This window comes from Metopolophium dirhodum, chromosome 1 (assembly GCF_019925205.1).
Source record: "Metopolophium dirhodum isolate CAU chromosome 1, ASM1992520v1, whole genome shotgun sequence".
In the NCBI taxonomy this organism is placed as follows: Eukaryota; Metazoa; Arthropoda; class Insecta; order Hemiptera; family Aphididae; genus Metopolophium; species Metopolophium dirhodum.
Genome location: NC_083560.1, coordinates 64,855,387 through 64,927,475, shown reverse-complemented (window position 1 = coordinate 64,927,475; position 72,089 = coordinate 64,855,387). Strand labels below are relative to the sequence as shown.

Here is a 72,089-nt window from a genome sequence, read left to right as displayed (position 1 = left end):
AATAAATAAAATTATGAATTCGGGTATTGTCATTAGGGTTCTAAATTTGAAATATTTCACTTGAAATTTTTCAATTGAAATTTTCACTGTTCTTGAAATATTTCAATGAAATTATGAAGAATATTGTTATACTGTTGTATATCAGCGGTCCAAAAGATAATGGTTTGAAATAAAGTTGAAGTCAATACCAACAATGAATAAAATAATAGTGTATTTTCAGTAATTATTATCAAGTGTACAAAAGTCGTATAATATGTGTGTGTATGTGGCTGAGTGATGTGAAGGTGCTCTGGGCTCATTATTTAATACTTAGATCATATAGTTTGTTATAACTTATAAATTATATGTAAATATGTTACATATTTTCTATGTTTCATATAATAAACCAGCTTTTAAAAATATTCACTTAGAAGTTGACGACTATAAACTTTTAGGCATAGTAAACATTTTATTTTTACTTTTCACCAAAATGAAATATTTCAAGAAAATAAATTTCATGAAATTTTAAAACCCTACGTCATTTATGTAACATTATATTACATGCAGTAAATCACTGCATGTAATATAATGTGATACCACAGTGATTTACAGGCTGATATATCGTCCACAGAGCCTTTTTTATTTTATTTTATTTTTTAATTTTATTTTAGTGTGTTTTCATTCTATATTCAGTGTTCACTTTTATATTCATAGACGACATGTATATTGCACTTCTTATCAGTTATCTCTCGTCAAATACGAAGCTCATCCGACTATAATGTATCACTGAGTTATTTTAATTATATTTTTTTCCATACAGAATAGGCTAAATGGTTTGGCAATGCTAAGCCTCCGTCACAATGTCCATGCGTAAATATAGAAAAAGTGTTGGATAAAATGGCCCAGAAACCTCGGAGAATAGAATCTGATATTATTTTGTAATATAAATAAATAAATAAAGTATTTAAAAATAAAATATTATAAAAAAATATACTAAATATATCATGTTTAAACCATAACATGTTTTGAGTAAAAACATAGCCAATAAAAGTGAACGGATTACAAAAATGTAATATTCGTTATAATGGAACCCGTGGGAGACAGCTGACTGCAGTTCATCTGATGCGCCGAAATTTTTTATGATATCAAATCTCCTGAGAAGGAAATCATAAACACCCCAGTGATTATGTAGGTTCAGGACTTTGGGGTTCCTATAGTATATACTGCAGAGATCACCAATCAATATTTTAGACGGGCCACCATTTCGAATACAGGACATTTTTAGGGGCAAACCAAAATTAATATACTCGCTGTTTATCCGTTATTACGAATGACAATTAATATAATTTAATATGGTGTACCTATGTGATATAATAATGAGAAAAATACCAGCGGTTACCTTATATATTATAATGTGTAGTGTGTACACTGTACCTACTAAACTATAACGTGTGTACTGTGTGTACATTTACGGCGTATACTTGCCACAATACCGTCACAGAGTTATTACGGTAATAATTATTAGTACCTACACAACGCCGCGAACCGGTCATCGGCGTTGACGAGTAGGAGGAGGTGAGATGTATAATAATTTGCGCGTTTTTCCCCCTTGTCAAGCTTTTCATTGTTGTCCATACGTCCGACGTCAATCCACGAACAATTATAATTATTATACTATTCCGCGGTGCCCATTCAAAGCAAATAATAAGAATAACGCAACAACAATAAAAAAAAAAAAAATGATAATAATAATAATAAAAAATATAACAACCTAGTCGGTAAAAGAATAATTTCTCTAAATAATAAATAAGTCTATTCATTGTGTCGGTGGTGGTGCAGGTGGTGGTGGTGGCAGCGGTGCACTTTCGAAAAGAAACATATTATAAACAGGCACACACAACACACGTGACGGTGGTGGTGGCTGTCAAGTGTGAGTTTGGATTTAATATAAAGATAATGGATTATAAAAGAACACCTAAATCACGGCTATTGTTCGCCCCGGAGTGACGGAAGCCACAGATTATCGACTAGGTAGGTATAGGTAGGTACTATGGCGCACTGCAGTCCACGTGACCTGTAATTTACATACGTCAGAAATTATTTTTGTTTGCTTTTATAGGCCTTAGGGTCTGCTAACAATACGTGAAATAATAGCAATAATAATAATAATAATAATAATAACGTGACCAACATACATCGACGTCACATGTGTGTGCACGCTATATAGTCTTTTAACCAAACATAAATTACATTTTATTTACACAATATGTATATTGTGGTTATACAAAGCTCTGCAATAGTCAATCGTTTAATATGCGCCAATCGACGAGTCTGATGTAGCCTGCAGACATTACAATTAATACCGTTCGACGTTACGACTTTCTCGTTGTTTATCGTGACATATTATTATATAGGTGCGTATATTTATCGCTGTCAAAATGCTACCCAGGTAACGGTTAGGGCTCTGCAGAGCAAAATAATAACCACTGAACTACTCGTTAGCCCAGCTAGTGTATATTATTGATATTATAATGCAAAGCCGCATTAAGCAATAACTATAGTCAAAAAGGTGAAGACTCATAGACGATTATTTGGGGTTAACCTACGGGTTAAGTTAAGATGAAAAATTGACATTTTCTTAACTTTTTAACTTAACCATACACAGTTAATTTTCTTATTAACTTGAGAACTTTACTAATTTAATTGACTGTTGAAATAACTTATTGAAATTTTTTTGACATATTTGGATTCAATGGTTTGTTATACATCGTCTGTATTGTCAGATTGATAACTTTCTATATATTATAGGTATATGAATTTAAATACAATTGATCTAATATTATAATTATCGTAATATAATACTTTAATTTATTTCTGTTATGTTTCTTGAGAAAATAATATTACATAATATTATAGTTTAGTCACAAAATACCTTTTATGTCATCCACGTACTAGATAATTAAAAAAAAGTAGATTTACTTTTTAAACTTAAGTTATAGGTAAGTGTAATAATTTTTCCATACTAACTTTAAATTTAGGGAGTTAAATTTATTATATTTTAACTATTAACTACTAACTTTACGATCTTGTGTTCACTTAAATTAACGTCTTGAACTAATTATTTTCACTAACTTACCCCCATTGTTATAATGTAAAAATGCATATTTTAAGAATATTCAGTGCTTGAAAAAAACATGAGTGTGTACAACTCTGATGTATAAGAAGTATATTTTAAATAAAAGTGTGTTCATCAGCACACTTCGTAGTATTATTACTAATACAATAAATACCTACGTAACTTATTGGTGACCCGTGCATGCGCGTGGATTTATGTGACTATAATTCAATTCAAACTTAGCCGGACAATCGGACAACGTGTATAATAGAAAATAGTCTGTTCATTTTATATGTGTACCTATTGTGTAATTATGACTACACATTATACGAATATGGATATGGATAGCCTTAAATACGTGTATAATGTAGTATGGTAAATGTTCTACTGGTAGATTGTACGGATTGTACGGATATGAACTATTATACCTATTAGGTTGGTAAGAGGGTATTATATTTTATTATGGTACAACTTAGATTCAATGTCGAATATGTTATAAATTTATTTGAGTGGGCATCAAAATTATTGACCACTGATACTTTTTTAACTGAAAATAATATTTTTACTTTATATAGACTTGTAACTTCTTCAAGTTTTAAATGTTATTCATTTTGACTTGAAACAAAATATTTATTGTTATTCTTTATTAATAAATAAATTAATTTACATTTTGTTTTTTGTTGACGGAATAATTACTTAATTTACTACTGTATTATTTAAAAATATCAATACGCAATAATATAAAATATAATATACAATGAACATTAAAGAATACATAACTACATTTTCATATCGTTAAAGTTGCGATACTACAATTTTGAACAGGTATTAGGTATATCGATATCAACAATGTCGCTGGTTGACATTAAACTATTATCTGGTGAATTCAGAGCACAAAATCATTATTACGATGGTTATGAATTACAGTATAGAATTTATTTATTTATTGTATTTTATTTTTAGTTTTAAAGTTGTGTTCTCCTAATATTTCTGGACAAGCTACTTTTTTTATTATTTATTAATTTATGTAAAAAGGTGTGGGTTAGATATTTTTTTCAGATTTTACAATGAGTACCTACATTCTTTAAAAATCTAGTTATCTAGTAGGTACCGTATACTCTCAATTTTTGTTTATAGATACTTTAAGTTCAAATTTGGACAAAATAAGTTATTTAATCAAGAGACTGGAACTGAACCTAAAAGAACCAGTTCTGGAAACGAAACCTTTAAAATATTAATAACCGGAATCGGAACGAGCCCGAAACCTTAATTTTAATAAATTAAGTACCGGAACCGAACAGGAATTTTTAATTTAGATAGATTCTTTTAAGTTCAAAAATAAGATAATTTAATGGTATTACTGTGTATAAACTATGTTTGACCATATGAGTTTTATAATTATAATATTTTTCATACTGTTAATTAAACCCGCATTCCGGATAGGTATTTAAAATTATTATACTTTTCAATACCTAAATTATCTGGAATCGGTACCGAAATTATTTGAAACCGATATCTTTATTTTGTTTTATCAAAAAACCAGAACCGAACCGGAACAGTTATTTTATTTTTGAAGAACCAGTACCGGAACCGCTACCGATAAATTTAAAAGGTTCCAGTCCCTAAATTTTAAACGAAGAATAACGATTTTAGTTATTTTATTATAATTTAATGATATTATTTGTGGGTAGGTACTTAAAACTTTTAAAGTATATTATTATATTCTATAAGTAGGTACACACAATAACATTTTGAAATACAATTTTTTAGCAAAAAACCCCTCATGGTAGTTGCCACTGGATAAATGCATACCCCCCTCACCACAAGACAAAAACCTTAGGTACCTAAAGGCAGTATTCGGACTTATCTAGAAAAATTTATCTAGATGGATATCTAGATAATTATTTGTTCATCTTTTATCTTATCTAGATAAATAGTTACAAGGTATCTAAACGTTCATCTTAGATAATTTTTTTACTAATCTAAATAAATAATGAATTATTCATCTAGATACATTTTTTATTGATAAAAATCTCGAAATTGTACAAACGCATTTTCAATATTTATACAGATTCTCAAACCAAGTTTATGGTTTATAAATAATGTAATTATTTTTATTTATATCATTATTATTATTATGTTCCTAGTGCCCAACTAAAATATACCTACATTTAAAACACATTAAAAAAAAAAATTGTATCTTTTTTTATCTAGATAAATATGAGTTAGGTTATCTTTTATATCTATCTAGATACATTTGAGTTCCATTATCTTTATCTTTATCTAGATAAAAAAATACTTATCTAATCCGAACACTGCCTATAGGTACGGCTATACCTAATACATTTATCATACGACGATTTTACATTTTTTTTTTTTAACTCCAATCAACAAGAATAAGATAATGCGATAAACTTCTTTGATCACGATTGTGATTTAAAAGTCTTTATAATAATTGTGGCGTTGGTTGAATTATATTCACTCGTGATACACTAGATACACGAATAGTACGAAACACCCCCGTCACTACGATCAGTGATAACATATTAGTATACAACATATACCCATGTACAATATGTCAATATATGTATATTATAATATCTCTTGTATACTATTTCATATTATTATTATTAAAACAACAACAACAATACGTTTGATCGGAGGGCCGGGAGGGGGGGGGGGCTGAATGTGGTGGTGTACATGGGTGATCAACAAAACGAGACTATGAAAAAAAAATAATAATATAATAACAATATTATAATCTTTGCGATCGGCGGCGACGGAATGTGCGCGCGCGAGCTTCTGCGTTTGACAACGCGGTAGATAGCGGGCGGCAGCGAATCGTCGTCCCGCTCGTCAGCGCTCTCTCTCTCTCTCTCTCTCTCTGTCATTCCCTCACACACACATTGGCAGTCCTACCCTCCTTACCACCACCACCAACTTCGTCGTCCCTTTAACCATTATTATACTTAAATACATATATATATAGGACGACAGGAAGTATATGTATAAGTATATAATATGTATATGTATATACCTACTCGGACTGCTATTGAAAATGAACCGTTATTGTTCGGGCTCTAAAAGATTCTCATCTTAGTAATTAAACTCGTATTCAACGTCCATTGTTCGCGTTGTATCGGTTTACTCGGGGCGGCGAACATACGGCCATCCCTCGCCGTCTGTATCACTCTTTCGCCCACACCCCCACCAACGCTCGTTCATCCCCGAACAATGTCGGCAGCGACGTCTCTCCGTTTCCCATCCATCCCCACCCTCTCCACCGACGCAACGCCACAATACCACCCGATGGCCTCGGCTACCGTTATTATACTATTACGTTGCTGCACATATTTTAGACACTATATTATAATATAATATATACAATGAATTATATTATGCACACTCTGCTACATATTATAATATACATTATAAGCTACTTAAATATATAAATGATTTTTACATTAATAGGTACATTATAAGCTCGATGGTCTTGCATGTATACCTACTGCTACTATTATAACTTCTATACCGATTGTCCACTTCCACTATGCTATATGCCTATATTTTATACTTGTCCTTATAACTTCTATAGCTACTAATATGGTTACTATTCTTACTACCGTGCAAATTATGAATGTATAATATATCTATGTAGGCATAGTACGTACTAGGTATATACCTATACGACAACTTCCGCTTTCCTAGGTATCGAATGTACCATTTATAAAGCACATCACACACAACCACAGTGACATATATGGGGGGGAGGGTCCATTAGTCCAAAGCGAAATTTCAGATTCAATTAAATCATTTTTTTCCTATTGGTTTATGCATATTATACTATGTTTATATAATATATGTCACATAACAGTGGCCTGCGTGTACTTTTGAGATCGTAAGAATTTACGGTTTATTTTGGTCTATGAATGATTCAATTATGAAAATTGAATTTAAATTGTTTTAGGTACTTGCGGATTAGTAATAAGTGATATTTGATAACCATCAATGCTTATGAGTTATATATTATGTTAAGTTATATTGACATTCGTCGATGGTGTTTTCTATTTTTAGAATGTAATTTTCAATCACTATTGTATTTACTCTGTTTTTGAGAAGGAATTGTTAAAGATTGTCAGAACGTGTTGCTTTGATGACGATTATCCCAGTAAATATTTAGGCACATAAAATTATCAATATTTAAAATAATAAAATAAAATTCACCAACCTTTATTCTAACCTATTGTTATTGTCATAACAATCTAATATTCTAATATATTATCAGAAATTGATGTGACGTGAATTAGACGTCTTGTACACATTTACACGGCATAATGATGTTCCTCCATTTGAGTTCACAAAAAAGACAGTAGGTAGTTAAATAGTTTATACATATTATATAAAAATATTAAAAATTAGGTATCTACATATCATTCAACATATTATTTTAATATTTGAGGAGGAGATGGGGTACTTGACCCCTGTATCACCCCCCCCCCCCCCACCCCACAATTCACATCAACTGTCTGAGATTATTATTATTCTCTGATCACATCACTAGCTGTACATGGTCTATCAGTCTGCGATAGTGGGGTAGAACATGATTCCGTAGGGTCCTTATCAGCGAATAGAATTGTGCAGTGTGCACATTTTAAAAGGCACACGATTCCGTCCGTTTTGTACCTAAAACTTAATGCAATGTTGCCATAAGGTTACGTAGATATTCAACGATTTGACTTAGTTGTATTGTTTTATATTGTATGCATCATTAAATATCTCTTAGTTGACAAAACTTGGATACGCTGTTTTGCTAAACATATTACGAATAATATATCAAAAATATTAAAACTATTGAGTTTTGTTTTTAGTGTATTTTATATACACTTTGTTTATTATTTGATAAAAATTTTACATAACTATTATAGTAATATTTATATAACGCACAACAGCGATACAATCGTTATGTAGGTTCAGATAAGTTTTTGTTGTACCTTAAGATATCATATCTATTAACTATCGCCGTTGTACACTTGTACGAGTTATACATTTTACCTAGTCACCAGTCAGTAACCACGTCATTTTGTGTATAAATTGCGTTATAGAAATTACATTTTGAAATAGTTAATATGGAAAATGAAGCTTATATTACTTCGGAAAAGGGAAAACCCCTAGTATAACTTAATCTCAATTAATATCGGCTTATAATATATTATCACGCTTATCCTGATTTACATTTAGATTCGTTATTGCGTGGGTAAAAATTGAACAAATTTATATTACCTATTAGTTATAGTAACAAGAGGGTGAAATTTCCCGTTAAATGCATTATCACGTTGTGTCTGGTCGATTCATTGTCAATGGCATTATAATATTATATAAATAAAAACCGATATTGAACATTGGGGTCATTTTGACAATCCATTCTTTGATTAAAATCTAAGGTACAACGTAACCGTTTACCGCAACAGTGGCGTTCTCAGGATTTTTCGTTGGGGTGGGGAATATCCAATTTAATTGCAAAGTGGGCCGCGTAGGTAGAGAGAAATTTAGCACGAAAAAAAGGCCATGGATGGATCTATCCTCTATATCCCCCCACCCCCCCCCCCCCCCCCAACATGAGAACGCCCATGGTCTGCAAATTGACATACTACCTACATGTTACACCTAAATGGCTATACGGTATAAATTCAACGAGAATTGCATAGGCAATATTTTCTGTATAAATCAACCAGTTGTTTTGTTAATACGAAGTATACAAAACGAAATATTATGTGTAAATAACTTCTAAATGTAATAAGTACAATAATACTTAGATTTTTTCTAGAACATAAACTATAATTATGTGCATGTAACCTAACCAGTAATTTTTTAGTGAATAGTGATCATATTAAATATCATGACTTGTAATAGTTGCGTTAGTATGTTACAGACACGTCAGCATTGTATAATATAACATTGTCTACCTATGCATATTAAATTAAATGTGTAGTTAAATATAAGGAGGAGATAATTTACGAGTTTAACTATAATAGTAGGTATAATGAAATAGGTACCCGATATTCATAATATTCGTATGCACCCGGTCATGTAGAGAAAAATAATGATAGGTAGTACTTACCAAGGCTGGGTATTAAAAAGTTAAAATTAAAGTATTCCTATAAATATTATATAGGTAGGAACCTACATTTTTAGTTATAAGCTAATAACGGAGGAAAGTGTGTAACAACTCTGCTGTACAGTAGGTAGGTATACTACAGTATAGGTGTCAAGTGCACCTCGTCATCGAGTAAGTGACTTTTACGTTGAGTCACTGTGATGTATTTGAAATTTGAATTCGATGATAAATTATTCCATACGAAAAACGATTCTGAGCAAAAACGTTCTGTCAGCGGTCAGTCCATAGCACTATAAGTGTCTATAAGAATATATATAGTATAATACAGGTATATAGTGTTTTATATTTCCTAGTGGTAATACGCAATATACGGCAGGTTAAATTAATTTTTGCCAAAAACATTGAATTTGAAATTTAAATTGTCATTGTGTGTATAAATTATAATAATATACTTCAAAAGTTTCAAGTTCCCACGAATAATAATTTTGATTCACAACAAATTAACTAAAATCGTTATACCTACTTCGTTTAAATATCTAATTTCAAAGGTTTATAAAAAAAGTACCTACACATACCTAGTACTTTTAAATTTTAGATTCTGAGCAAAGCGATGTATGTATTGATTTTACATATGATCTGTTATTTTTAAATTGTTGTTATTTGTCGTCACCGTTTGGGGCAGTAAAAGTGCTTTCAATTCTTCAACAGTATATCTTGTTCGATGGGAAAGTGAATCTAATTAGTGCATTTGGGATGTCAAAATTTAAAATTCCCAACAGTTTTCAAAAGGGCAGAGAAAAACAAAATGAAAATTAAGGAAAAACGGGAATTTATACACAAAATTGTTTTTTTGGTTTTTTGTGTAGAACTAAAACAAATGACCGTACATACATGAAATTTATACACGGTAAAATTTTCAAAATATTTTTACTTGTTTTGAGCTGTTTTTGGGACATTTTCGGTTTCCAATTTATTATTTTTTTTTCTATAAATGTCAATAACATTTTATTCATTGGTTCAAAAAGCTTGAAAATGTAATACAAGGCTCCTAATATATTGTTTACAGTTGAAAAATATTAAAAATTCAGTCACAATTTTTATTTATAGGGGCTGGGACAGATTTCCCGATTTTGATAACAGCGAGATATCATCAAAATCAAATTTCGGGAGATCGGTTATGCCAACCTTAGAAACATAAATTTCCCGCATAAAAATATTTTTAGTTTTACCTAACCAGCGTTTCCATCATAAAAATACAAAAATCTTAATTTAAAATAGCTAAAATCTAACTACCACTTATCAATTATAACTACAGGTTATCAATATCCGAATTTAAAAAAAAACAAATATTGGAGCTAACCATTACCCACCAAAGTTACGAACATTTAAACCTTGAATGCTCAAAAACTTAAAATAGTTTGTTCATGACACATCTAGTGAATCTATGTAACACAGAATTCATAATAATTTTGATTATTCTTGATTAACTTTTGATTTACATTTCCAATAACAATATGATGCGACATATGTTGAATAATATGGTGTATTGCTATTAATTTTATGTTCCACAACAGTTATTTGTTTTAAATGCAGTTTCAAAAACGTACATACGTCCATACATACATAAGCTCCTCAAACATTTCCTAAATTTTGTTTTAAGCTTATTCAATATTATCAAAGTAAGGCGTTAGCCACCCCAAATGCTATTTGCGCCCATGCATACATATTGGTATCAATTGTAAATTCATCATAATATATAAACAGTATAAGACTTAAAAATTGCATTTACTTGTCTAAATTCTATATATATTTTATGTATAAGGTACATAGTTACATAAGATACAAACATAAGTAATGTGTAAATTATAAAACTAAGATTTTATATATGTATTAAAAAAAATTATATAGCTGAAATTTAAAATATAAATATAATATGTATATTTTTCGTCTAAGTTTATCAATAAATAGAAACAAAAAAAAATACATTCAAATAATATACACTATATAGACAAATATAACTTAAGAAGTATGAAGTGAAGAATACACTGTTGAGTACTGTAGAGATGTGACAAGTTGTCTTTAATAAACTGATTCGTTTTTTTTTTCAAATAAATGAACTGGTTCAGACAGTACAGTGAATCATTTGATCATAAGAATTATAATTTATTTGTTCGTGACCACCACTGACGAGTTCATTTAATTGAATCGTTAGTCTAATGCGAGTTGTTTCTTATCATAATTATACAAAATTAATTAAATGAATACAAAATAATTTATTATAAGAATCTAAATAATAAATATCCAGTATACAAGAAGTCACTATTTCTATTTTTTGGTTTTTATACATCAAATTTGACTTAAATAATATAAAATTAGTTTGTTGACACATTAAAAACACAGTAAATAAAAATCATCTACATCTTATATGGAGTTAAGTAAAAAGAAATAATAATTAATATTAGTCCCAATTATCTACACACCAAGTATATATTTAGTTTAATTTTTTATTTATTTTAAACTCAAAAACCATGTTTAGTAATCCATGGTGAGGTATTTATCAATAGAGTAATATGGTTTGAAACTGGCTGGACAGTGATGTACTGATGTGATATGATATTTAATCTTTTAGTCGGGTAAATATTTAAACATAAATTCAATCAACCAACCAGGGAAATTTTATTTTAGCACATTGAAAATGAAAATTTGTTTCTTAAATTACATTTTAACCGTTTCTTATTCTATTTTATTGTATCTATTAGTAAGAAAAATTGCAATCCCCTAAAGTAGAATTCAATTACAGTAAAAATATTAACTTCAAAAAATACAAAATTGTTTGTTTTTTCAATATTTTATTTGTAATAAGATTTTGTAATTTGTAATTTAGTTTTATAATATAGGAATTTTTTGTATATCAAGTGTCAGAAATAGAGTGGATTTTTGTGAACGAGACATCTAGAATCTACATATATTCTATTATAATCTATTTTTCATTTTTTTATATATAATATTAGGGCCTTGTCCTTGAGTATAGGTAGGTGCAACGTTTTAATGTCATTAATTATTATTAAGGTGTTAATATTAATAAGGCAGAATTTAAATCCCTACTCATGGCACCCAATTTATTTAGTTGTGCCTTAACTACAATGGCACAGTATGGCACTTGACACGGATTACAGAATAACATAATATTATTATATATAAATAAATACACCGGCATATATCCGGAAACGGTATTTACAACTCTATGTGGTATAGCTTAATGACGTTCTTTCAACTGTGAACATAGAAGTTGAAGCTAGATGCCTATTTTGGTCATTACTCGTAAACCGCCATGTGGAACTGTTAGTGGAAACAGTTTTTTCAGAACAAGTTTTTCCAAACAGAATAATCTCCTAAATGGCTTGGGTACATGCATACACCAGTTACTGTATCTTGCTTACTAAAATTGGAAAAAAAAACAACTATATTAATTTAATTATTTTGAAAATTGTATTCATTTAATGGCTCAATATCATATAAAAAATCAATGAAAGTAAAATAGTAACCAATCAACATTATTCATAGTCCCAACACATAGTTTATCCCAATATATAATATAGCAAACATCCTTGTGTTATAGTTGTGAACCTATAGCGTATACTTGTATTATTTATTATTATCTATGCCTTATGGAGAAAAATAAAAAATAACAATGTAGGTAAACATGTAAACTTTTTAATATTATGAATAATTAGTAATTCCATCATCATTAACCATTATTATAAAATTTAACACTAAGGACCATTGTCGATGCTTAAGAATAAGTATTGCTTAAGTAAATTTTGGTAATTGAAAAACTAAAAAAAATGTGATAGTAACTAAAAGCAATGCTTGATGTAGTTCTCGACGATCCTTAGTTTAAGTAACACTATTTCTTTTATAAATGGTAAAAAAATGTAAAAAAATTAAATAATTAATAAATTAAATAAAAATTAACAAAATATTAACGAATAATTATTATTTACATTTGAATTGAACATAACCTCGATTATAGTTTGCTGACATTTGAAGTGGTAACCATCTACAACCTGAACAGTGGTTACACATGTTTAATTCATTATCATAATTTAAAATCTATGATTATTTGATAAAGCAAATTTTGTATGGTTTTTTGGTTTTTTTTATGGTTTTTGTAAGCTATCTATTTAACAACTGAAAAATTCGTTACACCGACCATTTAAATGGAATCTCCATAAAATTCTCCATCGACAAACTTTAGATTTCACCATTTCTTGTTCTCCTATGTGGGATTAATCTCATCCACAAACAGACGAGAGACGACCACAATAGTTCTGAATAGAGTACATACATAATGGCTAATATTATATTATAATATATCTGTCATTTACTAATTCACTATACGTTTATACCTATTATCCAGCGTTAGTAAATTTCATTACATGTCATATTACAGTATTATAATTTATGACAAAATACATTTAGTTATAATCATTTTCGAAACGTATAATACGTCATAAACTTTGATGATTGAGTTCATCAATTATATAAACAATTGTTCATGTTTGACACTATTAAATAGATTTATTATCGATGTGATTATATGAATAGGTAACTACTTCTAGGAAAACTACTGACATAGAAAGTTGTATGTTACTGGCGTAATTACCAAATGCGAACTAACGTATAAATATGTAATAGTTTTTAAAGTTCAATAAATCTATAAGTTGTACCTAGCTGATGACGTTTTCTTAAGATAATATTATACTTTTAAGTTCCTAAACGTTTCGGTATAGGCCCTTCTAAAACGTAATCCCGGAGTCGCCATCCCCCCCCCCCCCTAGTTGTATTTTGGAAAAGATTTAGTTTTTGTACGACGATTCTGAAACTCGAGATTTGTATAGTTTGGAGGTCAGGTGTCGAGACCATAGGAGCCGTTTTTCTCCGTCTTTTGGGGCTTCGGATATTTAAAATTTGCGTTTTTCGGGGTTTCCGGTACGGACACTTAGATTTTGGGAGCGGCGAGCCGTTTTTTGTAGTCGGATGTTATAGAAGACTTTGCGCCGTATTGATGGATACCAAAATCGAGATTATCCCACTTTTGGTTCGGGAATTATGATTTTTCAAGTGTTTTTTGTACTTAAAAAATTACGTAGTTACGTGAATTTTGGATTTTGGGTTTTCGTTTGATCAGTACAAAACTTGAGATTCTGGTCTTTTGGTGTACGAGGATTCAAAAAGGCTCTATGGTTGAAGTACGTGCGACCATTATTTCGCCCGTAATCGGAATAGCAAAAAGTTAAAAAACGCAATATGTGATTATTCGTATAACCAGACGTTTCCTTGTGGTATACGTCTGTATGACGTTTTAAGTAATAATTGTTTTGAACTTTTTTTTCACACATATTTTAGTAGGCGTGTTGCTCATTATTTATTAATGTAAATCGATAGGCATATAAGAATAAAATATTAAAACCTATAAAATAATAGGTCAATTAACTCTAATATATTTGAGCTAACAAGTAACAACACAAAATTGGATGTAAATTTTCAAAAATTAGCTCCTTTAATATGGGTTGTATCGTTTTAAAATCTTTGAGGTTCAATGCAGTGATCGAAAAAGCAGCGTCTCGTATTTAAGTTTGAGAAATTGGTAAAACTAAATTTCCCGCTAATTTTTTTTTAAAAAAAAATTCAAATTTTGATCACAACATTTACCCTCTTAATAGTAGAGTTAATAAACTTTTAAAAACTGGTAACTGATCTAGGGATGTTCCTGCTTCGATCCTCGAAAGTTTCAAAAAGATAGTACTTTTTTTGAAGGATTTGGTTTTTTCAAAATCGTAATATATTGAGAAAACCTAAAACCTACAATATTGATCGTATCGTCTTGAAATCTTCAATGCAGTGACCCCTCTAGATCCAATATCTGTTCTTAAAAAAGTCGCGTATCGACCTTAAGGTTGGAAAATTGACAAAAGAAAATTTCCCGCCAATTTTTTTTTTGAACAATTCAAAATTTTGAACCTTAATTTACCCCCTTAATATGTCAGTTAAAAAAACTTTTACCAGATGACCAATGATCTACGCACGCTTCTGCTTCGATCCTCGAAGGGTTCATTAAAATAGGACTTTTATTGAAGGATTTAGGTTTTTGGATAGGTTTTTCAAATTCGTATTTTATTGAAAACCTAAATCATTCAATATAAGTGCTATCGTTATGAAACCTTCAAAGATCGAAGCAGTCAACCCTCAAGATCAAATTTCTATTCTCAAAAAAGTCGCGTACCGACCTTAAGTTTGAAAAATTAACAAAAGAAAATTTCCCGCCAATTTCATTTTTGAATAATTCAAATTTTGAACACGTAATTTACCCCCTTAATAATTGAAACTTTTAAAAACTGGAAACTAGTCTAAGGTCGTTTCTGCTTCGAACCTTGAAGGTTTTATAAAGATAGGACTTTTATTGAAGGATTTGTTTTTTTCAAAATCGTAATATATCAAGAAAATCTAAAAACTTCAATATTCATCGTATCGTCTTGAAATCTTCGAGATTCAATGCAGTGACACCTCTTGATCAAATTTCTGTTCTAAAAAAAGCTGCGTCTCGTATTTAAGTTTGGGAAATTGGCAAAACAAAATTTCCCGCCATTTTTTTTTTTTGAAAATTGAAATTTTGATCACAACATTTACCCCATTAACAATTGAGTTAATACACTTTTAAAAACTGGAAACTGGTCTAGGGACGCTTCTGCTTCGAACCTTGAAGGTTTCATAAAGATAGGACTTTTATTGAAGGATTTAAATTTTTTAATATGTTTTTCAAATTCTTATTATATATATATTCAATATAAGTCCTTTCTTTAATAATAGCAGCATTTCCTATTTAACAAGTTTTTGAGACCAAAAGATTTACAACATCTTGGCATATTTTAAATGATACTTATATTTACATTTTTCTAAATCTAGTATTAACATTATGGTTACATATTGTTACAATATTTTTATGTTTAGATACAAGTAATAATAAACATTATTTAAATAGCTTTTCAAAATTATACACATAATATCAGAATACTTGCACAGTTTAGTAACTTTAATAGAAATTAAATTAATTAATTTATAGTTACTTTTAGTTATGTTAAGTGTACATCATAACAATACATAAGCAAACCCCCAACTCTCAATACCATAAGTAATAATTCATCGAACCAGTGAAAATATATAAATTATTCTCAATTGTATTTAATCAAGTATAGTACAAAAAATGTAGTAAATGTTTTTAGTTACCACCTAGGTAACAGCTAGTAAAAGTGTTTTTAAAAAATATTTAAAAACAAAATATGATTTAATATAAAATAATAAAAAAAACATAATAGGTACTTAATTTTTAAAACCACCCTATTTAACAGTACAAGGAAAATAAAATACATGTCACTAGATAAAAATTAGAAAAGTAATTTCAATTTTCAAGTTTTAAAGTACCTACTAAGGCGCAGTGCATTTATAAATACTGAATCTTCGATTGAATAATTTGAGCTTATTTGAGGTTGGCTAGGTTCTCTAGAGGTCATTTTCCGAAATTCTCAATAGTTTTTCCAAAATTTGTGATAAACTGCCAAAAAATATTAAATAATTTGTTTAACTTGTTTGAAATTGATTTTAATTATTTACTATTTACAGTGGAACCTCGATTATCCGGGGTAATGATGGGGAGGGGGTCACACGGATAAATGAAAATCACAGTTAATCGAGACTTTTTATAATAATGAAATTTTAATTTAATTTTAATTAGAAATACATAGGTACAATTTTATAATAATGAAATTTTAAAAATTTGATTCAATTATAATTAGAAATATGTATACATACATAATATACATACAATAATTTTATACAACAAGTTATTAGGGCTTAAAATATGAAGTTATCAGTCTTTGTTTTTTTTGGTTTGAAATAATTTTCCTTACTTCACTTCTAATTTTTCTTAAGCCAATAATGTCATGGAAGTCAAAATTTTTCTGTTCGCAGAAGTTCAAGAGGACATCAACTGCTTCCATTTCTTGGCTTGTCTGTATTTTTTCAAAATGTTCTTCATTATCACTCTCAGAAGAAGAATCAGGCTGTTGTGAGGTAGATGGTGTACTTACGCTGCCATAACGAACGGCTATGTCACTGTCACTCAAACGCTCAAATCCCTCTTCGTTAAGATCTTTTTGTAGCCAATCAACAATATCGTTTTCATCAACATTAGTGAAAATATATTGCTTATCTTCATATTATTATCGTCAAAAATGTCATTAATATAATTGTCGATATCGTGTATTATGTAATATAAAATGTTCGATTATAACTACATATATATCTACAGTCCATACTTATTTTTAAATTTTTGGAAGAGTGAGCACGGTTAATCGCAAACACGGATAATCGAGTCACGGATAATCGAGGTTCTACTGTAGTTGCAAATCCAAAAATAATTGTGCTACCTAGAGACTTAAATTACATTTTAACAATTATTAATTCATTATTGCTTTCAAATTTAAAGTCATCTAACTTAGTTTATAGGTCTATGCATAGAACAGGTACATCAAGGACGATGCAAAAGGAGAATGCAGACATGCATTAAGCTACAGGTACAACATTGAAGGGTAACAAAAGTCAATAATATTTTTTAATATAAAAAAGTAATATATTAAGTTTGATAAACAATAAATATGTCATAGTATTATTGTAATTTGTCAAAATATCATAATTATATAAATATATATTTATTCATCGTGGTATTGGAATGAAGTTAACAGTAAAAAATGAATTAACAGGGGTCAGCCATTGTCCATATTTCTTACATACACAAATATTACTGAAAAAGTGGCAGTAAATTTATGTTTGCTCACATAATATAGGTACTTATATACATTGTCCCTTAATATGGACTATATTGTATATGTATTATACAGCATTATCTTTATAAGGAGAAAAGAATAGGTACCCATTTTATTATGTACTAGAAAATCCCTATGTAGTACTTTCTATTAATTGTGTATTTATTTGAGTGAATAAAGTAGTCTGTTTGGTCTGTTGATAGTGGAAGTGTGTTTAAATAGTATAGTCTGAAGTACATGTTTAAATCCAATAAAGGTATCGAAATTATAGGGTTAAATATATTATAAACTTATCTTTCTTTATGTTTTAACACCTAATTATTGCAAATTGCATTAAACTTAAATTTATTTTTTCTAAATGTACCAATAAATTATAAATACTGAATAGATTGATACAGTTAATACATTTTAAAAACAAGAAATTGTCACACAACAAAATTAAACTTTAAACAACTAAAAAACTATGAGGAATTTAAAAGGTTAGGAATTAAAATAAATTTAAAGTACTTATTTTATTTTTTTAGTACAAAAAGAAACCAAAATTAAAAACATTCATTGCCATTTAAATCATTTTAATAATGTAAAGAAAAATATCTTGTTGAAATAATACTATCGATTTTGTACTACAATCCAGGCTGAAACAGAAATAAAATTGAATGATTCAGTGGCCTAATATGTTTAATCATATATTTAACACAGTAAGAATATGTACATAAATATAATCAGAATGAAGATATCATAAAACTGTGAAGAAACTGCCTATTGCATGTAGCGATCTGCCATTTAGTTACATAATACCTATTACAAGTTTAGTTTATCTTCAACAAAAACAGAAGTGTTAGTAATAATCATTGAATATACCTATTACCTACTGAAATACTTGTCCCAAAAAATAATTATGTTTACAAAGTATTTAAAAAACTATAAACATATAGATATAAGTATTAACTAATAAATAACAACAAATATGAATTTTTATTTTTGTTTCTAAATATTATATAAATAAATAGATTAGTTTCTTGCGCCAATATGAATTGTGGAATTGTAAAGTTAAAAATATTCAAATTAAATTTATTTTATGAATATCTACTAAAAATTTACTACAATAATATCCAAAGTAGTAGTTAAATCTGAGAATAAACATAGGCATCATACATTCATACCTTTTCAATAAATATAGTTAGGTTTGTTTGGCACATTTAACATATTATTATATATTAAATTTATTTCTTATAGCACAGTAAGTATACTTTCACTAATATTAAAGCTGCATCTAACTCCAAAAATTTAAATAATAATACTAGTAATCGTGAGTACCTACTGTGAAGTATAAAGCATAGAATAAAGATTAAAGTATTGGTATAAAGTATAAAGTTAAGAGTATTAAAATTAAAATTTAAAATATGAATATTATATTATGATTAATGATCATTGATCAATAAATGATAAAAACCTAACTTCACCGATTAAAAGCTAACTAAACAGGGTTTTATTTTATAGAAGGCAAAATTTCTCGCTATACATTTTTTGAATCATATGAAATAGATTTTTTTATTTTTGATTTATTCGCTGGTCAACGCCGCGGGAATTGGGATTTTTTCTAACTTTTGTAGTTTGGCATAAGCATTATTTTTTTCTTATCAAGTTCGCTGTTATCAATTGTTATCAAAATCGGGAAAACTACGCGGTCGGCTACCGCAAGGATCATATTATGCTATAAAATTCACGGGATGGGGACAGTTGGGCCCCGTGATAAGAGTTGGGTCCCGTGATAAGAAATTATAATTGATAACCTTAATCAAGAGTTCGAATTCTAACCTCAAATAAAAAAATTACAAATTAATACCAACCATCAGGGATTACATACCAGGCCTATACCAGGGATTTAGCAGTGACACCAATACGAAATAAGTCACGTCAGTGATGCCATGCTAGCGGCACTCGTCGCTACGCTCCTCGGCGCCGTCGCTCCGCTCCGCTAATCGAAAATATCCCCCGACTTGCTGTGCAACACCACATTAAGTTGGTCACATGGTAACCACAGAGTAACCGCCGCATAACCACTCATACCATATTTGGACAAGTGCTTATCACTCAATTTTAATAATGCTGATAAAATTGGCTGTTATCAGGCGGGGACCCAACTGCCCGATGCCCAAAATTCACGGCTGATTGCCAAGACAAAACAAATGGTAACATTGAGACGTGTTAACAAAGTGGTGATAATATGTCGTATAACCACACTCACGTTTGTAACCGTACTAGGTACCACAGCTATAGATAATAGACATTTCTATTTTCAATCGCTATAATATTAACACATGTTACAACTTACAATAATAGACTTTTTGAAAAAAACAAATTTTTTATACTCAATGGACGTACTTATATAAAATCAATAATACAAATACGGCCGATGAGGGGCATGGCCCCTCTTCCCCCCCTCCCCTCTGACAACGTCACTGGTCATGTCATAAGAATCACTTAAATCACACAATGGTTCTGCCCACTAAATCAAAAATAAAACAATCGTAAATGAAACAAATGTATTGGTAAGACTATTGTTACACAAAATTAATAATTTTGTTAAGAATGATATGCTTTAAAACAAGTAACATTCTGAACTCGAAAACTGAAGATTGATTCGCCTCACTTAAGTAAAATAGTTGGAATATAATTCACTGGCGCTATCTATTAGCAAAATTAAACGGAACCATACAATTTTCACAATGTTCTACATTAAACCGACTGAAAATATTAAAAAGATTCTCAAGGTCAGAAAAAAGTATGAACGATTTATGAACGGCAAACGTCAAATTAAAAGAAAGATGTGGTTCAAATATTTTCTCGAAAATATCCTTTATCAATGGCTGCCCTTAAAGTTTAAAATTGGAAATAGTTGAAAAAGTGACTAAAAAATTAAAAAAAGTAACCAAACAGTGACCAATATTTTTTAATCAAAATTATTTATCATTATTTTAGATTATTAAATTAGTATGTAAATTTAATTTTGGATTTCTTTCATTAGAGGATGGAAATCATAAAAGACATAAACCATATTATTATTCAACTGAAATATTTTTAATTTATTTTTAAATACTATAATAATAGTATAGGTACATAACAAACAAATAACATATTTCATGTTAATAAATTAAGATTATTCTTAGTAACAGCCTTTTTTTAATTGTTGCATCATATACAAATGGTAATTTAAATTTGGTTAGGTTTAAATTTAAGCTTAAAAAATGATACAAAAAAATATTTATATATTAACATATTATTAATAAATAATTGTTTTCCAAGTGTGGGACTTTTTTCCGATTACCAAAATATTAACATTATAAGTTTAGTATAAAACATAAAATATTCATATTATATAACTTATTTTATGCTTATCATGATTTTATACATAGATTTATACAAAAAACGTGGATTTTTAGAAAACTGTCAATCATATTTAAAAAAAATGACTTTTAATCAAAAAAACTCAAAGAATGGTCACCATTCTTTGAGTTTTTTCAATTAGTTTATTTAGACTTCCAACTCAATAGTTAATATTTTAATAATTTTCTTTTTAAAATATTGATAAAACATTTTAGGTTTAGTCAAAAAGCTTGAAAATGTAATAAAGATCAGTGATCTCACATACCTATGTTGTTCTTATATTAATTTAAAAATACAGTCATTTTTTTTTTTTATTTCAAATGTTTCAAATTTTTTAATTATAAATGCATTCAATTTTTAATTTTTAAAAACTAAAGGTTTTACATTTAATACAGTTCAAATGTCAACAAAGTTAGATATTTAAACAAAAAATTATAGTTTAAGTTATTTTGTTGTAATAAAAAAATTGTAATCAAAATTTTGATTTAAAATTTAGATATTAATAATAAATTTTAATTTTTAAGTGCATTCCTGCATTGCTTATTACTATTATAAGTTATATGTTATAAGAATAAATATAAACAAAAACCAATAACAAAATTATCAAAAAAGTTTTTTGGAAACAATATAGAAAAATAACGTTTTTAAAAACGTTATTTGAAAACAATAGAAAAAATAATGTTTTTAAAAAAAATTAAACAAAATCGATATTTTTAAATCAATAAACAAAAATGAAAAACGTTTTCCATTCCTGGTTTAATCTTTAATATTGATGAAAGCTTTTTCGTAAATGTTGTATATTATGATTTATGATAATTTAATTTGATGATGGTTGAAAATGATTTTATTTTTATTTAAGAGGGCATCTCCCCAAACAATATTTACACATGCCACGCTCCATAGATAACATTAACAATTTGATATTTATAGGTATTTAAACAATAAATAAATAAATGGTAGGTATTGACAACTAAAAAATATAATGTTTGGGTACTCCACATATTTTTTTATACATCTATATAAGTATAAACATATTTAGACACATGTATTAGTAGTTATAAAAATAAATAAGTAGAGTTGACAATTGTAAAATAAGTTAGTGTATTTTTCATTTTTCTAATAATTATACATATAATAAGATAAATAAAATATTTTAAAATATATTATTTATATATAGATATTTACATTTGTATAAATTTACTTTTCCTAGACTTTTTCTACTAACTCTCAGTTAAAAAAAATATATACCAAACCAATAGTAAAAAAACAATGAATTTAATTTTTTCGAATATTTTATTAGGTAGTACTTTTCAATTTGTCTGTTATATTTTCCATAAAGTTGTCTATGGGCCATGACTCGCAGTAGTGGCTGATATTTTTTAATTTCATGAATCAGCCTTTGTATTTAAGTAAATATGTCAAGTTTTTCTTCTATAAAAAAAAGTTAATTTTAATTATATTCAATAATTTGTAATATATTAGTTTTAATAATATACCTGTTGATTGACACCACATTAAGCATAATATCTTTTGTTTACTTTTATATACTTATATCTTCTAATAATTGCGTACTCCTCTTTTTACCATGAATAGATATGAATCAATCTATAAAATAATTATTGTATTACTGATTAAATGTTTACATAGCAATATGTAAAGCTGGAATACATTACCTTGCTTTTTTTTAATTTTATAATTTGCCACAGCATTTGTTTTTTTAATACTCAACCAATGCCTGCAGATACATATCTAATTGTGCCACGGGATGATTTGGGGTTCTGGAAAAAATATGTAAATTTATTATTAAACACAAAAAAAATTTTTAAAATATTTGCATCAGTTCTTTTAAGTACAAAATACTACAGACAACCATCAATTCTGACAAATATAAAATATAAAAATGGCAGGACGTTTTATTAAAACATTGTGTTATATACAAAACTATTGTCCCGTACACTTTTTTTGAAACCCAATAATTAACATAGAAAATAGCCTAAGATATATGTACTTTATCAGAGAGAAATATGGACATGAATATCAAGTTAAAGAATCCTATTTGTATTAACTAGGTAAATTCTATAAAAGAATAATGTGTAACATTGTAATATAGCTCGCGTCTCATTCAAAAACAGTTGTCAATTACAATTAATTTATTAATTTTTCCTGACTGTGAGAACAGGGACAAAATTGGTTCAATCTACGACAATATTTGTATAATACTGATCGAATAAAGCAATAGCTGATAATTGATACGATAACTATTGAATTAGTCTATCAAGAAAATGGAACAATTCATAATATTGACGAAAAATTATCAATTATTTTACGGTTATAATCAGTTAAACCAATTTGTCATAATTTTGCTTTAAAGTGGTCTAAAAAAGAAAATCTCAGATAAATGTCTAAAAGTAATCTAATCGTATGTGATTTAGAATTTTAATTAAAGGCGATTCTAAAATGCACGTGTTAGACATTAACTCACATTACTCAACCGACTTAAAAATAATTAAAATTGAATATCACTCATACGTTCCATATACAAACTGGTTCAATAACAACTGTGGTCGGACCGCTACTAGTTTTTTGTAACACGCTACTGCTATCACTAATTTTTTTTAATGTAACGTGCTGCTTCTGACGCTATTGTCTAAATATAGCGCGCTACTTTTTCGCTACATTTTTAAAAATGTTCTTATTGAAAACTAGTGTTTTTTAGTTTGTACTGATTTGATAATTGGTCATTGGACAGGACCCAGGACAAAAACTTCACTAATACACTAATCATTACCATAATATAAATAAACAAATATAATCATAATTGATATTTTAATAATCACCAATTAGATTATAGGTAGCGACAAAATAATGATAATTTTTGCTACGCTAACTGGAAATGTTTAGTGCGCTATAGTATTTCGCTATCTAAGGCATAATCTAGCAATGCTACATCAATCGCTACAAATAAAGTAGCGTCGCTACAAAAAAGTTTAATAAATATTACGTGAAGTAAATAGTGTAATAATTAATGTAGGTTTGTTACTACAATATAGCTTATACATTATAACATTATTATAACTTTGAAAACATTATCATAATTCATAAAATATCGCATATCGCCATAACGGCATAGTGCCATAAACATGAACAAGACCAAAAATATGGTTCAAAGTTTACACCAAGTATGTGTACACAAAAACTATTAACCACAATCACGGATTGATAGAACAAGAGAATCAGAAGTAAAATCAGTATAAAGAATCAGTAGATACAATAGAGCACTTTATAAGCTTAATAGTTAATATAGTACCTTAGATACAACAGCCGTCACTATATAATACATAAAAACCATTTTATTAGAAATTAGAATAATATAAATAATATTATAATACTAAAGAAAATATTAAAATAATAATTTATTATATTTATTTTTGAATAATCATCTGTAATCTCCATGATATATTATCTACATCGTAGTATCACAGATAACATGAAATAATCACAGATTTATAACATTGTTCTACGGTATCAACCAGATAGGTATCCATAAAATATAATAATATTTTGTTCATTATCTTATGCTATAATCATTAATCAGTAACCACAAATATTAAAATATTTTCTACTTTTTAAGTTTTAAATTTTCCTAATGGCTAATAAATTGCCAATTGATTGTTTTTTACTATCCAAATCTTTAAATTGTTACATTCATAGTTAATACCGATTACCACCAACTCTGATTTTGTTTTTCGTAAACTTACCCAATCGGTTGTAATTGTTTCGAAACCTATTGTAAATGTATAAGTGAACTTGACATTTAACAATGTATCCGGTGGATAATCGAAATGTCTGGATTAATAATGTTATTAATTCTAGTAGTCGATATGATACCAAACGTAAAAAGTTAAAGAAGGTTATTAAAGATATGGTTTTTGTAAGTACAAACAGTATCATCGTTAACCCGTCGTTAGTCGCGTTATGGTCAAAACAACTAAAATTCATTTATAATATAACTACTAATCGCATTTATAAACCTTTACTCCCTTCATTAAATAATCATTTAATTATTTTTTCATTAAGTTTCTTAAATATATAGCAGTTGACAATTTCAAGTTACAACTGAAAGCTTATATCCTCCAAAATGATTAACGACGGGTTAAAGACCTTCTTAATTAGTTCTATTGTGCATAAATTAAATATGATATGTATGTTACAGGAAAAATAGGATAATTTCAAACCTTTTATTTCCTTCTTTTGCACGGGCATAGTGTTAAAGTGCTTGGAAAAAAAAACTTTGTTCTAAATTCTATGAGAAATTTGTATTGAGATATGTATATTTAATGGTGGTATGATATAGGTATTATATAATACATGGGTGATAACTTATTTTATTATAAAAAATATTATTTATTTACAACATAAAAATGTAAACAATTTCAATGACTCTTACACAAAATTTCTTAAAAATAATGATCCATTTAAAAATAAATAATAATTTAAAAAGATGTAGAATTTAATAGAATTTACGGACGTTTTATGCTTTGTAATATAACCTTAGATATTATAATATATGCTATTAAAATCAAAAAATAAGCTTAAAAATCAATTGGTTGAAAGTCTTAATTAATGTTTAAAAGTCTAAAAACCCTAAAAATGACATGAGTAACTAATATTGCAAATTAAAAATAAATATTTTCCAGCCTTAAACACTTAAATTGTTAATTGCACACAATGATTAAGCACTATGCCAATATTATAAATCCTAATTAAATATTTTGCCTGTAACATATATATTCACTTTAGTAAATAAGATTTATTGAAATAGTATTTATAACTTCTTTTTTTGTGCCTTTTATTTTTCATTTAATTTTTAAACATATGTATCCAATAGTTTAATCATAAATACTTTTTATTTAATGATAATTACTTTATAAATTAATTTAAGGAAAATGCTGCCATTTGTGATGAAATATCACGAAATCAAGAAAAATTATTAATTGTCCGAGAAGAATGCAAGTTTTTAACTAAAAAGTTAAATATATTTGAACCTCAATTAGGTAATTAAATTTTAAATGTATTAACCATTTTATAAGTACAAATATGTAGGTACAAACAAAATTATTGAATTTCTGTAGCATATTTACCCTTAGGCCACATAGGCGCAAACATTTTGTAGATATAATATTTAGTTAAATTGATTTGGATCCTCATCTAAAAAAGAGTGATGTTGTTTTATTATGACTAGGGACAACAAACTCTTAAGTCTGGCCCTGATCAAATTAATTGCCAATAGACTTTAAAACTCTAATTGGTATTTGTTGAATAATGTTAAAACATTTAAAAAAATTTAAGTAATAAGTGTTAGGTATGTTGACCGCTGTATTGATATTGAACAATAATGTAATATCATTGATTATGAATACTAATAATACTGTATTCATAATCAATGGCAAAAGCTACAAATTATAATTATAAAACATAACAATAATTAATCATCATAAATCATATAATAGATTTCTGTGCTAGAAATCAGTGTTGTATCTTCACTTTTTAACTTCACTTAATTGTACACTTATCAACTAAATAAATAACTAATTTAATAAGTTTAAGAAATAATATTAAATATATTGTTATTAGTAAATTTATGTATTAAATTTACTCATTATATAAAATGGTTTATTTTTTTTTCTAATTTAAACAATTTATCACATGAAATCCAACTGTTAGAATTAACGGTACTGGTCTAGTTGACCCCCGCCAGTTAAATCTCTCAAGTTTTTGATGTTCTAGTCAATAATCAATAATTTAGTATATAATTATATAATATTATAATTTAATAATTCATAAATAAATCGTAAAAAAATTATACACTACATCAGCTAATACATTTAAGCTAGAAATTCAGGTGATTAAAATAAAAATAGATAAATAATGTACATTATATATGAATAAATAAATAGTAAAAAAAATATAAAAATATCATTCACATATAATTTATGTAAATAATAATGCAGAAAATAATAAACAATTATGCAGGTGGCCAAAATTCTGCTATGTCCTTCAAAAGTTCATTGAATGGATTGCGGCTGTTTTATTTACTTCGCCACATAAACTCTGACAAATAAGAATCTAGGAAGCATCTAATTAGTGAATTGCATATGATTACCTAACGTGTGTGATTTCGTACCTTTTTATCTGCAGTATATACATTCTATATCAAATGACTAGACACTAGAACATCGAAAACACGAGAGTTTTAAGTGGCGGGCTTCAACTAAACCTGAGTGGCGGGGTAATATTTTCTTGGTGGGGGTCAACTAGACCAGTACTAAATTAACTGAACAAAATCACTTGCTAAATTTAAAAAAAAAATTCCTTTTAAATGTCTTTACTCAACAAATTAACAAAATAACAGAGTTATGTAGTCCATAGTCATAGAAATTATAAAGTAACAATCTTAAACCAATTATATTTATTTTCAGATGTTTCTATAAACACAACCCCTGTAAAAAAGGCAACTCCAAGAAAAAAAGCAACTACTAATGGTGTGTATTTTTTAGTCTTTAACGTTTTTAAAATAAAAATTTGATTTTATAAAATTTAAATAAGGTAATAACATTTAATTTAATACTTTAATCTGTATTATGTGAAGATTCTTCACTATCATACAAATGTCTACACAATTAAGAATAAACGTTGTACCTAATTGTGTACCATGGACTTTATTTGGAAGACTTTATTTGTTTGTTAGTTAGTTCATGTTATTTTCTTATATTATTTGTTTATAATCTATTAACTAATAGTTAGTACCTATCCAAAATTTTAAATTTTGTACAAAAGGTTTCAAATGTTTATTCACAGGTGTAACACCTAAACCAAGGCGTCCTGCTGCTAAACGTAAAAAGGTTAATAATATTATAGAAGTCCAAGAACCAATAACTAGTGGAAATGTTACTATTTACAATTTTGGAGAAGTGAGTTTAGCACATAATGATAATTTCCAAATAAATTAATCCTCACTTTCCAGATATTACTGTGTTTACAAGCTTACACTAAAATATTAATTTTTGATTAGTGATTTTATATGTTTTTCATACCAATAATTGTGCTATTTATCTATTAAAAATGTATTATTTATTTCAGATTGTATATGATACACCGTTTTATTATTCAGACTGTGCAATCTATCCAGCTGGATTTTATGCAACAAGAACTTATGCTCATTTTAGAAATATATTCTCTAAATGCACTTATCATTGCAAAGTTATAAAAGCCGGTTCATCTCCAAGGTTGATTAAAATTTTTTTTCATGTTCTTATATAATATATTATTGAATTGTGAGTAATTTATATTCTTAATTTAGATTTGAGATCATGGATCATGATAAACATTTTAAAGTAACTGGCTTAAGTACTGATGAATGTCATAGTCATCTTATATCATTAATTAATAAATTGCTGGGCGCTGAAGACTTAATACCTGCAAATAGAAATGGTGATAGATTTTTTGGATTGACCTTACCTCCAGTCCGCATGAAACTACAAGAAGCGCCAGAATCTAAATTTTGCACGGGATACATTCCATTAGAATTGCAGGTATTTTATGCTGTAGATGCTATATTTAAGATAATTTTCTAAGAATTAGAAACCTTGTTGCATATTTTTTGTTATCTGCCAGTGGTAATCATTTTATTTATTTTACACATATATTTTTATTTTTAAATAACTACAGTACTTATTACCTCGGTAATATAACAGACATGATAAAGAATTAAAACATCTACATTCTACAGGTAAACCTGTAATTTAAATCAATAACATATGTACCACTTACAAAAATATGTTAAAAGCAAAACTTTGCTTTAAAAAAAATCAACTAGTACACTATTTATTATTATTCTATAGATTTACAGTAATTGGTGTCCACCCTATTTTATGATTAGAATATATTGATTTTATTTTATTATACTACAGTTTAAATAATTGAACTTTTTGTGTATATAACAATAATTTATATTTTCCAGTCTGATTGTCATGAAGCAGAGTTAAAGGCTGAAAGTGATCCTGCTGTGAGTTTTGAAGGTCTTCATAATACATTGAACAGATTTCGATCTAGACATTAAGAAGTGTTATAATAAAACCAGTTTGACACATATGTGTATAATAAAATGTGATAAGTAAATATAATTTTATGAAACAGGTGTATACAATTTATAATAATACTAACTATTATGTTGTTAAAAACAAAAAATAAATCAATTCATAATGTTTGTATATTCAGTATTTTCAAAAATGTTTTTTAATTACCAACCAATAATAATGAATATATTATAGTAGATTCAATGCTATAGATTGATATCATGATCTGTAAATATTTTTATTTATTTTTTTTGTACACTGGTCCATTAACAATAATCTCCTTTTGTTTTACCTACTTTTAAAGATCTAGTTCCAAAAAACTTTTTTTTGTATGGATCCAATTCTGTTATTTTTCATTAAGAACAGAGACGCACAATACAAATAAGGCGGCAAATTTTGAATGACAACATACCTGGATACAGGCCTGACAAACAAAACAATCACCATCTCTGTAGGCTGTAGACTAGACACTAGACACCCTGCTTATACAATAATACACCTAATACTTATGAGATATGGATTTATGTGAGGTTAAAAGGTCTGCAATGAAATGCAAGAAATAGTTTATGTAGGTAGTACTATACTACAAATTTTACAACTGAGAATAATTTACTAAGCATGTAGCACATTGTTATTTGTTTTATATGTAAAACTGGAGTATCCGGGTAAAACCCAGAGAGGTGGCAGCCCTAGTCGCTAAGTGGAAACTATCTAGTATCTAGTAAAGCCTAGATTATTTCATCAAGGATTAGGTATAATAGGATAAAAAGTACATAAAAACTTTCATAAAACTCACTTGCAATATTTAAACAATTTGGACCATTTATACATTCTAGTCATCAGATAGAACTTCTGAAAACATATTTGAATTTATCATGAAATTTACTTAAAAATTACTTCCACTTTTAGATTCAGAACGGAGCGATAAATGTTTTAATTTTACAATGTTGTGTTTTTTTTTTTTAGTCCGTCGTTGCCGTTTGGGGCAGTACAACTGCTACAATTCTCAACTTCAGTACCTTGTTCGATAGAAAAGTGCATCTATTTGGTGCATAGGGATTGGGAGGTCAAAATTCACAATAGTTTTTTAAAAATGTGGGGAAAAACAAACAAAAAATTAAAAAAACGGGAATTTTTACGCAAAATCAGTTTTTGACCAAATCAAATTTAGTTTTTGGTGTAACCATTGGTGGAAATAGGGGCACTTAAGGGGTATAAGCCCTCTTCCTCAAAAAAATTCTGTAAAGGCCCCCTTTTTTATAGGATTAAACTGATTAAAGCCCCCTGCTCAAATTAATGTAAATAATGTTAGTACCCCAAAATTATAATGGATTTCCACCTATGGGTGTAACTCTAAAAAAAATTACCGAAGATACATGAATCACTGGTTAAAAACTATGATCACTTGTTGTTTATATTAGCATTTTCTAAACCTACACGATAACATTTTCAAAAAAATATTGATTTATTTTAAACTGTTTACGGACATTTTCAGTTTAAAAATTGTTTAATTTTTTTTTCTATAAATGTCAATACAATTTTATTTGTTGGGTAAAAAAGCCTGAAAATTTAATTCAAGGCTCTTAATAGATTGTTACAACATCGTTTAAAAAATATGAATAATCCAGTCACAATTTTTTTTTATTAGCATAATCACAAAAATTTGAAATTATTTTGTTAGAAATTCCTAAACATTTTCTTTATAAATCTAAGATTTCAAAATATAATACAAGATTCCTTATAAGGTTATCTTCCTTTATCAAAAATAAAAAATTTATTAGAAAGTCAAATTAAATTTTTATGAGCGTTTGAAGTTCAAATTGTTGCAACATTAAATATTCATTAAATTTCTCATGTAGCGATTTTCTTATTTAGTTGTAATTCAAAAACGAATAACCATCGTAGTCCGTAGACACTTGAGATTTATATCGGTTTATTTTATTAATCCCTATTCCTATACTTGATAAAATGTTCTAAATATTACACCTTCTTTTAAGATGTTTACGGACAATTATTTCAATTTTTTTAGTTTTTTTTTTTATCAATAAAAAATGTTTTGTTGGGCCAAAAAGCGTCAAAAGTAATATAAGGCTCCTGATATATTGCTGAAATAGTAGTTGAAAAATATTAAAAATGCACATATTTTTTTTTATAACCATTTAATGTTCGATTTTTGACGACATTTATCAAATTTAAAAATAAAAAATGATTTTGTAGTTGAACATTTGATAATATTGTTAAGGATTGAAAACTTACAACAACGTTCCATGTAAGTAGGTTATTCTGTAACCATAAAATCTCAAAAATATAAAAACACTTTTTTTATAGTTATATTATGTTCAAATTTGGAGGAAATTACATATTAAATAACCAAGAATGATGATTTAAGTTATTTTGTTGTAATTTCATAATATTAAATCAACTTACCGGCTACTGTATTAATAATGAGTAACTACTATTAATAACAATATAAATATAAATATATAATATAAAATATCCACACTGACAAACCATGACCACTTAGAATCGTTTTTCGTATACAATGATATTATATCATTGAATTCAAATTTAATACCATCCATTATCTATTTATACAGTGACTCACTTGTAACCTACTGTACAGCAGAGTGACATAATCTTGCACCCACCTTTTTATTATTATTAATTATTTATTTTGACAGCTGTATCCATTAATAGTTAAGTAGCTACACTTCTATAGTTCTATAACTACTCTATACCAGTAGCGTATCTAGAATTTTTTCAAGGGGGATGTCCAATTTTTAATAGACATACAGTACACACATATTATTATTTACATGTTGTATTGTGTACACAATTTGGTCTCCAAGGGGCATATGACCCCTCCCCCCCCGTAGATACGCCACTGCAGATGCTCTGTACTATATAGAAATCTCTGGTATGAACTTAGTCCTTAGATCATAATATCATATTATACAAGTGTAAAAAACACTGCCACTGTTGATTTTAATTTTTTTATATAATTTATAATATAGAGTTAATATAAAGTTTTTCAAGTTTGAGAAACACAAACAATAATGGTTTTGTAAACAGTAAGAACTTTTTTCATATAAGTGATATAAAAAAAAGTAAAAACATCGTTGCAAAGCCAAAGTTCTCCTTTTTATGTGGTGAAAATCTCGTTTCTTAGTTATGACTGTATCTTTCTCGGTTCTTTCCCGCGCAAAACAGTTTTTGCTATGTTCAATGTTGTACATTTGTAAGACAGAGACCACACATGCGGGTATAGCGTCCTCTTAATCGTGGTATGAAGTATCATTGTATGATGGAACAAGTTATATGCTATCTCTTTCTAAAAAATATGATAATAATATAATATGATGATGAGATGATAAATAAACGACGGGATAGATAAGTGATAAGAAAAAAGTATTCTTATCTATCTCGATTTGATAAGTTTATACTTTATAACCGACGTTCGACCATTGAGAAACTTACTCCGGAAGTCCAATATCCGTGATTTCTTTTTCTAGTGATGAAAAATAGTTTTTATTTTCCTGCCATTTTTAGTTTACAGAAAATGTTTAAAATAATTTGACTCTTTAGTACAAATAAATATAAATAAAAATAATAAATTATGAAATACATTTAAAAATAACAAAAACATTCTGAAACAGAATTATGGCAAATCAACTTCAAGGATCGGATTCTATGAATAAAAAGATAATTTTAAAAATAAACTCAGGTTGGAACATAACATTTTGGAAATAGGACATCTAGTCCCTGGATAGTTTTGGACGCCGTAGAATAATTGAAAGGTGCCCGGCCAAAGGGAATAAGTCCACTTTTACTTTTTTTTTTTTATTGAATATTCTAGTAGATTATTATAATCCACATCGATTGGCATTAAAAAATTAAACAAACTGTAAGTTAATTTTTTTTATAAAATCTATGAGAAACAAGGATAAGTTATCAGTCATTGTACAATTAGTTTTCTCAAAACAGTGTTTTTGAACTTATTCTCTTTTGCCCTAACACCGTCCAATTACTACCTAGGACTGGCTATAGTTTCACATAATTTGATTTACGGCAATTAATAATAACTATGTAGCATTTGTATTTGTATTATAGGGGGTTCATTATAAAGAGGTTTTACTGTGTATATAATATTTTAATAGTAAAAAACACAATTTAAGATTCCTCATAAACTTCAAAATCGGAACATAGATTAAATTCTGATATCATTCTAAACACAATAAACCTAATGAATCATGCATAAAAATAAGATAGTCTTAGGGCCTGTATTACAATAGTCGATTACACTTCAATTACGCTTACCCACTGATTTTACCTGCCGAATTCCGCGGTTTAACCGGAGATCAACTATTGTAATACGGGCCTTTAGTAACTATCTCCATTATTGCATTAGTTGCGTTAATCCGTATTAGCATCATATAGCAGCGAAAATAGTTATACTTACTCGGAAGTCAGAAGTAATTAAAGTTATCAGTTTATCACTAAATTTAATATCATATTCAATATTTATTATACATTTGTTGACATTTGGAACAGAGTTAAATAATTAGATTGAGATACTTATCACAAAATAAATAAATAAAACATATTTTCATTGATTAATAGAAAAATGGTTTGAATAGAAGAGTTTTTCATTTTTAGTAAAATTTATTTAATTCATAATAATGAAAATAATTCTTAAATTGTATATTCTCAACATATCAATGTAATTAATATTAATATTAATTATTCATGTTTATTATCCAACATTTAATAATATATATACTTTTTAGCATATGGATTTGGTTTGGTCAAAGGATCTATTGTAATTTATGCAACATTGAAGAACCAAACATTACAAACAGCTATAATCCCGGTCAATAAAAATGAATTGAAATTTGCCTCAGATATTATATGGCACATGGATAATGCTACATTAAAAAAGTAAAAACCAAAAATTATATTTATTTCTACAAAATACTTCATATTTTCTTGTAATAGTTTATGAAAGTTATTTTATTTTTCCTAAGATTAAAAATGGATAATACATCTATAAGAGTTGAGTGCTTTCGTATTCCAATAGACAAATCTAGTTCAAATGAAAAGCTTGGTTACCTTTTATTAAAAGTGAAAGGTGCACAAACTATTAATCCAACATCCAATGATCGTGTAAGTATTACTATTTTCTAGTTTCAATGTATTAGCACAAGGGTCTCCAACCATTTTTTTTTTTTGGCAATTTTTTACGCTTTGTCCAACATTTTTATAGGAATAGAGCGGTTAAGAAATTGAAAAGTAAATAAGATTTATTTAAGAAAATGAATGTTTGTTTATATACTATTTTTTATTTTACAATGAGTTTTCCTATTATTAGTTAGTGTAAGTACTTAGTATATAGGTTTAAATGACTATTATAAGCTGTTACGAATAATAACAAAAGAAAAAAATATATTATTTTCAAAACATTAGTTAGTTTGGTGGGCCAGTGAAAAAACCTTGCCAGGCTGTAGGTTTGAGACCTTTGCATTAGCATATACCATTTAATAATGTATTGTTCATTAAATATCAAGAAATTATAATTAAATTTCAAAATTCAAAATTTTAGATCGAAAATTTATCATACAAATTAATAGGATCAAAAAACTGTAGTTATGATCTTAATTTATCATTACTAATTGAAGACTCAAATGATAAAGCTATTGGAAAATCACCTGAAAAAATTAAATACTCAAAATGCATAAATAATAAGAATAATGGTGAAACTTCTTTGAAAAAAAGTAAAGTATTATATTATAATCATGTACCAACTATTTACTAGATATTTACACAAATCTTTAGTATATGTTTTGACTTTTTATGTAATATTTCTTGGCCAATAGATAATGTAATTTTATGTTAATGGCATAATAAAATAACAATAAAATTAAAATGTTATCAATATTACTGCTACTATAACCAACTAGTCTTAAAACATTGTTACCAGTCCACGGCCCCTGCAAACGTGTAATTTTTAAGAAGCTTGTTTATACTATTCTTTCTTCCTTGCGTTCACAGCTCGTATTTGTGTGTATAGTAAATTATCATTAATGTGTTTATACTGTATACTTCCCAACTATCACTGACACCATACATATTACACACATCCTTGTGACCTTGTACATATAATTTAGTTATTAGATCAAAATATTTAAAACCAATTTTTGGAGATGAAATAATTATACGCCTGGCAAAAAATTAAGTATTTTTAAAGGTTTGATTTAAAAAATGTAAAGATGTTTGAATGAATAAACAAGATTATTTTTCATTGATTTGAGCCTTTTTTAAATATTAGCAAATTCTTGACGGGAATAAACATTTTTAGTTTTGTATATTAAATATCTTGAAATTATGAAAAGCATTGAATATACTCTCAGACCGATGCAAAATTAACTTCTTTACCAAATTAAAAATCTTTACATTTTTTAAATTAAACCACTAAAAGTACCTTAATTTTTGTCAGTTGCTTTGTAATTTTGATGACAACTTGATGTGATTTGCAAGGGCCTTGAAGACTATTATCTTAATGTACAACATATATTATGCAATGTGTCCCGTGAAGAAGTAACCAGCCAGCAATTACCATTTTTGAAAGGGAATCACGTATAATTCCAATCAACTCCGTATTTACTACAGTTTTTATTTATATTTTATTATTACCCAGAATAATACCTAGAATACCTTAAACATTTTGTTTTCCTTAATTGTACCTTTTTGTGAGTACATGTCGCATCTAAGCTCTTTGACCATTGTTATTTGTTGGACATTGTCAATGGACAATAATTACAATCATGAAAGTCGTGTCACATCTAGCAGCAGTATCACTTGGATATTATGGAAGATATGAAAACAAAATGTTGTACTCTAGTGTCCGTATGCATAGTCTATTTATGTGTCACATAATTGACTATGCATATATGCATAGCTATTATTCTGTACAAATTTCAAAAATGCTACTTTTTTAATTTAAAAAAATAATTTGTTCATTTTTGGTTTAATTGTGTATGTTAGTTGATAGTACAATAAAATAGCTTTAAAAAAAAAAGTTGTTAAAAAGTTTTGAATATACATTCGCAAATATGCGATAGATTTGGTTTTATTTTAAAAAAAGTTAGACCTAGCTTATAAAGGGGTTTTTTTTTCATAACTTAATGTTTCATGTCACCATCCAGTCATTTCTTCATTATTGCACATTGTATAGAACATATACACTAAATTATTATTTTCAGATTTAAAAGGAGTTAGGTATTGTAATGCTATGATCATGTACATAACAATATTTTTATTTCAGTAGAAGACAACAAACATTATGAAGAAAACATTGAAGTTGATTTACCAAATCCTGATGTAAATATTATGTTAGAACAAATAGATATTTCACCAGAAAACCATGAATACCAGTAAGTTTTGACAAAACTTATCAGGATCTTATATTATTTAAATTATATTGTATATGTAGAGCATGTATGTACATATAAATTATATTTTGCTTTAGAAATGAATTACATTTTGATGTTGATGTTCAACAAAAAAACATTGAAGAATTAGAAGAATGGAAAGACAAACAAATGATATTGTTTAATGAAAAGGTTTTATTTTATTCATATAATTTATCATATTTAAATAACTATGTATTTTTATTATATTTAACAGATGAAAACGAAAGAAGAACAACTGTTAAAAGAATTTAATAATAAATGGTCAAATGATAGAAAACGCATTGAAGAGGAACTTGCCTATGCTATGTCAAAATGTAAAGCATTAGCTAAGGATTTGGATAAAATGTCTGATAAGTTAAAAGAAAGAGATGCAATTGTAACAGCTAAAGAACTAGAAGTATGATAACATGTTTTTAATTTTTTTTTCTGTTGAAGTTAAATATATTGAAATATTGTAGTTAGCCTGTCAAAAAGATAGTATGGATAATAAATATATTGGACTAATGTCTTCAAATGCACAAACAAGTAATGAGCTAAGTAAAAATATTTTTGAATTGAAAAAAAAATTGCATGGATCAGAAAAAATTAATACTTTACTAAGAAAAGAAAATGAAGAACTGAAGTACAATAACAATTGTGGTTTGCATGTACAAGAGTTAGAGGAAAAAATTGTATGTCATTTAAATTTAAACATATTTTATGTATACCTAATAAATAATTATCATGTTTAGTCTAATTTAGAGAGTAATCTTGAAGAAGCTAACAGGTCATGTATGTTCTTCAAAGAGCGGTGGATAGCATCTGTGAGAAAAATAAATCAAATGTATACAAAATTTCATGGAACTAAAACTGATGATCTTTTACTTAACAATAAACAAAAGTACTTATATTTTGTTATTTAATATTTGAAAAAATTTTATTTGATATGTTCAAATTTAAAAACTTAAATATAAGATTCTTGATAAACTGATAATTTTTAAATTATCTTATTTAAGTTTCCACATCTGTAAAAAATAAATTTTATCTTACTACTTTTAATGTTTTTCAGTATTCAAAACATATTAACTAACCAATTAGTAGAACGGCAACATGACGAAGAAAAATTAAGAACACTTTTAAATGATATAGGTAAATTACGGCATGATATGACCAACACTAATTATTTGGACTTATAAAAACTTGAAGTATATAAATAAGTAAATAATTGGGTACTTATATCTAAATAGATTAGTAAAAGACACTTTGTAAATTATTTTTTGTGGATAATCTTAATTTTAATAAACTTGTTATATGTACAATAGAGAATAATATATTATGTATAGTAGTATTTCAGACTTTCAACTAACTATTACAAATAAATTATGAATAATAAATTTCTTTTAGCATAGTGTTCTTGTATTAATAAGTTAAATAAGATAAAATCCAAGTTTAAAGTATTAAAAATACTAACTAAACTACTTTATTAATATTACGATAATTTATTTTGTTAGTATCAGGAACCTTATTTTTAACCCGCTGTTAATTACGTTGTGTGAAGAAGACTGCACTTTTTTACATATTGAATAAAACATATACATTTTACATTTTAATCATTGATACTCAATATATCATTTACAAATATTATTAAAAATACTATAGTAATATTCTAAGTAAATGTAACAACTTGGCGACCAAAGGTATTTTTGATTACTTATATTGCCTGCCACGAGCCTCTATATAATTTGTACATTCCTGTTTTATTAAATATTATACATTAACATAAACCCTTCTGGTTGTCTCATGTAAATTTCTGCGTCCAAATCTCCATATAAAAAGGCTGTTTGAACGTCAAATTGTCGAAGTCGTAATTGTTCTGCTGCTGATATAGTTAAATATAGATCAAATTGAATCAATCTTTATTACAGGACTAAAAGCTTCATTAAAATCAATACCGAATATTTGTCATACCCTTTTGGTGCTAACCTAGCCTTGTATCGATCAACATGTCCATGAACATTGTATTTTGTTTTGTACACCCAACCACAATTTACAATAGTTCTGTTCTTAGGTAAATTTTTGAGAGACCTTGTTTTGTTTTGTTCAAGTGATTCCATTTCATCGTTCATTGCTTCTCTCCATTTTTCTGAATTTTGTGACTCCACAGCTTCCTTGAAATTAGCTGGATCGGATTTGACTACGAAAAATGCTGAATTATCATAACGTAATGGTTTCTTAATATTACTTCTGTCTCGCAAGTTGTAAACGTTGACATTTGACCCATTTCCTTGTTCATGTTCTTGATTTTCATTGTCATCTACACTTATTGATTCAAATTAATTTTCCATGACTTCTGATTTATTGCTGTGTTTTAATGAGCCGTCTTTGTGTAAGCTAAGAACATCAATGTTATTACTATCATTTAAATTATTAGAACATTCTACAAGTTGGTAATTTACAACACTTTCATCATTGAAAATGACGTCTCTACTAAGTGACACTTTGTTATTTTCTTTATACCAAATAAGATACCTTTTTGAAGTTTCTGAATATCCAACAAAGTATCCTTTTCGGCTTTTTACATCCCACTTCTTTCGTCGTTGTTTTGGAACTAAACTATATGCATTTATTCCAAATTCTACGAACTTTTCTATTTTAGGAAGTTTATCAAACCACAACTCGTAAGGAGTTTTACATACTTTCCCTGAATTACCAGTATAATTTAATGAGAATACTACTATATTGACTGCTTCTGCCTGCAGTGATTTTGGAAAATTCTTGTTATAGATCATTGTTCTTGCTGCCTCACAAATAGTCCTCATTGAATGTTCAGCTCTTCCATTTTGTTCAGGAGTATAAGGTACACTTGTTTCATGCTTTATACCAAGATGATTTAGAATTTATTGAACTTCGAAATTCTTATACCCTAATCCACAGTCACTTCTAAATTCTAATAGTTTTAATAATGTTTTTAGTTTGAGTTTTAACCATACTCAGAATACAATTTAGTTTTTCTTTAACCTCAGATTTATGTTTCATAAAAAAGGCATAAGTATATTTAGAATAATTATCTTTAAAGACAATGAAATATCTTTTACCTCCTAATGAATTCTCTTCCATACGTCGCTGTGTAGTATTTGCCCTGGTTCAGTAGTTATTGTTTCGCTCTGAGTGAACGTCTCCTTATGCTGTTTGCCATAGATGCATGGTTCACAGAATAACTGTCCTTGTATATCTATAAATTGTATTTCATTGTGTTTTAAATACTCACTAACATGTTTGACATCCTGATTATATGTTGACGACTGTCTGTCACCATTGTAATTCCTTTATCAAGGCATACCCCACAAGAAAATAAATTTACCTTTAGATCAGGTAAATATAAAATATTTTCTAAGTAGCCTTTTATCCACTTATTGTCAACATAAGTATGAATATTTATGTTACCTTTTCCGACTGCCATAATGTGCTTACCATCTCCAATACGTACAGACTAATGTACATCAACATTTTTATAATCTATGAACCACTCTTTCGACTTTTCATGTGGTTGCTCACACCTGAGTCTACATACCATTTGTCTGAGTCGTCGATTTCTTCAATTTTTCTTTGTACACCAATAAGCGCCAAACCGGAAGTTGGTTTATTTTCTTCTTGTTCCTTTTTGAATATCCTGCAGTCCCTTTTCCAGTATCCTGGTTTTTTACAGTGATTGATTTTTCCTGGTTTTGTATTATCATTTTTGTTCACGTATTTTTGACTTTTATTATACTTGCCTTTGTTTGCAGTCAAAGCACTACTTTCAGCACCATCGTCACGGACCTCCTGTCTTTGCACTTGTCATGTTTCTTCCACCATAAATGGAGTGGTTAACTGTTCTAGCGTTCTATTTGCACTATTTATTGAATCCCATGCACTGTAGAAGTGCCTATAGCTATCAGGTAATGTCATCAACATTTTTGTAGTTAACATTGATTCTGAAATAGGTTCTCCCAATTATTGTTTAGTTGTCTACTTCGATTTTCTAATTTTGAAATATGATCTGCTATATATTGTCTTTTGGATCCATTGTATAACGATAGAACTTTTGTAGTACTATTGTTATGCTTGCATCGGACATCTGTTCGTACACACTAAGTAATTTGTTCCACAGACCATTTTCTGTGTCACAGTTCATAATGTATTTTTTTTTATATAGAGGTTATTCATCTAACGATGTGACGATACATTTTTGAGCTTTATTATTTTCCCTTTTCCATATTAAAAAACCAACGCTATGCATTTTTCTCGCTTCATCTTCAGTTTCATTACCGATTTTTGCTAAAATTGGTTTCTTTGATATTCCTGTTACTGCATCAAATATTTCAGCTGCATTCATGATTACCTTAATTTTAAATTTCCACATGTCCCAATTTGATGCATCTTTTAGTTTATCGATTTTATATTGTCCGTTTTCCATATTTAAAAAACGTAAATGTACACTATCTGCACACCTTGAAACGCACGCACACTACACTGCACTTACTTCGCGAATTATTATTGTTGTACACTGTCTGTTCACAAAACACACAATTCGTTAATCAATTATTATTTTACTAACTATTCACGACTTTATTATAAAGATCTTACTACTGGGCCCATAACCTGTTGATGTACACAGATATACAGAAGTTAAAGGTAAATAATAATAAGATCGGATATATATAATATAATAATAAGTATAATGATATGATGTACAATAGTGTTACACGGCGTAATATAAATCAACTACTAACTATGTATACCCGGCTACACTACACAAGACTAATATGCTGTAGTATTATAAAAATGTATAGTCAGCGTCTGCTGAACTACAGTGTGAATATATTACTTATACACTACATTATATAGGATGTTTTGTTTATAATTCCATCAATTTGCATTTTTCTTGTTGAAAGTTACACTTTATTGTAACACATTCAGCTTACATTAGCTTGTCGATTATCGGCATTCATTATCTTTATTGTTTGTTGTCGCAATCTACGATTGTTGAATAAATACTGTAGGCCGATAATATTTTAAGACTTGTCAATTAGAAAAAAAGTGGATAAGTGGATGTCGCTCTGCTGTGCAGTAGGTTACAAGTGGGTCACTGTAATGGATGGTGTTAAATTTGAATTCAATGATATAATATCATTGTATAAGAAAAACGATTCTGAGCGAAAACGGTCAGTCAGCCTATGATATTACCAAGTATATTTGATGATATTATTGTGAATAAAGTAATTTATTTATAACCTATTTACGTGGAGCCTTGTTTTAAATTTTCAATCCTTATCCATAAAAGTTAAACATTTTATACATTTTTAACTACAAAATAATTAATAAATTATAAATTTGATAAATGTTGTCAAAATTTGAACTTTAAATGCTTATAAAAAAAAATTGTGCCTATGTATTTTAAATATTTTTCAACTGCTATTAGAACGATATATGAGGAGCCTAATATTTAAAATTTAATTTTATAGAAACAAAAACTAAAAAAATTTAAAACTGACAATGTCCGTAAACAGCTCAAAAAGAGTCAACATTTTATGGTGTATGGAAAATGCTAATACAAACATTTAGTGAAATTTGCAAGTATCTAAAGTCATACGTTTTTTAAATACAACAAAATAAGAAAATTGTTACATGAGATATCGAGTGAATATAAAATGTTGTAAAAATATGAATTTCAAACGCTCATAAAAATTTAATTTGACTTTTTTGTCGACATTTTTTTTTTTATAAAGGTAGACAAACTTATGGATAATCTTGTATTAAATTTTCAAATCTTAGAATTAAAAAGAAAAATTTTTATGAATTCTCAACTCAAAATAATTTGCTAATTTTCGTGATTTTTCCGTATTTTGTCAATATTTGAACTTTAAATGCTTATAAATAAAAACTGTGACTAAGGATTTTAATTTTTTTCAGCTGCCTTTGAAACAATAACCTAGGAGCCTTCTATTAAATTTTCAAGCTTTTTTACCCAACAGATAAAATTGTATTGATATTTATAGAAAAAAAACTAAAAAAAATGGAAACTGAAAATGTCTGTAAACAGCTCAAAATAAGTCAAAATATTTAGAAAATGTTATGGTGTATAGAAAATGCTAATATAAACATTCAGTCAAAATTTCATGTAACTACGGTCATTTGTTTTAGAGTTGCACCAAAAACCAAAATCGATTTTCTCGAAAACAGATTTTGCGTAAAAATTCCGGTTTTTCCTTAATTTTTCTTTTGTTTTTCACGTCGCTTTTGAAAACTACTGGGAAATTTTTACTTTTGACCCCCTCTAAAGTACCAACTAGATTCACTTTCCTATCAGAAAAGTTACTGTTGAAGAAAATCCAAGCACTTTTACTGTCCTAAAAGGTGATGACAGACACAAAAATAAAAAATAAAAACACACATCATTGTAAAATCAATACATTCATCGCTTCGCTCAGAATCTAAAAATTTTCCAAAAGTCGATCGAATTATTTCAAACTTCAAAAAAATATTTAAAAAACCATTTATAAACTAAAAATATTATATGATCTAACTATAGAAACAGGGGTGGATTCAGGGGAGTTTTCCCGATGGACTGGACGTCTGCCGTCTGGACTATGGCTGTTTATTTCGCAATTAGCCATATGGGTCTGGACTGCTCCGATAAAAAAAAAAAATAGGAAAACAAATAATGGAGACAGTTATCTAGTGAACTTGTTTGCTTTTTAATATACCTACAAATTATATTATGAGCCATTAAATTATTTATTTGTGTACAGTTAACAAATAAAGTAAATTAAGCATCTAGCAATTAAAGTAAACATATTTATTTTGAGCAAAACATATTGTTTTAAGGAAAAATTATGTTCAATGACATATTATAATATTATTATATTATACATCAATTATTAATTTATTTTTAATATCTATGAAAACATGTCAATACCTATTGCAAAAGGTAGAAGTAGCAATATTCACCCGTTTAAAATTATTTTTTCATAAATTCAAATTTGTCATTAAGTTATTTATAAATCAAAATATTAACAATGTTGTACCTACTTTAGACCCTGCATTGTATATAATAGTAAGTACATACATATTGAACTTGTATTTATTATTGTTTATTGAGTTTAAATATTTTTAAGATAATTATTATTCCTTCAGATAATCTTTTATTTGAAATATAATATAATTATTGTTTTTTATTCACCCCTCAAATAAAACATGTCTTTTTTTAGGTTGCTTGTGAAAGATCGTTTTCTATTTTAAAATATTTAAAAAATAGACTCCGAAGTACTTTAAATGAAATTAAACTTGAGGCATTTATGATTATTTTCATAGAAATAGATACACTTTTCAACATATACAATGATGAAGTTATTGATCACTATTTAAAACTAAAAGCAATTTATTATTAAAAGGGCTATCTTATATTAAGTAATTTTTGTAACTTTGTAATCGACTAACCTGGTGTGAGATATGTTAATTAATTATTATGTTTTTCAAAAAATAAACTAAATAAAAACTGTATTACCTACTTACTGGAATATAGTTTTATTTTTTTGTGAAAAAAAAATTGTTCTAAAAAGTATAAATTAAAAAACAACTGATTTTAAAATATAGATTAAGAAGAATATTTTAGATAGGATTTTGTACTTTTAGAAATAACAAAGGATACAATCGGGGCTGGAATTCAAGGGAAAGAGAGTCAAATATAAAAACATTTTGCCACAATTTATAGGTATATATATAATATTATATACCTATAGTGTATAATATGTTTATTTTATGAAAGTAAACAAATTTTTGTGATTGAAATCTAAAAATTGCATGAACTTGGGCACTTGGCCGTTACTCAACATCATTGACAACGACCGTGCGCCGGTCTATTTATCATTGTCCCGCACCAAAATGTTTTCCCAATCCGCCCCTGTATATAAATGTGAAATGAAAATCTCTGTACAGGCTAAACTCTGGAACTACTTATCAGATCTTCTTGATTTTTTCTTTTAAACAAAAGAGTATTTCATAGAGAAGGTTTCTATCAAAGAAATTTTTAAGAAAATCCACCGGAGAAATAGAAAATCTGGATGTCAAAAATTCAACAGTTTTTCTGTCCAGAAAAAAATAAAATAAACTAAATAATAGAATAAAAAATTAGTTTATTGTTGCTGATTAAAATCATAATAGTGTATAATATATTGGTTGCTATTGGTTAATCGGGCATGTTTATTGATTTGTATTATTATATTTTGTCAATATATATATAATTGAATGTTTGTGGGTAGATTAGACCTCTAGGAAGAAGCGCTGCAACTCGTTTGCGCACATTCAAAATTTTTTACCTGAAAATCGACGACTCGTTTGCGCACGACGAAATCAGTCATTTACCTGAAAATAATCACTCGTTTACGCACAACTACATCACATTCACACACATGTACTGCAGTACAAATTATCAAATATTTTATAGCAATATTATCTTATAAGTGTAGATTATATCATTGTGATTGTGTAGATTATATCATTTTGGATTTTCTAAACTACTTTTAGGATAGTTTTAGTATGTATGGTTCAGTTTCAGTACAGTTGTGGCTAGTTTGTTGGACGACGCAAACTATTTAATATGGACGTAGAAATTTCTAATATTTTTGAAACTCGGCGAGGAAAACGATGTTTTAATATTGACAATTATAAATTTAGTGAGTATCGTGTTTTAATGAATAGAAATTTTAATTTTAGATGTACTTATAAAAAATGTCCTGCGAGTGTTATTGTTAATAAATTAAATAAAATAATAAAAGTAACCAACTCTCAATATCATGAAGAGTATAATAATCGAACAATGACAAGAGAAATAATCAGAAGTACTGTTAAACGTAGTGCAGAAAACGATTTATATATAAAACGAAACGAATTAATACGCCGTGAGTTACGAAATACAGAGAATTTTACAACAAATTTAGAACACAGTGATGTTAAATTGCTACGAAGGTAATAAAATATTATTATCCGAGTACTTGAAAGATTCGGAAATTTGAAGATGGATGAAGTATTTTTATGGTTTAAGTTATTTACCACCAAATGAAGTTTCAGATGGCTTTACAGATCTTATGGCGGTAGCACCTGGCACTGCAGTTAGTTTTATATTCTCAGATTATATTTTAGAAAATTATATTGACTCTAATAGCAATTTTCCACCAATCTTATGGACTTGTGATAGCCAAATGGTAATCCCAAGACGACGAATAGTGCAGAATGTTTCCATAAACATTATAATAGCCAATTTTATACACCACATCCACACGTACATCAAGTCATTGATATACTCATTCAAATTCAAACAGATTTAAAAATTAACTCAATACAAAACAATGTAATGAATTATAAAAAAAAGGAAACTGTACATAAAGAAGAATACTTACAAGATATGTGGAATAAATATAAAAATAAAACTATCGACCGCTTAACTTATATAAAAAATATTGGAAATAAATTCCATCATACAAATTTAATTTAAAATAATAATAATTACGACGATACTTCATATTAATTGTAGACTATTTTTGTATTTATATTTTATATTATTCATTATTATTTATTTATATTTTTATATTGACTAATGATGTTATAACGATCTATGTAACACATATCATAAACAGACAGTCCTAAGCCTGTTAAAGTGAGAAGGAAAATGTGTGCGCAATCGAGTTGTGTATTTTTGCGCAAACGAGTTGTAAAAAAGATAAATGTGCGCAAACGAGTTGTAGACGGGAAGAAGATACACTAATTTAAAAAGGGTTAAATTTGTTTTTTTTTATTCATTGGATTTTAATACGGTTAAGTTAGGTTAGGATTTTGTATTAATTGATTATATTAATCCACCTTAGGTGGAATTGAGTAAAAACGACAAACTTAGTATAACTTTGATACGTTAGAGTTAAATCATACACTTACGTACAAACAGCACGAGGTCCGCGATCTACCTGATAATGTACTGCTGTGAATCAGAATTTTTATTTAGGGTAACAGAAAAGTTAAGATAAATTTTGAACACCATATACACCGATTATTAAATTACCAACTAACCAAAGTTTGAGTCATATAGAGTTGGTACATTTAAAGGGTAATGAAGTGCACGGGATCAGCTAGTATAATATAAAATAATCTCAAAATCCCTGTTTGAGAACCTCCCAAGGTTGAACCTCTTATTTACCTTTTTTCAACAAAATATAGCCTATCTACTTCCCCAAGGCCTAATATATCTCTGTACCAATTTTTATCGCAATCTGATGAACGGTTTAGGAATGTATGAAGGGCATAGAAACAACTTATTTATTTATTTATTAATACGGGCGACAAAAGTACAGTTCACAATATATTTGTATAGATAACAATAATATAATATAATTTAAAATAATAAGATATAACATAATAAAACATAAAAAGATTAATATATAGAATTATAGTAATAACAATAATAATGATTACATAATATTAATAATAATAATAAAAAAACATTCAATGTTTAAAATAATCAACTATTTCCCGAAGACATTAAAATATTTATGGGGTCGTATGACGTATAATTTTTAGATGAACGAGGAGTATAAAATAAATTATTGTTGGGAGTGTAATGGTTATTGACTTTGAAATTTAATTTACTTAATAAAAATGAATCATCAATCTCGTTATTCATCAATTTGGTGAGAAAGGTGTTGTATGATAAGTTCCTTCGTACATTTAAAGATTCTAAGTTTAACAATTTTAAAATGTCATCGTAACCAGAGTGAGAGTTCTTTGAATATTACATTTATGACATATAAATCTGAGAACTTAATTTTGCACTTTTTCAAGTTGATCGTTATGTCTTACATTGCTGTGGTCCCAAATTAATGGAGTGTATTCTAATAAATAACGGATTAGTGAGGTATATAGACATTTGAAAGCAAGTGGATCACGAAAATCAGAACAGTTTCTTTTTATCATACCAAATACAGCTAACGATTTATTTTTAATCGCTGATATATATATATGAGTGTTGAATAATAGTTTGGAATCAAATAAAATCCCTAAATCTTTAATCAAGGACGAACGATGCAAGATAATGTCATATATATGATAATTAAAATGCAAGGGATTGTGCTTTTTGGATTAAGTAACAATTTGGCATTTGTCAATATTTAATGAAAGGCTATTTGAAATGCACCATTAGTTAAATGAAGTTAAATCGCTTTGAAGAAATTTTATATCATCGGGGGAAGTAATAGATTTGTAAACTTTTGCATCGTCGGCAAATAATAAAATGTTGGAGTGTGTAATGGAGGATACAGCATCATTTATAAATAAGTTAAATAGGAGAGGGGAAAGGTGATCGCCTTGAGGAACTCCAAAAATTACGTTTATAGGTGTCGATATAACATTTTCATATTTGACAAATTGGATTCGTTGACTTAGGAAAGAGTTAAAACATGATAATAGGGGATTGGCAAAGCCGATTTCCTGTAGTTTATTGACTAATAAAGCGTGATTCACTCTATCAAAGACTTTTTCAAAATCTGTATTAACAATATAGGTTTGTTGATTATTAGAAAAAGATTTATATGATGTTTAATAGTTATTAAATTAGTAAGACATGATTTATTATTATTACGAAATCCGTGTTGTTGTGGTGCTAAAATATTTTTAAATATAAGCGTAAGTTTATCATTTATTATTTTAGAAAATATTTTTGAGAGAATAGAAATTATTGATATGGGACGGTAGTTTGAGATAAATGATTTATTACCTTATTTAAGAATTGGATTAATATAGGTGGATTCCCAAGATGATGGAAATGTGCCACTATTTAAACAAAAATTAAAGAGATATGTGATAGGTGGTGAAAGTATAAATCTGCAGTTAAATAAAAATATGGGAGAGAGATCATCAAGACCAATTGCATTTTTGTAAGATAGAATATCTAATTCATTGAAAACTTCTAGAAGTTCAATATGAAGTGAGTTTAACGAATCAATAGTGTTGTTGACGGTCCGTTTTTATTATTATTCTGATAGGTACGCGATTCGTGATACCGAGAAGCTAACCGTGTCGCCGTATCATAGCGTCGATACTAATGCTATATGGTTTCCTAGAAAAGCGGTGCCATTATCTAGCGGCCGTCATTTTATGCCATTAATAACGGCCGTCTTTACGTCCTTCGTTCAACCGGACTACTGCTAGAGTCAGTAGCGCAACCCGGATTTATTCAAGGGGGGGGGGGGGATCCAAAAAATTTATTTAACTACTGTTTTTCTGTTATTTTTATAAGTATATACATACATTTTATTTCTTAATAAACTAAATTTGCCGAGTTAAAGGCCGAAAAAAAAAACAGTTATATTATTTACATTTTAGATTCTGAGCGGAGCAATGTATTGGTTTTACAATAATGTGTTTTTTTTTAATTTAAACATTTTTTTTTGTGTCTGTACCTACACGATTAGTATTCGAAATATTGCTTCGATTTTCAACTTCAGTATGGTACTTTTGGGAGGTTAAAATTTTAAATTAACAATAAAGGAAAAATGGAAATTTTTACGCAAAATCGGTTTTTGACAAAATTGATTTTGGTTTTTGGTGTAACTCTTAAACAAATAATCGTAATTTTCACTGGTTGTTTATATTTTCATTTTCTATACACGATAAAATTTTCAAAATATTTTGATAAATGTTGAACTCTTTAGGAACATTTTCAGTTTCCAATTTAATTAGTTTTTTTTTCTATGAATGTCAATACAACTTTATTTGTAGGGTAAAAAAGCTTGAAAATTTAATACAAGGCCCTACTATATTGTTACAATGATATTTGATAAATATTAAAAATCCTTAGTCTCAGTTTTTTTGTTATAAGCATTTAAAGTTAAAATCTTGACAAAATACGGAAAAATCACGAAAATTAGCAAATTATTCTGAGTTGAGAATTCATAAAAATTTTTCTTTTTAAAACTAAGATTTGAAAATGTAATACAAGATTATTTTTAAGTTTGTCTTATGTCTACATTTATCAAAAAAAATGTCTACAAACAAATTAATTTAAATTTGTATGAGCGTTTGAAGTCCATATTTTTACAATATTGGATATTTGCTCGATTTCTCATGCAGTGGTTTTGTTATTTTGTTGTTATTCAAAAACGAATACCTAATTGTAGATACATGAACATTTTACTAAATGTTTATATTTTCATTTTCTATACACCTTACAATTATGATATTATTTTGACCCGTTTTGAGCTGTTTACGGACATTGTCAGTTTTCAATTATTTTTCTATAAATATCAATAAAATTGTATTTGTTGGGTAAAAAAGCCTGAAAATTTAATGCAAGGCTCCTAATATATTGTTAAAATAGCAGATGAAAAATATTAAAAATACATAGGCACAACTTTTTTTATATTCATTGTAAGTTCAAATTTTGACAAAACTTATCAAATTTAAAATTTAATAATTATTTTTTAGTTAACATTTATAAAATGATCAACTTTAAAAGCTAAGGATTGCACATTTAAAACGTAAATAGGTAATGTATAAATTATTTTATTCACAATAATATCATCAAATATACTTAGTAATATACTAATATCATAGGCTGACTGACTGTCTTCGCTTAGAATCGTTTTTCTTAAACAATGATATATATCATTGAATTCAAATTTAACACCATCCATTAAAATGACTCACTAGTAACCTACTGTACAACAGAGTGACACCCACTTGCCTACCTTTTTTAATTTATATTTATTATGTAGGTATGTGATATGTCAATTAGTTATTATGCCAATTAAATTATGGTATAGTCATTAGTGTTTGTACGGGCCGGGAACGAACAATAATAGGTCGTGGTGCCCGGTCACCAAAATACTTCGTACGCTCACTCACACACCGACCGACCTGTGTAATTCATGTGTAGTGGTGTTATAACTCAACTAGCATTAGTTGGGTTTGCCACGCAAATACTAGTGAGCTATGTGGTGTAATGATGTTGGTGTGTAATCATAACTATAAAATGAAACACTCTCGTACACGTCGGTTCACGTACTGGATGGTACCGACACAATAATTCAACAATCAGTACCTAACATATGTAATCGTATAACATGTATGCCAATCTGGTGATTTTTAAATTTAGAATGTAGGATAAAGAAATCAATTTGTATCAGTAAGATAAACTTAATGGCCCATCATATCAAAAATGCCATGTTGTAATTTACTACATAGATATCGACTGAAAAAGTTGGTTTTAAGATACTGTGTTTAAACATTTTACATTATCTATGAAACAACTGCGATGAATTGTACGCACGGTGAATTAATAGCGGTGAAATATCCGGATGGGAGCGCGTAAAATGTCCGAAAATATTTTGTCCAAACAGTATTTTAGCCGAAAAATTTTGATTGCTGAATGACACATGTGCTATATTACACATTTCTTTTATATAATTAATTGTGTTTAAATTGATAGCTTTTTCCGATCGACGAGCTCATGCATTGGCCTATAGATCCTCTTTTCAAACCCAAAAACAGATGCTATACACTTTGGAACATCTAATTTCAGTATTCCATCACATTTTATCTAAGTACGTTTTAAAATCGATGGGATCAATAGATACGCTGAATGTTAGCTGTGTTTTATATTTATTATTAAAGTAACTCTTTCGGAATGTTATTGTTAATATCTTCTATTTCATAACATCATTCTTCTGTTATGTGAGATGGAACCAAAAACCAACTCTAGGAGATATGGAATCTTATTATGATATTTTGAAAACATCACGTACCCATTTAAAAGCAAGTAATCTCAAGTTGTTTAAATGGATGATGGTTGTAAAACCTCTGTACGAACGAATGAAAAATGAGGAAAAAAAGTTAAACGAAGAAATAGCTAAAATTAATAACTCTATAAATCCATGAATAAACTTGAGTTGTAAACTAAAAAACTAGTAATAAACTTGATACAACTTTACGAACATTTATTAAGCGCTAAACGTAGTAATGTTCATAATAATACAACTACAACAAATGATCCATTTGTTTTTAATCCTGTAGCAAACAGTTCTATGGTTACAGATGCCGTAGCTGAAAATATGTTTAGTTTTACTTAGAGTGCCTTGATACAATTATAAAAGCACTAATTTAAATTTCAAAATACAATTACATTAGCCGAAACGCTTCAAAAATCCAACTTGGAATGCGGCTTTTGCATTGACATCAATATGAAAACACTGTTATCATAATATCGTTTAGCAAACTAATGGCGGCCAATCCATTCGGCTAATCATCTTTGAGATGGCGTATGGCCACACTCTCTCTATCAAAGCACTCTAGTTTTACTCCGATACTACAGACTAAAAAAAGGTTCTGGTTTATATAACGATATAATACTTCAAACTCAATAAGTTTATTATGACGATCCGAATGAGCTAGTAACTAGATGACATCTTTTGATATCATCATAAAGTGTTGGTAACACTGTTGTTAATAATGAAATTATATCTATTTTAAAAGAGCTACGTGAGAAACATCATAGTGTAATGATGATCTTAGAGAGTATAGCTAATGAGCTAAATCAACCAGTGAGCAAAATATTTCCTTGACGCAGTGTGGTAACGTGGTTAATTGATGACCTTTGGCTAGCTGATTTAATGGATATACAATCTAATTCCAAACAAAATTATGGTTTAAAGTAATATTTTAGCTGTTATGGTTTGGCTGGAGCCCCTAAAAATAAAACCGAAAATGAATATACAACAGGTATGTTTAATTTATTGAAACAATCTAATCCAAAATTGTTACAGATAGATAATGGTACAGAATTTACAAACTCTTAAAAATAATATATATAAACATTTCACTGCAATAGGTTACATGGAATTGGTATAATACTACATCAACTATAATACATAACTATAATAATACAAAATATAGAACAGTAAAATGTACACTGATTAAAGCTCGAATGAATACAAAGAAAATTATATACCCATATTATAAATACTAAAACGTTATACAAGCATACATTTTAAATTAATGGTAGGGTAAAAATATCAAAGTATATACATATATTCAGTAAAGGGTATACACCAAATTAGACAACTGAAATATTTACAGTTTCAAACATTTTACAAACGTATCCAACTACTTATCAACTAAAGGATGGATCGATCAATAACACTTTTCTCGTTGAACGTGTTATAAAAAAGTAAAAAATAAAATGTTTGTTAAATAGTTAGATTTTGGTTCAATCCATAATTCGTGGATAAAATCAACTGATGTTTTAAAATAGATATAATAGATATATGTTATTTTTTTTATTTATATGTAGTATGTATTCTTTATTTTTTACATGTTCTCCTATTATCCTATCCAAATTATTAAACATTTATAGATTTTATCTAGGAATGATGTTATAAAATATCGCTGCTAGATAACACTAATTAAAAAATTTTATTTGTTATTGACTCAATAAAATACAAAAGGATAAATATTTTTTTTTCTAATTTGTAATGACCATCTAAATACCATCAACATTTTTCTACTCTATCCCTTCTCATTAAATTAAAATTAAAACTATGCATAAATGTTTTCGAAACGTATAAAATTGCAGATATTACATAAATCACCTTATTGCATTTAATAGTTTCCTTATGTTGATAAATAGCAATAAGATTCTTAGAGTATATAGTTCTATCCTTAAAATTAGTTTTTGCCATAATTTATTTGCATTTTTTTCTATTGAAAAAAGGTTTATAGAAGTTTTTGTCCGAACATTCTCCATACATTTAACAAAAACACTAAAAGCTTACAAAAATCTTTTCAAACTCGTTTTTAGCTTCTGTACTCATTTTTTGTGCAGAATTCAATGGACTATGCCATCCATTTTTTTTGAGAAAAGTAGATAGCTCGATGACATTTTACTAGTTTGAGACCGTAAAAAATCGCTAGTTTTAATTTTGTTTTTTATTGATTCTAAAGCCCGGAATCTATGGCCATTAGCTGTTTGTACGGTTGTATTATAGTGGTGAGGGTTTGGAACGGTAGGTTTTTACACGTGGGTGTTTGTGTTTGGCAAAATGTTTAAGTGGCATTCGTTGGTATCTGCCATGCCCGGGTGGGGGATGGCAGCCTTTCTCTCCAGACACCGTGACTGCCCGAAGAAAAAGTAGCTTGTTGGGATCGACCGGCGTCGGCGCGCGTTGCAACCGACGCCTTAGTCCGCTAGGCCACTCCATTCCCCTATTTAATGTTTATATACAAGATTTTAAATAAAAAATTGAAAACCACTTTATTTGTTTTAAACATTGAAAACTATAGGTACCTACTAAATGTAGTATTTTTTTTTACGAATACGACAAATTAGAATTTAGTACTAAGAAACAAATATTTACATGACAAAATTGAACACTTTAACAATTAACATCATTATATGTTATTTCCTATTTTAATATGGCACTTAGATCATTGATCTTTGATCAAACCGATCTTAGTATCGTGTGCACCCGCTGGTGTACCGTCAAATTGCTATACACTGAGAACAAATAGTCACATACATCATACGCCTACGGTTTAACGCCAATGTGTGAGCGCCGATGCTTCTTTAAATGGCTACTGACAGAGAATGCCTTATCACATACATCGCAGACGTACGGGTTTTCTCCAGTGTGTGTGCGTAGATGTATCGTAAAATGGCTACTTGTAGAAAACCACTTGTCGCATACTTCACACGCGTACGGTTTTTCACCAGTGTGTGTGCGTCGATGTATCTTCAAACTGCTACTTTGGCTAAACGACTTTTGGCATACATCGCAAGCGTACGGTTTTTCACCAGTGTGTGTGCGTCGATGCGTTTGTAAATGGCTACTTTTGATAAATGCCTTATCACATACATCGCAGACGTACGGTTTTTCGCCAGTGTGTGTGCGTCGATGTATCTTCAAACTGCTACTTTGGCTAAACGACCATTCGCATACATCGCAAGCGTACGGTTTTTCACCAGTGTGTGTGCGTCGATGCGTTTGTAAATGGCTACTATTTATGAATGACATGTCGCATACATCGCACGCGTACGGTTTTTCACCAGTGTGTGTGCGTCGATGCGTTTGTAAATGGCTACTATTTATAAATGACATGTCGCATACATCGCACGCGTACGGTTTCTCACCAGTGTGTGTGCGTCGATGTATCTTCAAACTGCTACTTTGGCTAAACGACCATTGGCATACATCGCACGCGTACGGTTTTTCGTCAGTGTGTGAGCATTGATAGTTTGTCAAATGGCGACTTTGGGTATACGACTTGTTGCATACATCGCATGCGTACGGTTTCTCGCCAGTGTGTATGCGTCGATGAATTTTCAAACTAGTACTTTGAATAAAAGACTTGCGGCATACATTGCACGCGTACGGTTTTTCGAGAGTGTGTATGCGTCGATGTTTCGTCAAATTGGTACTATGGCTAAACGACTTGTCGCAGACATCACACGCGTACGGTTTTTCGCCAGTGTGTGTGCGTCGATGTACTGTCAAATTGTATCGTTCACAAAACGACTTGTCACATAAATTGCACGCGTACGGTTTTTCGCCAGTGTGTGTGCGTCGATGTCTTGTCAAACTGCTACTTACAGAGAATAGCTTTCTGCACACAACACACGAGTACGGTTTTTCGCCAGTGTGTATGCGTCGATGATTTGTCAAACTGCTACTTTCGCTGAATGACTTGTCACATACATCGCATGCGCACGGTTTTTCGTCAGTGTGTGTGCGTCGATGTAACGTCAAATGGCCACTAACAGACAACGACAGTTTCTTCTCCATTTGTCCGCTGGTGTGTGATACGTCTGTTTCTATAAGTAAATAATTTATTTAACATATAATTGTGTTTCACACAGTTATTTGGTTACTATGCTACTGTGTTTAATATCGATTAGAATTTATCGACTTTACCATATTTTTAAACCAGTTTTGTTGTATTACTTTTTAAACTTTAAATAGAGTATAATATTATACTAAATATAACATTAATTTATATTAAGTTTTAAATTTACAGTTTACTACTTTACAGTTGAGCCACTTCCCAGGATTTTTAAGTTCATTACATTTGGCATTTTGCTTATTATTTGACATTTCATGATAAATAAACTAACGTTAATTAATGAAGTTTTATGGAGTATTGGAGTTGATTATATCGTATACGCTGTTCTCAGACGTACACAAATAAATGAACTTTATATTTATAATAAGCACTTTTATTAAACTTTGACGATTCCAGTGGCGATCGAGTCACACGATCACCACTCACTGACTCCCTTTCTGTCTTCACTTATTCCTTAAATATCAATTTTACAATCGAAGCATTATTGGTAGTATCGATATTAAATTTAACCTAGTTTCATTAAACTTACTAACTATGCTTAAAATTCTACTAATTGTTATTGTATTACATAATAATTTTTATCTTATCCTAATTTGATGGAATGCATAATTGTTTCTATGTTGTGACTAAGCGTATTGAGTATTGAATGATTTGATTTGTTTTGGTATTTTACCTGTTACATATGAATGTTTACTTAACCTAGTTACTATAACTGTGTACCAAATAAGAGCGCACCGGGCTTCGCACGAAAACCGGTCGAAACTCGTGCATGACAGAGAGGGCTACCGCAGCGTATTCCGGCGGTGGTTACAGAGTGTTGTATATTATCACACCATTTCAACGGTAGTACGCGGTTACGTAGGTACACAAATAAAGGAAAAAAATGGAGGTAGGATCGGTAAAAACGTTTATAATATTATATTGTGTTCAATACCTATGTTAAGAAAAAAAAAACGAAAAATATGTGTATTATTTTACTGTATAATACGCGTGAAACGCATTATTACTTCAGTTCCCTGTATTCACGGCGGCCTCGGCAGCGGCGGCAATATCGTCGACGGCGTCGAACCCGACCGACAACCGGCGACCAATGACAGAGCGAATAGACCCGGCCAGGGGGGTCCGGACATCGCTCTGCGATTCATTTGGATGCGCCAGCGCGGTGCGCTCCTATTTGGTACAGAGTATAGTTTTAATTATAATATTTTTGTATATTATGCATGACACAACACACCCCTTTGTAACATAAAAGATGTCCTCATATTTTTAAGTAATTATTTCAGTTGAGAATGAAAGTTGATGGTTTTTTTGTGTTTTGTTGATGGTCATTTTTGTGTTTCAGTGTATGTTGAATGCTCATGGACAATGTATGATTATGTTTTGTTTGAATCGTTTGATCTATTATTTCATCACATGTATTTAATCATATTACAATTGTCAATGCCAAGGTTATATATAAAAAAAATAAAAAAAAAAACAATGTGTAAACCTATGCAATTCTACAAATAATTGATAAACAAAACTATAAAATCCCAGTCAATCATAGGGTAAATAGTAAATATATGATAACATGATTAAAAATGAAAAAAAAACAATATTTTTTGAATAGAAATTAAATTTTACACTATTCTTGTATACAAATAATAAAATGTTGTTAAAGATGCAAAATAAAGATGTTATTCAAAAGTTACCTATATAATATAATACTTATAAATGTGTAATCACAGAAATTTGCTTACACACCAACAATTTAGCAATAGATTTAACTGATGGTTTCATATTAAAATGAGAAATATGTTGCAACAACAAAAGGCATAATAATAACAATTTTTGTTAGGTTTTAAAATTTAACATGATGAAAGTATTATAAACCTCAATAATGAACACCAAACAAAAAACAATGTAGCATTATAGAGAGAAAAAAAATTAATATGCAGTTTTAATTATTAGGTCAATAAAAGTATTATTGAGCTATAATTTCACAATATTTTTAGGTACGTAATTAATTATGTTATAGGTATGTTAAAAGATAATTTTTATAGACAGAAAGGAAAAAAACATGGTTAATAAATGATTGAACTAAAGATAAAAGGTATATTATTCATTAAATATATCAATATAAGATATTATTTTTATTAACACTATTTTTTTTTTATAATCATGTTTAAGACAATTTTCGAGCAATATTTGTTAAAATTAATATAATATGAATTAAAATGCAATACAATACTATTTATATTAACAAAATATGGTCTCAAACTATTTTAAAAAAGTGTGTATACATTATTAAATAATACTAGAGATTGTTACTAATTGAACGATAAAGCTACAAAACTCACTCTCGTCATTCTAGATTTAAACTTTATATTTTACATAAGGAATATATTATTATTATTCAAGTATATGTTATTTTCCCCATATTTTATTGTTTTTAAGAAATTCTATAAGTAATAAAGATATAATATTTTATTCTTCAATTAAAGATCTGTCTATGTGTATTTATTAATATTAATCAATATTTGTATTCTTTATTATATTATAGGTGTACTAAGCATATTGTACCTTAATGGCTTAATCTATATATATATATTTTTTTTTATTAATATATGTCATTGTTTTGTACCTATATTGGTAGTTAATATGTAATTTGAAAACTTTTCCCATGATAAACGATATAATTAATGTTCCATTTAAATTTAAAATTCAAAATTTAGTGTTAAATATTTCAGAATACTTTTTTTTATTTACATGATAAAATGAAAAATAATAATTTATAAAAAAAATATAATAAAATTGATAAGTATTAAATATGCATCTTTAAGTTAAATATAAGACTTCATCCACAATGAATGTATTTTATCATTTAAGTCGACACCTCTTCTGTATATGAATCCAAGTAATTTTCAGTCATTCATTTTTATGTAACAAATATGAGCATTATTAAATGTTAATTTAGGTTCCAAATGTACACCAAGATCCTTTATAATGTCTGTTATTCTAGTAAGAGCTACATAATTGATATTATAGTTGAAAAAATTATTGGGATGTGAACGGAATAAAGTCATTACTTGACATTTATGAATATTTAGTGATCCACATACACCAATATAATTTAGTTTACCTAAAATAATACTGTGATTAACTTTATCGAACGTTTTAGGGAAATCAGTAAAAGTAACGTCTATACGTAAACCAGCTGAAAAGACATCAAGTATAGAATGTTGTAGTGTTAGTAAATTGGTAATAGTTAATTTAGATAGTCTAAATCGTTTTTATCTTTTTTTTTATTGCTGCACAGAGATGCGGTCTATACATATTATATGATTATTGATTGTAGACCGAATATCCGAGCAGCACCAAATTTAAATGTTAATGACTTTAAAAGAACAACAGATACTTACCAGCTTGATGAATGAAATCGATGTCTGAATGTTTTAAACAGTATGAGTGGTCACTTTGAGCCATGATGATGTCTGAACACTTTTACACGTAGCTACCTTTATACTATTAAGTAGTAAGTACCTATACAGCTATACTATAACACTTGAAGACTGCAAGAATGAAAGAATTAATTTAAATTAATTAAGTTCAAAAGTCTCATGAGATGAAAGCCTAGACAAAGAAACTGAAAGACAGCAATACTGCATGACAATCTATACTTGCTTTTCTATGAAGACAATGAAATATAGACAATAGACTTGTAATAGAGTATTATAAGTCTGTGGTCCTATCCATTCTTATATTATCTATGACTCGAGCTAGAGAGCCTTTATATTATATAATCCCACAGATATATAATATAATAACTAGGTACCCGACAATATTATTATAATATGATGCCCGACGCTTTTAGTGATTTTGGTAATGTTAACAAATTCTAATCGTTTTGATTGGCTACGGGCTTGTTTGGTATGAAATGTTGTTGCTTATTATCATATTACCTATCTAACGATTAGTAAGCATTGCCCAAGGTTTATAGATAATATATTATCTATAAACCTTGAGCATTGCCGACAAGGTGGATTGATAATCCACCTTTATTGCCAAAGTTTTAAATGGCTGCCAGCGTCATTGATAAGAAGAAGTCGGGTATCTAGTTATTATCACGGACTAAGATAATATAATGGACTGGAAACAAGGTGTATTGATACATCAATACCCCCTGACTGGAAACGAGTAGCTTATCACGGCCACAAATGTATGAACAAGAGGCAAAGTGCGGGGGGTCGCTATGTGTTCCTGGAGTTCACAGCGCCCCCTGCATAAAACACGGACTAAGATACAAATTGTGTAGCCAAATAAAATCATCGGTAGCGCTGAAAATTTCAACAACAGTGTTCTTATCAGCTAGTGACACCTTTTCGTGGCCGTCCTCCGATCCCCGCCGACCATGTCGTTTCCAGTCCATTATTATATTATCTTATTAGTCCGTGACAAGGTGTCATCACTCTGAACCCCTATACGTATACACTCTTAATTGAACGTATTACCACAGTTCTATAGTCAGCAGAGCGCACTTCCTGTCCTATAAAGGCCTGTGTATTCATACCGTCAAATACAAAATGTCTTAAAACTTAAGAATTAAAATGCAATTTTTTTTTTAAATTGAAGTTATTTACAAAAACATTGAATCATAATAAGTTTTTTTTTAATCGAGTTGGCATAATAAATCGGAATTGGAATATTTATAAATTATACATTACATTTGCATTTTAATCATTTGCAATATTTTTTATCGAGTAGACATCAATTATAAAATATGATGTAAATTTAGTCACTTCTTTGGAAATTTGCATCCTTCTTGAAATCTTTAAATTAAATTAAAACTATTATGATTCTGCTCCTAATTTTAATAGTAAACTGGTAGAGTGGAGTATTATTTATTAGTGCTCATAATAAACTCTAAAAACATGTTTAAAATATTTTGCATATTTTATTATATGATTAGGTATATTATTTATATTATAATATTATTCAATAATAGTTATCTTATAAACTTCAAACTAATTTTGAAAAATTGTTTAGTTTTTTTTTTGGTGTTTTCTTGTTTTTAGCAACTTGCTCATTTTTTTCTTTTGCAAGTGAATATCATTCTTGTTTTGACATAATGCGTTATGATATATTTGGTTAATATTTGACTGTGTATTGAGCAACCAACCTTTGTCAAAAATGTTGTTTATATATTTCTTCAATAACTACAAATTATGTTAGAAAAATAAATAGTGAAAAATGTATATGAAGTTTTTAAATTGAAATGCAACATTACAAACATGATCGTTTACCGGGACAGCTAGTTATATATATTTAGATATTTTACAGTATAATCTAGTACAGTGCTTCTCAAATTTTTTTGTCAAATTTAATGTAAAACTGTCAAGGCCCCCTTAATCAAAATTATTAATTGTTTTTTTTCTTGATTAGGTTTATACTAAAATTACATGTACTATTAACACTATTACACACAGATAAATTATTAAAATGTATAGTAAATTAGTGTCTTAATATACTTTTGAAAAATATTAATAATAGTATTAAAATTTAAGTATTTAAATTTTTTCCATGAACGCTTAAAGTCTAAAGAAAATAAGCACTGATCTAGGATGACCATATGAATCAATACAAATACAAATAATTTAGAACATAGAAGTCATTATGGAATGAAAAATTTTGAATTTTACTCCTTAAATCATAATATATTTTCAGTTTTCTATGGCTTTGGTGTACTAAAGTGTTCGTTCATCGGCCTCTTTAGGACATATAGCGCTCCCGGCGTTGACGACTATCTGTAGTAAAATTTTCAAGGCTGGGCTTTAACGAGTTAAAAAGTTAAAGTTAAGTTAAAAAGTTAACTTAACTTTAACTTTTGGCTTTTCATTAACTTAACTGTTAACTTACTAAATTTCTTTCTTAAATAACGTGAAATTAACGAGTTAATTTTTCATTTTAAGAAGTAAGTTAAGTTAATTTATTTTGTTTTTAATTTTATAATATTTCACTATTTCAGTCTATTTCATTTTCATGTCAAAAAATATGTATCATAAATTGTTTAAAGTTAAAAATGTATATCATTCGAACCTAACTTATATGGAAATACTGTATGAAGTATTAACACTATATCTATACTAATATTATAAAGAGGAAAGATTTGATTGTTTGTATTGAATAATACTCCGAAACTACTGGACAGATTTTAAAAATTTTTTACCATTAGAAGCCGACATTATCATTGATGAATATAGGCTAATTTAAAAAGGGAATTGATCACCCAGAGGAGGTGCTCAAACTGGAATTTTGAGATTTACGATAGAAATTTGTGTTTAAAAATAGTTGCCATGGGTTTTAAAGCTATTATAATAATAAATAATAATCGGCGTGTGTATAAACAATACATATGATAATAAACAACAATTATTCACAGTCTAGGGCGATAAAAATACGTCGTCATGGAGAATCTCAATCAGAAACTGAAAAGAATAAAATATTAGAAATGTACAAGCTCGCGCTAGGGAATCGAGCTATGAACGTTCCGAGCGCCTTCAAAATCAGAGAGAAAGACAACAGACGTCAACGGCTAGAGTTCGCAATCGAGTTTTAGCTCATAGTAACAGATCGGCTTTCACATACGATCCACAGATTGATTATGCTCAACAGTCTTCCGTCCAAATCAGAGCCACAGAAAAGATCTGCTCTAAATGTTCTGCCAAAAAATGGACCGATGGACCTAATGGTTTGTGCTGTGCTTCTGGAAAAGTCAGTCTCCCCAATATTCAGGAGCCGCCAGAGCCAATAAAAAGTCTTTTGACAAATAATAATTTACATAGTAGACATTTTCTAACCAACATACGTAGGTACAATAGCCTATTTCAAATGACTTCGTTTGGCGCGAAAGAAATTAGAGAACAAAATTTTATGCCCACTTTTAAAATAGAGGGCCAAGTTTATCACCTTATAGGTAGTCTTTTACCACAATCAGGCCAAAATCCGCAATTCTTGCAGATTTATTTTATTTCAGACGCAGATCAGCTATCGTTGCGGTCAAACATAGCTCCAACGCTAAACATTGATTTAATTAAAGAACTACAGACCGCACTGAACAGCCACAATATATATATACGAAGTTTTAAACAAAACTTAGAATAAAACTCTTCGGATAATTTAAAGTTAATTATTCACTCCGACCGCCCAATACAGACAGCACACCCGGGCAGATATAATGCTCCAGCTGTAAACGAGGTAGCCGTTCTTTTGGTAGATGAAGAAAAAAGTCCCAGAGATATCGTGCTGCACGGTAGAAACGGCCAACTTAAAAGGGTCTCTGAATTACACAGATCTTACGATCCTCTCCAATATTCATTGATGTTTGTAATGGGAGAAGACGACTATTATTTGACCATTCCTCAAGAAGGTACTGCCCGTAATAAAACTGTGACCTGTATGCAATTTTATGCATTTAGATTGATGGTTAGAGATGGTTTTAATCCACTACATTACTACAGGGACTTAATTAGCCAATATATTGTCGGCATTAAAAGTTACGTTTTACGACAAATGTATTATTTAATGTATCATCTCACAATGTTCTGTTATGTTACATGTTACATCCAAAAAGATTTAAACAATCACAAATTTTTAAGGGCAACGAAGTGCACGGGATCAGCTAGTATCCTATAATTTAGTTTTGGATTGGAAAAAAAATAAGTACGCTAACGTTGTATAAATGTTACGTCCCAACCGACGTCGATATATTATATATCAACGCAGAAATGAAATACGTGATGTACTAGGTATGATGAATGTTTATTAACGTAGTAAAAAATTACAATGTTATAATACATGGTGTAAAAGAGTGGTGTTACGACTCTTTAAGATAGAATTTAAACTGTGAGTAGTGTTACGACTGAATCTGAATGTCCCTAACCGTCTGAAGAGCTCTTGTCCTCGGCTTCTAAATATATGATTGTGTCCTTTGGAGTGGGTGGTTGTAGTAGTGGCTAAGCTCGATCATGAGACAGAGTTCGGGTCTCGTATTTGGTATGCTGGTCGACTCGTATCCTTATGGGTGTTGGCTTTCTAGGAAAGATACGTGTGACGACACCTTCTATAGTTTAATTGTTTTCTCTACGCTTTTGCAACGACCTCAAATGTTATACTATACTAATTGCCTTATTAGTTATAGTGTCAAATATTATTAGAAACGTGCAGCGCGCTGTACATAGTTAATATATGACTACTTAATACGTGAGTACGTAACACCTCCCTTCTAAAAAAAAAGACTTTATGTTTAAAAGCTTAAACATAAATCTTTAACACTTCCATAGTATGTAGTTATTACAATAGTTTTACAATAGTGATACATTGGCTACCTATAATACATTGATACATAAAATAGTGATAAATTGGTTACAAAATAGTGAGACATTTGGTTAGTAATATAATAGTTGTTAGATATTAGTACATTTTTTTTTATATAAGTATATATAGTTTCTTTTGTTTTACATTTTCTTCCTAGTCTATAGTGTTAGTACATGGTGGTCATACATGTGTGGTTAATATACGTATTCTGTTACATTTATATAACTTAATTATTATAGTTATTACATGTTTATATATGTATTTTTGTGGTTAAAATACTTATGCTTTTACCTAAAATTATAAAATTTGACATTACATTTATTACATATTTATATATCCGTCCTATATTCTATTGGTCTTATATGGTTTTTTGTTTTAATGATTGAATCGTTAGTTAAAAGGTTATCTATTCCTTAACTAGAGTATGTCCATTCAAGTATGTAGAATCTTACTTAGGCACTCCCTGATTCCCAGTTATAGGTATAGTCTACCTTATTGAATTGACACTCTTGATTAATACGATTGTCTTTTTTACTTTATCTGTTTTGCATAAGTTATATAACTGTATTGGTCCCATATCCTTTATAATAGAATTAAATAAACATTTGGTGATAGTTACATCCGCTACTGGGTCGTGACTATGAGTTATATTGTGGTCTATTTTGCATACTAGATGGTGGGTTTCCATTCGGCATTGTGACGCAAAATGTCCTTCGCGATTGCACGTATGACAACGCCTAACATTAAAATTGTTGTTCCTTGGATTTGGGTTTCTGTTAGTATTCCTACCGTAGGTATTGTTTCTGTTTATATTATTGTTATTGTTGTTATTACGATAGTTGTACGCTGTGTTTTGATTATTATTGTTAAATTGTCTATTTTGATACGTATTTCTATTGCTATACGTATTCTTTGCGTGGAAAATGTCTTGTACATCATTATATGTACGAATATTTTTTTCGGTAATTAACGCGATTTGCATTGCTTGTTCGAGAGTAGTAGGATTTTTTGTTTTTATTTCGAATTTTATTTGGTCGCTTAAGCCGTTTATATAACTGACTAACGCTTGTTCCCTAATATTGTCACGTAATATTTTTGCTTCGGTGGGTGTTTTGTCTATGGCTACTGTGTTACATAGTTTCTGATATATTTCCTCTACTCTATTATTGTACGCGCATATGGTTTCATTATGTTTTGTTTTTACTATGTTTAATTCGATTTGTAAGTTAGCTGCTCCGTAGAGAGTTTCGAATGCGTCTAACAATATTTTTTTCATATCGCCCCATTCTATAATTTCCTTATATCTGGTTACGTTAAAAGCTCTGTCTGATAGTTTAGTACCTAGCTGCTATCATTTTTAACATGAAATGGTGCTGTTCTGAGTCTACCGTACTTATAATTACTTCGCATGCATTTAAAAATGGATATATTTCGAATTGTCCTGAATAGTTAGGAATTAATTTTATTGCGTCTAACGTGCTTATCGGTTTCGTATCGGTAGCGCCTGTCATTTTCTTAGCTTTGACTATTCTTTTCGGTTGTATATATTCGGTGTGAATGGTATTTCTATTACTTCGTAAACCTTGAAGAATTGTGCCAGTAGTAGGACTATTTTCAAACTCCTCTAGGTTTATTAATCTTAAACTTTTATTTAATATATCAGTACTTATTGGTTTGATCTCTATACATTCATTAATTATTTCTTCGTTAAATGTGTCTAACTCTTCGTCTAAATTATGTATTTTTATGTTGTCAATTATTTCCCTATCAGTATTGTTTACAGTATTATTCTATCTAATGTTTCTCTAGCTATCGTTTCGAATTCGTCGCTAATATTTTCCTCTGAACTATTGTTCATTAATATTTGTTTAATTCTTCATTTATTATTTTCAATTTACCTAACGTTTAATATAGATTTCAAATATAAAATTTTTTTTATTCATATATTTTTATTCGATTTGGGCTTTGAAATTCGGGCATAGGGGCTTCTACTCGGGCTAATGGGCTTCAACTTGGGCTTTAAACACGGGCTAGGGTCTTAAACATGGGCTAGAGGCTTACACATGGGCTTCAAAAATCTACACGTGTTCTATACAATGGAGTAGCTAATTCCATCTTAAATAAGATGAACTCAATAATATGCCCTCAATAATCAATAATAAATATATTCTCAATAATAATCTCAATAATGCCCTGTGATAATTCACAATAATAATTCTCAAAATAATATAATATGTCCTTTAATAATTCTCAATAATAACTTCAATAATAATTCTCAATAAATGCCCTTTAATAAATCACAGTAATAACTTCAATAATAAATTCAATAAATGGCCTTTAATAACTTCAATAATAATTCAAAAATTGCCCTTTAATAACTTCAATAATAATTTCAATAAATTACCCTTTAATAATAATTTCCCTAAATACGACGGAGCAATAGACCAAAGGAGACGGTTATATAAATTATGCTTACAACATTGCTGTATTCATCTCTTTGCCTGATCTCTCTCGCCGTAGTTGAATTGTAACAAAAGTTCGGTCTTCCCAGAGTCGTTAAATTGAAGCGTGCACTCCTCAGTTCAACGGTGTTTCACGAAGGTGAAATTGCCTCTGTTGATTGAAGTTTCCTTGTATCTTGGAAGACCCTGTCCACAGTGCCAAAATTCTGTTACGTCCCAACCGACGTCGATATATACATCAACGCAGAAATGAAATACGTGATGTACTGTGTAAAAGAGTGATGTTACGACTCTTTAAGATTTTTTGGACGGGTGAATCGCTGAAGCCTGAAGTGCTGTGGACCACTTGCTTTAGATAATTTGTTAAAGAAGCTTACCGATAATTCTCTTATGTAGTTTTTGATAGTAGGAATTTTGAAATCTGTGTGCAGTGCGTCATTTCGGACAAACCATGGGGCATTTGAAATTACACGTAGGACTTTTGATTGTAATACTTGCATTTTGTGTATATGAGTTGTAGCACATTGACCCCAGACCGGGGCTGCATATAAAATTAAAAAGCTAATTATTTGTTTATATAATAATAGTGAGCATTTCCAGTTCAATGAAGTTTGCCGATTTATGAGTGGATATATTATTTTTATCCAAATACCTGGTATACCCTGTAAAATTACTAGAGATACTCAAGTATACGCGCGTATACCCACGTATACCTTCAAAATTAATCAAAAACTTAAGTAAAATAAAATATTAATTGCTTTCAAAAAAATATTTGTATCTTTATTTTCAACGATGGAAAATTATCAAATTTATTTTAATGATAATCGACTAATAACCATCATATCAATATCAAACAATAATTCATATATTTACAATTATAATCATGGATATGGATACAACTATTTAAAGCTATCAATGTTATGGATACAATTCACAGATATTTTTATAATATTATCTGTGGTTATGGTTGACTTGAGGGACTTCTGATTATAAGAATGATATTGTATTTATTGTATCGACAGCGGCTTCAAAAACAACAGAGTAATTCACAGATGCCTTATCACAATCAGTTATATTTGGTAGAAAATAGCGACATTGTTAAGGATTTGCAGATTCTATAGTCAGTCAGTTATTTTATATATTTAGGAAATTATGTAATATATTACTATTCAGATATTCTTAATACAAGAGATTTTTATTAAATTACCAATTGTCTAATAATAATAATCGTTAGAAAAATACATTAGATCAATTTTTTACCGCATACAGGGCAAACAGAACGAAATCATGTAACAAAAAGTAAGTTCTAACTCAGTGTTTGGAAGGAACGCGTTCAAAGGAATCCGTTCCTTTGATTTCGTTCCATTTTTAGGAACGTACTGGAATTTCGTTCTTTCTTTAGAGGAACATGAACGATTTTTTTGTTCCATTTTTCGTTTATTTATTTTTAAATAAAAGTAATTAAATTATTTTTAAAACTAAAAGGAAAAAATTTTTAAATTTAGTAACTAATATGAAGAGCTATAAAAATAAACCTGTATACGATATTATTGATACCTAATGTTTCCAAAATATAAATTCTGTATTTCTGTCGCGGTGGTTTATTTATACAGTTTATTAATTATACAAGTTAAAACTATTACTAAATGTCTAAATAACAATGTGTTATGTTTAAAATTTTAAAATTAAAACAATTATAGTATAAACATGTACGATGTACCTATGTTTTTTATTTTATTTTATGTCACATTAAAAAGGAACGAGGAAAGGAACTAGTTCCTTTCTTCAAGGCAAGAACGGTAAAGGATTTAGTTCCTTTTTAACAAGAGGAACGTGAACGTGAACTAATTCCTTTTTTAAAGGAACTTTCCAAGCACTGTTCTAAACTTCTAACTCCATCTGATCCTGATACATGGCTTAAATATGTCTAAAATCATTTTTCTGGGGGGAGGGGGGGGAGGGCTAGATAAATAAATTGACATATAAAGGCGCGGTGGTATACCCCATGACCTACCATAAGTTAATTTTAGGTTTGGTTGGAAATTTTTTTTTTGAGCTTATGTGTTACACCCTAGAAAAAAATTACCAATACATTATTGCTTGTAGAGATTAGCCCGGTCCCTGGTTAACCCGGACCGGACCGGACCGGAAAAACCAGGACCAGATCCGGGTTAGGACCTGTCTGGGTCAAAATGATTTTATATTCTTGGTTTAGGTGTTCGGTTCGGGGCACAATCATATTATAATGGGTTAGGTTTGGTTAATATGTTTTTCTTAATATAACTGGGTATGGTCCGGTCCGGTCTTTTTTATATTATAAAATGTACCTACTACCTAATAATGGATATTCCTTTGGTCTGGGTTAATCAATTTATATACTTGGAAAAATAGTATTGTTTGTCAATTTATTTATAATGATTTATAAATAGCATTTGTTCGTATTTCTTAAAATACAGCCATTCACTCATCATGCCATATCGGTTATTAAATAATAATAATAATAATATTATGTTCCATCGGTGCATTTTTACTGACTTCTTCCATTAAAACAGGAAATTATAAAAATAAACGTTGTTTCGTGTTTAGTGTTTACTGTTTACTGTCGAATGTCGAAAATAGTACCTGTGTCTAGTACTTAGTAGTCAGTAGTCAGTATGATGCGTGAATAACACTGTGCCATCAACATAAAGGTAAGCATAATTGGGTACTCAATAAGCATAATTTTCCAGGTCCGGGTTTTTATTAAAAACTTATGATCCCGAGTTGGCTTAAAAAAAAAAATCGAAGCTGGGCTGGTCCGGGCTAATAAAAAGTTTGTAAGCATGGTTCAAAATTGGTTTAGGGTTGAAAATATACATTTTTGGAATTGGTCTGATCCGATTCAACAAATTGTCTTAAATATTTGGTCTGGGCCAATCTGATTTTTATAGGACCGGGCTGTACACAAACGCCTTGATTACCAAGGTTTATAGCACAGACCATAGCTTAAGATAAACAGGTTACGAAACTACGCATTAAAACTATACAACAGAAATGATGCCCAAAGATTCTCGAATATAAGCAGCTGATGGTTTGTGTGAGAATAATAGCTAGCGTTCTTCCGGCCAAAAACAATTTTATTTTTTATCAATGTTATCTTTAAACATTTACCCGTGAATTTTCATGATTGGATATTTGGCATGACAAATTATATATTATTATTATATATTATTTGTCATGATATTTGGGATTTGGAATAAATATTACAATACAATACAATCCTCAATAATTTGCTTTTGTAGTGTTGCACCAATTTACATTTTTCATTGTTTTACTTTTTGTCTTTTTAGTAGTGTATTTTGTAAACTTTACAAATATAATATTTTTCTTTATTCCAATATGGTTTCCAAGAAGTGTTGTGTTCCTGGGTGTAGTTAAAGTGCTGCATCTAAATTTGGTGTTCCTAAAAATGATGAATGTTTGGGTAAATATTAATGGGTGTCCTTTAAACAGGAATTCAAGAGTTTGTGCAAACCACTTTAAACCTAGTGATATTACATCAACATGAGAGTCTGGTAATAGTATTAGCCACATCTCGGAAATCATATACAATTACCTAATACAATTAGAATTAATGTGAAAGTATATTTTTATAATAATTAAATTAAGATTTTTTTTCATAATTTCCATGAAATAATTGCATTGTATTTGTATTTGTTTCGGCACATCTGATTTTAAATCGAAAAAGTGAGTTTTGAAAAACATAGTCTACAATATTATAACTTCACCATTTTTTCGAAATTACTTCGGGAAGTATGTTTAATTTAGTACATTTTTTCGTAGTTTTTATAGTTATGCAAACGAGAATATTATATCTCATTTTTTGCGTTAAATTGACATGTGCGGGCGGGTGTGAGAGTTGCATCCGACGTTGGCTGCCCGACGCGGCTGCCCAACGACGAAACACATTAATGTTCATTTACTACTCACACCATAGATAATATAAGATTCTTATATTATCTATGACTCACACGCAGTCACTCATAGTCCAAATGAACACTTATAAGAATTGCCTAAATATTACTCCTTAAAACATGATACGCTCCAGCCCCCTTAAAATCGGACATCCCGATGTATGTGTAATTTACCAAAGCTTTTATTGGTCTAAATTCTAAAACGTATAATACGTGTGCTTCGATGATCTTAACATCAAAATGTCGTGAAATGCAACCAAACATACAAGAGGTTGTATTATATTATATTATATTAGGTTATTTTATATTTTATAAAACACGACGAATCTTCGCAGGAAAGAACTTTTCGGATCCGTATATATAATTGCCTATATTGGCCCCTTTTCTGTAAGTATTTTCATCGTACCTAATAATATAGTATAAATATATTTAACAAACACAGGACTACAACAGAAATAAGTATTATGTAATGGTACATTTAAAGTAAAATAATTTAATACATATAATATGATCGTCATTTAAAATCTAATAATACACAATTTATAATAAAAATAATAATACATTAGTTTTAAACAATAAAAACTATTTGTAAAATAGTTTAATAAATATAATAATATTAATTAATTGCGTCATTTAATACCGTAATATAATAAGAAAATTCTTAGTAATCTGTACAATTAGTGATGGTTTAAATGGCCATGGTTTAGTCTTCTCATAGCAAGAAAATGAATTCGTTAATACCTACTATTGTTCAAAAATATTATATTATTTTTTTTATTATGAATTGTGTATTGTTAAATTTTAAACGACGATCATATTATATGACGTATTACATTATTTTACTTTAAATGTACTTAAAATAGTCCTGTGTTTAATATAATATTATAATGAAAATTATTGTAGAAAATGGGCCAATATATAAATGTTATCCGCAAATATTTAGATAATAATAATTAGATTTTAAATGACGATCATAATATAATATGTATTAAATTATTTTACTTTAAATGTACTATTAAATAATAATTCTTTCTGTTGTAGTCCTGTGTTTGTTAAATATATTTATACTATATTATTAGGTGCAGTGAAAATACTTACAGAAAAGGGGCCAATATATAAAATAATGTATTTGCGGATACGAAAAATTCTTTCCTGCGAAGATCCATTCGTGAGCTCTTATCATAAGAATTTACCAACACGGACTATTAATTGTTGTTGACTCAATGGTGTTGAACAACGAACCACAGTACACCTAAATAATAATAATAATAATAATTCTTTATAGTTTATACTGTGAACAAACATCACTACCCGTCCCGTCATAGTATTATTTATACTTAGTG

General features: G+C 28.6%; 4 protein-coding genes and 1 long non-coding RNA gene across 8 annotated transcripts in view; 3 read left to right on the top strand and 2 right to left on the bottom strand.

Moving 5' to 3' along the window:
- Positions 1 to 21,667: 21,667 nt before the first annotated feature.
- LOC132935250 (uncharacterized) lies at positions 21,668 to 24,920 on the bottom strand. The gene is made up of 4 exons (XR_009663196.1): positions 24,786 to 24,920; positions 23,152 to 23,256; positions 22,975 to 23,083; positions 21,668 to 22,909 (listed from the first exon to the last, which is right to left on the bottom strand). It is a non-coding gene; the product is annotated as an uncharacterized LOC132935250 (long non-coding RNA).
- Positions 24,921 to 25,059: 139 nt separating this feature from the next.
- LOC132934571 (transforming growth factor beta regulator 1) lies at positions 25,060 to 29,838 on the top strand. The gene is made up of 7 exons (XM_061000889.1): positions 25,060 to 25,409; positions 26,421 to 26,532; positions 27,958 to 28,020; positions 28,337 to 28,449; positions 28,619 to 28,764; positions 28,839 to 29,070; positions 29,499 to 29,838. The coding sequence occupies exons 1-7, from the start codon at positions 25,299 to 25,301 to the stop codon at positions 29,595 to 29,597; spliced, it is 876 nt and encodes a 291-aa protein (XP_060856872.1). The 5' UTR covers positions 25,060 to 25,298; the 3' UTR covers positions 29,598 to 29,838.
- A 3,217-nt stretch (positions 29,839 to 33,055) lies between these two features.
- Positions 33,056 to 40,752, top strand: LOC132936708 (uncharacterized). 3 transcript variants are annotated; one of them, XM_061003470.1, is made up of 10 exons: positions 33,056 to 33,337; positions 34,401 to 34,551; positions 34,638 to 34,776; positions 35,213 to 35,384; positions 36,938 to 37,043; positions 37,139 to 37,232; positions 37,297 to 37,479; positions 37,541 to 37,753; positions 37,814 to 37,962; positions 38,131 to 40,751. In XM_061003470.1, exons 1-10 carry the CDS (start codon positions 33,274 to 33,276, stop codon positions 38,255 to 38,257), a joined length of 1,398 nt encoding a protein of 465 aa, XP_060859453.1. In that variant the 5' UTR covers positions 33,056 to 33,273; the 3' UTR covers positions 38,258 to 40,751. The 3 variants fall into 3 exon arrangements, with proteins under 3 accessions (XP_060859453.1, XP_060859452.1, XP_060859454.1); XM_061003469.1 differs by having other exon boundaries at positions 36,935 to 37,043; XM_061003471.1 differs by lacking the exon at positions 33,056 to 33,337 and adding an exon at positions 34,235 to 34,333 and having other exon boundaries at positions 36,935 to 37,043; positions 38,131 to 40,752.
- A 13,915-nt stretch (positions 40,753 to 54,667) lies between these two features.
- LOC132940762 (zinc finger protein 271-like) lies at positions 54,668 to 59,444 on the bottom strand. The gene is made up of 2 exons (XM_061008502.1): positions 59,381 to 59,444; positions 54,668 to 55,950 (listed from the first exon to the last, which is right to left on the bottom strand). Exons 1-2 carry the CDS (start codon positions 59,442 to 59,444, stop codon positions 54,668 to 54,670), a joined length of 1,347 nt encoding a protein of 448 aa, XP_060864485.1.
- Positions 59,445 to 72,050: 12,606 nt separating this feature from the next.
- Positions 72,051 to 72,089, top strand: part of LOC132935846 (3'-5' ssDNA/RNA exonuclease TatD) — a 2,577-nt gene continuing 2,538 nt past the window's right edge. Inside the window, exon 1 of one of the 2 annotated variants that reach the window (XM_061002475.1) lies at positions 72,051 to 72,089. This exon is cut by the window's right edge and continues 156 nt beyond it. The gene's annotated coding sequence lies outside the window, so the exon portion shown is untranslated. The other variant, XM_061002474.1, reaches the window with a different exon arrangement.

Bases quoted from the DNA above. Each gene is read 5' to 3' on its own strand.
- LOC132936708 (XM_061003469.1), top strand. From the start codon at position 33,274: ATGGCAAATCAACTTCAAGGATCGGATTCTATGAATAAAAAGATAATT. The intron at 35,385-36,934 runs GTAAAGTATTAT...TTTTTATTTCAG, and splicing joins TGAAACTTCTTTGAAAAAAA to TAGAAGACAACAAACATTAT. The intron at 37,963-38,130 runs GTACTTATATTT...AATGTTTTTCAG, and splicing joins TTACTTAACAATAAACAAAA to TATTCAAAACATATTAACTA.
- LOC132934571 (XM_061000889.1), top strand. From the start codon at position 25,299: ATGTATCCGGTGGATAATCGAAATGTCTGGATTAATAATGTTATTAAT. The intron at 26,533-27,957 runs GTAATTAAATTT...ATTTATTTTCAG, and splicing joins TATATTTGAACCTCAATTAG to ATGTTTCTATAAACACAACC. The intron at 28,765-28,838 runs GTTGATTAAAAT...TTCTTAATTTAG, and splicing joins AAAGCCGGTTCATCTCCAAG to ATTTGAGATCATGGATCATG.
- LOC132940762 (XM_061008502.1), bottom strand. From the start codon at position 59,444: ATGGCTCAAAGTGACCACTCATACTGTTTAAAACATTCAGACATCGAT. The intron at 55,951-59,380 runs GTAAGTATCTGT...ATTTACTTATAG, and splicing joins CGATTTCATTCATCAAGCTG to AAACAGACGTATCACACACC.